The sequence below is a fragment of the Coptis chinensis genome, chromosome 2, assembly GCF_015680905.1.
Source record: "Coptis chinensis isolate HL-2020 chromosome 2, ASM1568090v1, whole genome shotgun sequence".
NCBI classification, from domain to species: Eukaryota; Viridiplantae; Streptophyta; class Magnoliopsida; order Ranunculales; family Ranunculaceae; genus Coptis; species Coptis chinensis.
The window spans coordinates 50,828,574-50,900,662 of NC_141457.1; the positions used below are offsets into that span (position 1 = coordinate 50,828,574).

Consider the following 72,089-nt stretch of genomic DNA (forward strand, 5'->3'; position numbering starts at 1 on the left):
AGCTCGGTCACCATCACCCACTTCAGAGCGTTTGGATGCAGATCGCTCTGAAGCTCTTCCAGTCGTCCTCACTGAAGCAGAACGGCTATCAGCAGTTCCTCCAGCCATTCTCACTCCAGAAATAGGTGCCTTCCTTTGGCTCTCCCTCTCCATCTCAGTGTCAGAGCTAGAATTAGAGATATCAAGAACAAGCTTACGAGCCTTTTTCTTCTGCTCACCTTTCTTCTTGTTAATCTTGACACCACCACGCTTCTTAAAGTAGTGGGCAACCTCCCCCAAGATAGCTCGTTTCTCCTCCCAACTCAAACAAGCAAACTTTTCTATAACGTCAAGTTGAGGGCGACCCCGAATGGAAACCTCTACACAAAAAGAAACAAAAATATCATAACGTACAACATATCAAACACAAGACTTACATACGACTTGCAAAATAGCTACCTACCAGCCTACTTTACAGAGCGGGTATTTAGCTTGCACCCAGAGGGGGTGTAATTACCCACAACCAACAACGGTGTACGCCCCCATTCCTCCTTACTCACCCCCACAATCACAGCAGACTTCCCCCTTACGACATATAAACTACAGTTCATTGCAGACGATCTCTTCACAAAGAAATGCTCCAACAGATCTCCTAAATGAATGTTATAACCCCTCTTATTCAATAAATCCAACACATGGAACACCTTCCAACTATTCCCTACGAACTGACAAGGGGTTTTTCCACAAAAATTCAAAGCATCAACAATAAGACGAGAAAACGGCAACCTCATCCCAGCCTTCAACTGCCTATAACAAAGCACCACTCCCATATCTGGAGGAACATAGTCACTGTTGTACAACCTCCTCTCTCCACTCAGGTCGTACACGGCTAGGTCGACATCTACCCAACCAAACTCCTCCTTCAGATTAGCATAAAGCAACCTAGGCCCCACCTCCTCAGCCATCATCTCCACTGAAGAAGACGATGAAGCCCCATCTCCACTACGAACTCTAACTTCAACATCATCTCCACTCAAAGTTCTCTCTCTCCACTGATCAACCTCAACTTCCCTACTCAAACTATCACTGGTAACAGACATTACAAGTTCAAAAATAAACAAAAGATCAAACTTTGCAAGTTCAAAAGACGCACCTGATACCAAAGGTTGGAAAAGTTTTTTTTTTTTTCTTTTTTTCTTTCTTTTTTTCTTTCTCTCTAATTTTTCCTAGATTGGAAAAATGAAGAAGTGAAGCACTTTAACAAGCCAAAACCCCTCAGCTACCAAAACCTCAAGAAAATACAAAATGTTTCATCTTCCAACACAACACAATCATAACTTGCCCACAAACTGCCCTAATTTTGGACCCACGAATCCAGCCCAATAGTTCCCGCACATTTTTCAAAAGCCAATTAAACCAACCAGCTGTTCGACATGTGTTTTAAAGCTTTATTTTACCCTTTCCTTTTTCACACCATAGCTGTCTAAAGAACAGATAAAATAAAAGGGGATGTGTAAGTACCCTCCATTTTGCACTACAATACACGTGTTCACACACCAGGTCGTACTCCATCAGCTCATACCAATCCATCAGAGCGTACCAATGACCCAACACCTAGGTTTTTCCAAGTAGCAATTACAGCCATATATGGAAGCGAATCAACTAGCGCAATCCTAGAGCTCAGTCAACGCACCAATCAAGGAGACATTAACTTTGTAATATCAGAGTAATGGTGAATCATCAAGATAGCACACAATGTGGATCTATACTTCATAATGGCCTGGAGCAAATAAGGAAGGTTAGCTCAAATATCTATAAGTAGAGAGAGATGAACTACGTAAGGCTTGATTCAAGTTTACCCCAAGAAACTTGATATGTATGCAATTTTTATCCCAAGAAGAGTGCAACCATTCCCTATCAAACAAATCATCAGGTCGTTACTGAGATAAGCTTTACGTGTAAGAGACATGACGTATGTAAGTGGATCAACGAGTCACAATGGTGAAGCAAACATGTTTGGAAAATATTCAACAACAGCGATGGTAATGAAGTTTGGAGACAAAGCTGAGGAACAATGAGATCAATAGGTTGGGACGACTGAGATCAACGGCTTGGAGCGTCCGAATACGGATGGTAAGATGATTACAAAAAAGGTAGAGAGACATACACCGCGGCAGGTAACTCGTTTCTTTTACCGTCATGTACATAATAGACGGACGAGTAGTGACTCGGCCGTCAACTAGAGTTACACTAGGGGCAATCAAGCCTTGTCCCCGCCCTTGGTAGAGATGTATGTGGGGACAGATTGGGATTGTCCCCAGACCTCGTGGTATTCCGTGAACCTATTTTCTCTAGGATGCAGCGGACCATGAATGAGAAACATGGTTGTACACCTCAGGGTAAGATGGATTGTACATTGTCTCGAGCATATGATGACCATTATATTTGTATGCAAATACTTATGCTGAATTGATGTTCTTTGTTAAAACTCACGTTATTTGTGCAACACTCAAACATGAAAGTTTCAGGTTACAGAGAAAGAGAAAGACCTGCGGTACCGCAGAACAGAGTTGAGATTGAGCTGGTATTGAGGGATGGATCCATCTCACCTCATTTATTACCTTGTTTGCATGCATTATATTGCCATCAAAGAGCTTACTTTCTTTACTAAATATTTATTGCATGATATAACATTGAGTGAGGCCGGGGTCGAGCCTCGTACTAGCTATACGAGGAACCTCAAAGTCTATTGGGGTTTGCTGTACTTAAGGTGCACGACACCCGGAGACTTAAACTACAACAAGACCACATTCTATGGAGGGGTTGAGACCCTTCATGGACATGATGTTAAGTTTGAAGACTGAGAGCGAAGGGGATGAGACCCTTCGCAGAGATGGTAGTGAGTTCTATAAAGGAGAGCTTATGGCTGGCCTGAGACACTTCGTGGGCATGGTGTTGAGTTTAATTTGAAGAGAGAGAGCGAAGGGGATGAGACCCTTCGCAGAGATGGGTAGTGAGTTCTATGAAGGATTCGCGGCTGGCATGATGATTGAGTTTGAAGAGTGAGAGAGAAAGGGAAGAGACCCTTCGCGGAGATGAAAGTGAGTTCTATAAAGGAGAGTTGATGGCTGGTTTGAGACACTTTGCTGGCATGATGATTGAGTTTGAAGAGTGAGAGCGAAGGGGATGAGACCTTTCGCGGAGATGGTAGTTAGTTCTATGAATGAAAATAGAGGGGATAAGACCCTTCGCAAACATGTTGTTGAGTTCTAGGGATGAAGAGCGAGAGGGTTGAGACCTTTCACAGATATGCTATTGAGTTTTATGAATGAGAGCGGAGGGATTCGAGAAGACCTTTCACGGATATGCTATTGGGCTATCTGAATGAGCGAGGGGAGATGAGCCCTCTGCGGACCCCCGTGTCCAACTTCAACATGGGGCAAGTTGAAATGCCCCAAAACTCTTGTGTCTAAATCAATTGTAGGTTTATTAGTTTTTACTTTGTGGAATGAGACATTAAGCTATCATATGGGTTTGACACTCCCTTAAACTGTCACATGGGTTAAAGAACTGTCATACATGCTTGACCCTCCCTCACTTGAGTTGGGAACTCCTCGGAATGAGTTGCAGAACTTTCAATGTCAGATAAATGACATCAAGGAGACAGATTGCAATAGTTCAAGTGCAATATACCTTCAAGATCAACATATCTCCAAAGGAGGCGAGAAGTGTCGTCTACGTACTCGTGTGTCCGAATCAAAAGTACAAGGAATAATTTCAATTGTCCTCAGATTCTTGTCCAAATTAAACACAGGGGCAAGCAAGACTAATTCGCAACCCACTCATGGGGGCAGGCTAAGAGTAGGTCGCGCGCGGCCAATTAATAGGGCTTGCCCAAAACAGGAAATGAAAGGTAACATTCTCAGATCCGCAGATTCTTCGAAGTTCGCACACTCAAGAGGGGGCATTTGTAGTAGCCATATTCATAGATGGATCATATATGTATTGGGCCAAGAGAATAGGCACAAGACCATATTATGTCCCAAGAAGGAACCCTAAAGAGAAAGAGAGGGCTAGGATTAAATGGGAGAGAGATAAAAGAGAAAGAGGGTTAGAAGAAAATAGAGGTGAAGAGAACTAGTGTGCGGCTTGGTCCCCCAACAAGGGGGTATGTAGGCAACCCAAATGGGTTCAGCCGGTTAGTGAGAATGAGCACTATTCCTCGAGAAAGACTTGTAAGATCGAAGATAGAGAAGAGAGGTGTAACATCGATCAAGAATGAAGTGATAGTGGAATAACTCGGAAGGATAGGAGATGAATCCCAAGAGGATGTGTACGAGGTGCAGAAACCTAATGGAATTTGTTTTTGCATTCCTGACTTTTAAGGAGTAAGGAAAACGTGGCACAAGGTGCAGTTATAAGCCACACCTTGTGCCACGTTATTCAGGTGGCTCTGTATTTCCAGTACGACATGAAAGATTCTACTCTGATTCCTTCATGGAACTCCCTGATTGGATTTTTCTAGTCCTTGACCATATTCCTAAAATTTAGTATAGAGACACAGAGTACATATATGCTTTGGCGTTTTGTATATATGCTACACACTCCAAATAATTTTGTAAAACACTTAGTTATAGAAGATATACCTTGACATCTCAAATTTACATTAGAGCTTGTGGCGCAGCATGGCATGGTTCATTAACTCGATTGAAGAAACAACTTATTATAACTTGAACCAATTAGTACATATTAATATAGGCTTGAATGGAGACGCGGTGTAATTAGGACATGAAGAGGTGTTGCTTTGAGATTAGTTAATCCTGCGCTCTCAGTCATGTCCACAAATGCATCCAATGGTGTTTCGAAATCAAAGCCTTGTAGCAAACGTGCTAATATATGCCAAGTGCACCACAAGTAGCCCAAGCGAGATTCCTGGGGAGGATCGTCTACCGGATCCAAAAGGAATGAGTTCAAAATGTTGGCCCCTAACGTCGACATTTGCTTGATCAGTGAGAAACCTTTCTGGTTGAAACTCACTAGGGTTGGACCATACACGTGGGTCTCGTTGAATCTTCCATATATTTGTTATCAAGCGCGTCCCAGCTGGGATGTGGTAGCCAGCGATGGTGCAGTCCTTAATAGCCTCGTGTGGTGCAGATATATAGTGGAGCAGCTGGATAGAGACGCAATGTTTCCTTGACGATTGCTTGGAGGTACACAAGTTTCACTATATCTGATTCATCAACTTGTGTATCTTTTCGACTTTTCCAACATGAGTGTCAATTTCAGCTTGCGCCTTCTTCAAAATATGCCGGTTGTTTAGTAGTAACGAGAGAGCCCATGTCAAGGTGACCATTGTGGTATCCGTCACACCCAACAACATACTCTGCATAAACTCCAAGAAATGTAGGCTGATTATATAGGACTCGATTAACATGCAACAGCTTTTCGTTTTTCAAATAAAAATTCGTCTGAGTAAATTATTAGACCAATTAGAGTCCAAATTACTTAGTGGAGATATAAGCTTCGTGGAAAAGTAGCTAGTTGTGTACGAATTAATGAAAAGTTCCATCTCTATGAGGTTCTAGACTTCTAGCTGTTTTTCATTTTCTTTTCGAGTTAATTTACTGATTTTGAAGTAAAACTAATTGAAGTGTTTTTCTACTTACATAAAATGGTAAAAGAAAATTACAGTAGGAGGGCAAAGAAGACTAAAAGTAATGCATACCAACTTACCAAGCAAGTAGCCTTTGTGACAGCATCGGCATTATAACCAAAGAACTTTTCATCCTCAAGAATAGACAACATCACATCCATGAAGTCTTGCTGCACCTTTGTTCCACCACCAAGTTTATTTCGTCGATGTTCCTCCAACCATCCCCCAAGTATATAATCCACTTCCTTAGCGGTTCTCTTCATGGCTTTCTCGTGGCCCTGAAAATCTAGCCACCCAAAAAGGAAAGGAACGAAGTCCGACACCACAAACATCCCTGCCAAACGGAAGAAATCTTTTGTGGCCTGTGAGATTCGCCTTGCCTCGTCGTCCAAAATAGAACTAGTACCAAAGTATCGCTTACCAGCAACCATCCTAACACTTATATTTAGTGTCAAGTCACCAAACCATCGTTGCATCTCCACCAAAACAGATCCGTTTCCATTACTGCAGTTTTCTGTCCACACCTCGTACAATTCTTTAATTGATGTACTAACCTCAGATACTCGAACATGCTTCAGCAATTCAAGCCTATGATTTGAGAGAAGCTCAATCATGGATATTTTACGGAGTTCACGCCAATATGACCCATAACGTGCGAGGCCAAATAGGGCATAGTTATAGCCCAGTATCTTGGCTGCCTTGAAGCTAGGGCGGGTGGCAAAGACTTGGTCATTCGTAGTAAAACATTCCTTGGCAACCTCCCAACTACTCACCACTAATGCTTTATGTATGCCAAGCCGGAGAGTAAATGCTGATCCATACTTCTCTCCAAGGTTTCCCAACACAGTATGGGGTAATCTAGGTCCAAGTAACATAGGCAAGTGACCTATAATAGGCCATGCCCCAACTGGTTCTGGAGCTGCTCTGATCTTGGGAATCCTACTTCTCTTCTGTGAAATGATATAGAGAAAAATTAGTAAGGCAAAGAAACCACCAAAGATAGTAGCAAAATAATGGTTAAGCAAATCCATGAATAGCATTCTTATGTGTTCAACGCTGAAAGTCCACAATCTACATTACTTATTGACGATAGCAATGAAAAAGACACGCCCACCCAATGACTTAATTCAATTGATTGGTGTCTTCCTTAGCTTAGAAAGTTAGAAGGTTACGTCTTTAAGTGCGAACTGAGTTATGCTATCCCAAAGTTTGCTGTCCAATCCAAAATAGATCACAACCGCTTATATAATGCCTCGAGATTTACACACAAATGTCCGTGTGTATTTCAATGCAAACCGACTATACACACTAATGTTTTGAAAACCGAACCGGTGATCGAACCGATTTTTTGTTAAAATGGTTCAACCAGGCTCGACTCGGTCAGATCGATTGATATTTATTTAGCAAATTTTTTAATAATTACAATAATAAAATGAATAAATACATATTTTAATTTAATATTAATTGGTATTATATATCAAAATGAATTTTTTATACAAGAAACACATAATAGCACGTTGGTTCAGAGTTTGGACTATCTTGTTTAGGTGTTAGGTTCAACTCCCCATCGAGAGTCCAACCAAAAACTCAAGTTTTAACTGATGGACACAATGCATATGCGTATGCGGTTTGGTGGAATAAAAACACTATTAGTGAGACTCCCAAAACACAAAAAGTTGATGGACACAATGCATATGCGTATGCACTATACTATTAGTGAGACTCCCAAAACACAAAAAGTTCATGACCGCACGTTTTTTTTGTTCCATTTTCATCTCTCTATTTCAACTATTATTACTACATGCATGATACAAAAAAAACGTGCGGTCATGAACTTTTTGTGTTTTGGGAGTCTCACTAATAGTATAGTGTTTTTATTCCACCAAACCGCATACGCATATGCATTGTGTCCATCAGCTTTTTGTGTTTTGGGAGTCTCACTAATAGTGTTTTTATGCATGTAGTGATGTACTATTATTACTATTATTTTGAGTATTTACAGATATCAAAATAATATAAAAACAACATGCATCAACATTAAGTTACAAATTTTAGGCTTTCATGACTATACAACAGAAGTAAAGCTCAGTCCAAAAGTACAAAAATGTTTGATATTTTTATCCGAGTTTTTTTTTTATAACTTAGTTGCCAATGATGGTCCAAAGTTGTTTGCAATACTCATGCAGATTGTTCTTGACCAACCTGCGTGCCAAAAAAAAATGAGTCCAAATTCAATCTGATATAAGAAGAAAGAGCATATATAATACAAAAAAAATATAGAGAAGAGCTTACCAAAAGTGTAATGCAATTAAATTAGTCCGCCTAAAGATAAATATATAAAACAACCTCATTCATGTCGCCATCCATAATTTTAAACCTTTTAATAATGATTTATAGCAACTCACCGCATGTAGTGGTATGACTGAAAAAATAATAAAATTGTCATTAGCTATAAACTAAACATTGTACACGCCGTCTCGGAAATAAAGCTATGGAAAGAGATTTAGTTTGCAGAAGAAAAATGTAATCAGAGATATCAACACATGATGGTTAAGGATAAAGTGAGAACTTAATTTTTTTGAAAGCACACTACCTAAAAAGAGAAAATTGATATATGAACCGCCAGGAATTTTTGACGATGCAGAGCTTTGTCAGATTGTAACTGTATGTGCATAAATGGTTCTCTTGGTAGACAATACCTGAATATCTTGATCACATGCATGGTAGTTGAGCCTTTAAAATTAGCTTGCAAAATACACATATAATATATTCAACCAGCTGGATATTCAAACAATATCAAAATTCCTAACATTTTTTCCCTTTTAAACTGATGATACATGAACATGATGATTAGGAGAACTTGATACTTTATATGATCCTCAAGTCACCCTCCCCAAACTAAATTTGAGGTTACAAAACCATGTGTTGAAGGGAATCTAAAGTTCATGGTGTAGACTTGATCAACCAGTCCTTTAGAGACTCGTATACAGCAAAGTTGAGGCCAACATACGGACCTGCAAACACCAAAACCAAGTAAATTACACAGGGCACTCTGTATACTTTGGTGATATGCACAGTAAACATTTTGAGCTCAAAATGTCAACTCTGTTTCTTGCTTAATATAGTGTCCAAGGTTGACCTTCAGATATGGTGCCAAAGACTGGGATAAAGTGAAGAAAGAATTTTAAGCACATACAATTGATCATACAGATTTAGCATCACAAAACTATAACCAAAGAGAAACTGGAATCTCATAAATTGTACAGTGAGATTCATTATACCACAAGAGAACGAACAATAGAGAATCTTCTGCTTGTTGAGAATTCTTTCACTACATCCTTCGATAATTAATTATAACTGCATTCCTACTTGAGAGTGCCTTGAATGCTCAGCAAGGACAAATAATCAAGAGCCCAATACGACAATACAAGTCACTTGATAAGAAGCATTTTTTATGTACTTCCACCAAGTAACAACTGTACTGATAATGTATGCACATTAAGTCTTGGCTACTACAAACCGTTTCTCAGTTATGGATAAAATATGGAATATCATATGCAAACCTTATGTACTTCCCCAAGCTGCTTCTCTTATGCAACTATTTGAGACGCAAATGACAACAACAAATAAAAACCTAAGGAAAGGGAAGAGGGGGGAGGGCTAGTTCAGTGCCCATGTAGTTCATCTAATAATAAAAAATATGAGAAATCACTATAATTTTGAAATATTGAACTTTTCATCACATGTAATAATTGCCAATTGAGATCAGATTTTCTATAGTATATAAAGACTTTGATTGTTTATTATTGTCGCTTGAGTTAGCAAACCTGCCTATTTTCACACACATAAATGTACTTACAACTCCAATAACTGAAGGAAGCCGCCTTTATAAAGTGCCCTCGGCCTTCTTCCCCCGAGAGAATGTTGATAGAGCATGGAACATGCCCCTATAATCGGTAAGGGGATTTCTCTGTCTGTACAAAGAGGGAAATGAATGTAAACATTAAAGTTTATGATGAAATCTGAAAAAAGAAAAAATAGTTAAAATTTTCATACACACAGGGACATAGAAATTCCAATAGATGCATGAAGGTCATAATTCATTACCTGCAGATGGGAGTCTACCCCCGCACCATGTCCATTGGGTAAGTAGTCGACATGGCAATGATTCCAAAGACATTGCTCCAAATCCAAGACGTAATGTAGGGAGTTAAGGATGCATCTTCTCAAAAAAGATAAGAACCAAATTTAAAATTGAGATCTTCCCTCTCCGTTTCTATGCTACTTCATATCTAGCTGAATCTCAATATAAATTCATCAAATGATGTTACAACAATCATAATATGGAGAACATGGGGATCAAAACAAAATTTTGAAGAGAAAAAACCCCAAATTCATCACATAAGTACCTTGGTACTGCCCAATTGTGTACAACAATTCTCCTAAACATTATGTCTTCATAACATATTGAGAAACTTAAACAATAATAAGAAATTAATGGACACATATTAAGACTCACCAAAAAAACAAACCCACCACCACCTTTACTGCTTCTCAACAACCTCTTCGTCGAGCTTTGTTGAGCAATCAGTTGCTTCAGTTTTTCTTGTTCGGGTACTCTTACAATATCCGCCTTTTAGTCGCCCATCTTTTTCTCTGTTTCTATGCTCGATTAGCCGTGTTGTTAACCCCCTTTATTTTTTTGAGATGGGAGAGGTATTCTAAGTGATTTTATGGGGGACAAAGAAGGGGTAAGCATCGATTTTAGGCTTCTGTGCTAGTTCCAGGATGTGGGAGAGAATGGAAAAGAATCGGTTCTTATTCTCTAATTAGACTTTTCCATTTCTTAACCTCTTAGTAAATAACGCAATTATTGCTAATTAAATGACATTAATAATAATGCGTACAAATGAGAATGGTGTGGATTTAGTTTTCTAATATACTCCCACATGAAAAGACTGATTGACCCTATTTAAAGGTGTTAATCAATTGTTTTATTTAAGGACAATATCGGTATTGAAAATTTATAAACACATAAAAAGACAAAGTAGTCCTCATTAATAAATAGCTAGGCATCTGATTTTATTATTCCCCAAGGGTATTATGCGTCAGAAAAAGTCCTGGATGAATTTAAGAGGCCACGATCATTATAGGCTATACTAGTAGTAGAGATATATTATAGAGGCTACCATTGGTATTTTAGAAACACATTGGGGGCAAAATAGTAAAGTTGAAGAGATTTACATAAAAAAATAATTTTTTATTGTTGCAGGAGGAATGTAGATGAAGGTCACAATTTTTAAAATTGTTTAGATTTTGCTTCAAGTAAAAAACTTGATTTTTTGTGCACAAATTTTTAAACATTTTGAAAATAGTACCCTTTTGGAAAATTTTAGATAAATATCAAACCAATTAATTATGATAAAATGTCATAACATTGCCAACTTAATCTTGATTACTTGGCATCCATAGCAAAAAAAACTCCTATAAGCTGTACAGGTTTACTAGTGTTGTCTAACAATCAATTTTTCATTTTCATTTGCCCCATTCCCTTTCATCGTTTCTTTATCATTCATGTAAGCCCCAATACTAAAGAAGATGCATATATTGCACCTTACTAAAGAATCTTAGCCTCTTATTTAATTTGTGCTCACACCTAATCTGCAAGGTCCTACCATCACATATCTCTATTATCTATTATAACAAAACAAAATAGATAGACAAAAGGTGATGGGGATCGCCTTGGGATATGAGTTAGATGTGCTTGGGGATTTGTATATGTAGACCATCATTTTAATGAGAGAGAAAGAAAGAATCGCCCAACAACTGTTCATCTTTCCTATTTTGCTTTTTTGAGCTTTAAACCAAATTTAATAAGATTTTAATGGGGTTTTAAATTTTTTCCATCTTATTTATGGTAAGATAAAAAGAAACGGCAAGTACTCATCCTTTTTTCTCTTTCGGGCTTTATAGCAAATTTACGTTCTCTACACTGTGATTAAATAGCCAAAACCAATTCTCTTCTAAGAAGTGTCCATGCTCTTAGTAAACTCTCGTAATTATATTTTCTCAAAATTAAACTAAACGTGTGGGCACTTATGACGAACGTTTCCAAAAAAACCAAAAGACAAGTTAGTGTTTTCTTCACTCTGCCCTCACTCAGACACACTCCTCTAACACGTCCTCTCACAAATCACAATTTTTTCCTATTTGTGCTCACAACTCAGAGACGCACTCCTCTAACACGTCCTCTCATATGTCACAATTTTTTCCTATTTGTTCTCACAACTCAGACTCACTCTCTCAGGTATACGTACTCTCACAATCCCACTCTTCAACTAATGAACCAATTTTTATTTCTTCACTCACTGACATATGCTTTACAAAAAAATATTAGCATTGATAGATCGAACCATAAGTCTATTACACCGCAATTGTTTAATTGCATCTCCTTTGAATTTTGCCTAATTTGATTATATTTCTTTTTTTCTTTCTCAAGAAAATTAAAGAAGAAAAGGTTTGTAGAAATTAGTTGGAGTGCAGGTTATCATTGCTCTACTCTATCTACTCGATCTTTCTCTGGTATGATATAATCTATTTCTCAATTAATACATAGAAATTTAGTTCTCAACTACTCAATAATGCTTAATGTGCATCTTTTCGCAATTGAGTTTCAGAAGATTATTGATGCTAATTCGGGTGAAGTATATATTTTTTTTAAATCCTACGGATTTCACGCAATAAGATATGTTTGCACTTTTGTAACCCCATACCAAAAATTGAAATTTGATAGAACACTAGGCACTGAGACATGCATGAACAAGTTGCAAGTGAATTGTATGTACGTAAAAGATTGAATGGGTTGTTGCAAGACGGAAAACAACATCAGCTTGCAACACACGAGCAAGGACAAATCAATGGCTTAAGCATTACCTAACCTATGAAAAATTAGATGATCTATGGTGTTTTATACATGTGAGCATGTGACCAAAGGGGGAGTTGCATTTTCGGATGTGGTGTTCCTTGACAACCTTCAGCTTAAGAGAAAAACTTGCCAAATGTTTTAATGTAGGTAACCAAATTTATCGGTCATTTGGATGACTTTTATTTTAACTTCAAAGTTACAACTTTCAGATGTGAAATGTAAAACCTTTTGTATGTTAACTAATTTTATCGAGAGTAATTTGTATTGCATATTTTCAGATCTAAATTGTTGGTTTACAGAGTAAATATTGTCTCTCCCACACTCCATCAATATGTCATAGCAGGTTTTTAACATGCATAGGATGCCTAATTTCAATTATTGTATTTCCTATAAGCTTGGTAAATAAAATTAATTCTGCGGGCTATGCATTATATTGGATGCCTAAGTTTAATGTTTATTTCAATTAATATATTTTCCTTACTTGGCGCTTAAATTAAATGGTTTAATTGCACTTTTATTAATAATTGGGCTTCTGGCGTGGGCTTAATCCCCAAGACTTTCCATCGGTTAGAAACAAAAAATAATTACATTAAAAAAAAAAAAAAAAAAAAAAAATAAACTGAAATGGTAATAATGCATGGAGAACAAGCCCCTTCTTCTTCTTCTTCTTCATCGGCTTTGTTTATTAATTGTCGTCTCTTTCTAACACTTTAATTGCCCAGGCACCATACTCCTCGCATTCGCCTCATCTCTTTCATTTCAGTGTAGAAAATGGCCAATCCATTACACTCCTCGCCAAGCTTTGAGAGCTTTCAACTTTTCATTGAGACATTTTAAAATCTATCAAAAATAAATTTTTAGTTTTAATTACTGATTTTACATTTAAAACCCAATCGTTGTCTCTACCAAAATCGTTTAAAACGTCAATCGTTATATGATTAATTAAAAAGATATAATACAGGGAAATTTTGGTGGGGAAAACCAAAAGGGTAACGAATTTGTTCTCGCTCTACTCTCGCAATTCTTAGCAAGAGAGGTGCATTAGATTTTAGAATTTTTGTCATCTACTTTGTTACTGCCATCACATGTGTGTCAATTTCTGTGATTCAAAGCTTCAATTGTATTCGTTGGCAATGAGTCTAACTTGATATGTTTTTGATAATTGCATATTTTTTATGGAAGGAGATTGGAAGGTTTTGGTGACTGGCTTTTCTACATCAGTACTCAGTACGGATGATTGCGTACTTGCTTTATTGGCTCTAGTTGTGTTGTACTCATTGTGTGTACCTGAGAGATATTACGTGCTGTTTATCAAAGGTTAAATAAGCCCATGGCCTAATTAATTTCAGTGGCAGATTCGACTCTCATAGAACTGAGTAAGGGTTATTAAGACAACTGATGTTTAGAATTTGGTGAGGGATGTCAAACACGCTCAAACAAGTAGAAGAGAAATCAAGTTAGACTCAAATAGTTAGAGGAAAGATAATGATTTTTGTAGTTTTTGGTTTGTTACACTACTTGACAGGAAAACATGGGTCAAAATTCTAACTTAAAGATGGATTTAAAATATTACAAAAGAAATTAATGAGAGTTGTGGAGGACTAAATCCACTATGAGTAAGGATTTATCCTCCATTAATATAGCACTTCCTTGCATATCTTCATCTTCTCCTAGGTTTATAGACAAACCAAGGAGAGGACTAGAGTTTGATCCCTAGTAGATTTCCCTCCTCCAATTGAACCTACTAGCATGAGAACTTGTTAAAGAACTATCTCTAGGAGAACCTAACAAGTCCTAGCTTGTTATCATCATCAACTATTTTGGAGTTGATGTGACAACAAGCTTGTGAAAATCTAAAGCAATAAATTGAAAACTCCATTAATGGAGCTTCTCTTCACATGAGCATCATTAACTCTCCACAAGAGAGGGTTTTAGCTCATGATCCTATGATGTATGAACTAAAAAGAAAAAGGAGAAGTAAGAGAGAAAACAGGTTGAGAAGAAGAAGAAGAAGATTTTTTTTTTCTACAACTATGGAGAGGACTCGATCCATTAACAAGTTACAAGTTTTCTATCCTAAAACATGGAATGAACTATTTTCTTACTTTACAAATTTAACTTAATGGAATGGAATGATTTCCAAGCATAAATGCTCATTCCAATTCCTTTAAAAAAATGGATAAGTGTTCCATTTTGTTTATTTAATTCTCCACCTACTTTGTCTTCAATTAGTGCTCAAATAATGAAGCACCCACTAAGTGATGGACCCACTTGGTTTGACCACTGGTGGGTCTATGTGGGCCATGTTGGTTTTTACAACTTCATGTCTTTGCATAGAGTTCGCCACACTTATCGTTTTGACAGTTCCCGTTCTGAATTCAGAGTCCAAAATAAGGAGATATGATCTTTAAAAATTTCACGGCTTTTCTACACCGTTGTCTTGATTTGACCCTGAAATGGTCAGTATTGAGTCCACGGGCATTAGTATGGCTTTTTTTAGCTTCAAATGGGCAAAGAGAGAAGGTTTCACGTTCAAGCAATATTCCGTACCACTTTTTCATGTTAAAACGCAAATTTTGTTTGTATTTTGTTATTAACTACTGAAACCTGTAAAAGCACGAAAATATAATTAATTTACATTTATTAAACACATATTTAACCTAAATGTTATGTCTCTACAGGGGTTATAACACAATTTTGGGTGCTTATCACACTACTCCTAAATAGCATTTTGCTTGTCCTCAAGCAAAGAAGAGACAATAAAATAGATAAGTTGCCAAAAATGTGTAATCTAAGCTAATTCTCATTTCGCATAGTGCGATTGCATTGACCGTGTGCAACAAGGCTTTAAACCATTAGGTGGACGAGATTTAGCCTCGTGAGAGTTTTCCAGAGAAGATACTCACAAACTTCATATATATATACACTACAACGACTCACTAACAAAGACTTGTTCCCATTAGTTATTCTCAGGTATCTATACATCTCACTAGCGGGAAACGAGAACTAATTCCTTTGAAACTTAAATTAATAAATATACAATAATCAAAACATCTACATATGACCATACATGTAGTGAATTTTTACAATGAACTATACAAGCAGGGCCGTTTCTAGATTCTTTGGAGAGCGTCCTTAAGTAGGTTCTCATATGTATGTGTCGAAACACAAATTTTCTCATAATTTTTCTACTCAAGTTTCGCTAACTCCAATGTGCAAGTGGGCACACATTTTCTCACATCTCAATGACATTCAAAAGAGCCAAGGTCGATAGATCACAACTACTACTTATTATCACACCACCCTACTCTTAGTTGAGCTAAAAGTCTTTATGAGGATTAGGTGGCAGTGTAAAACAAAATGGAGTAGGAAATAAAAAAATATAATAAGTATGAGAGAACGGAGTCTTCAAAATTTTAACACTAGAAAAATCATTTGTTCTTTCCTACTTCTAAAATGAGTTTTCACACTTAGCCCTTCTTGGCTTTTTGACTCAATTTGATTTAATTGTGGGAGTTCTAACTGTGACTTTTCTTTCTTTTCTTGAACCTTATTTCTATTTTTCTTTTCTTTTTCTTTCTGAAACAAATAACTAATTTTTGTTCGGACCAGTCTTTCTCTTCACCTTTCTGCATCCTATTTCTCATACTCATCAAATAGGTAGGTTTATTTTCATTTTGGGATTTAATAGATAGGTAAGGAATGTTGGTGAAAAATGGACCTTGGGACCAATTTCTTGGGAAAATAAAATACTTGAAACAATATCCTCCAAAAAAAAGGGAGTGTTTAGTATTTTCACCACATAAATCTGTTGGCCATAGTTAACCCAATGCTCCTGGTGCTAGAAAATTTAGTATGTTGGCCTTTTTGTATGTGGGCGTGTGGGTCAAATGAGATATTACCATGTGTTACAAGATTCAAATCAAGGCTAAGTAGAGTCTAGGAGATTTAGTTATCTGATTCCTATAATTTAGGAAAGGTTAGTGCAAAAAATGGCAATTATAATTGCCAATCAAAACTTACTCAATTAAGGTAATTTAATTCTTCTAATACCTCCATTCTTCTTCCATCTTTTCTTTTTGATAGAAATTAAATTTCAAAAGACTATAAGTAATTTAAATGGCTTAAAATAAAAACAAATCTCCAAACAACCAATTTGATGATTCTATTCAAGAGTAATTCTCACTTTTGACAAACTAATGAAGTTTGAAAATGGTATGAATTTTAGCATTCAAAGCTAATAGAATCACACACAGAGAAATCTTTGTTGTTTTATTTTTTCCTAATTATTTTTATTCCCTTTTTCCCCTCTATATCCTAAAACCCAGCAGGACAGCAAGGATATATTTAGTTTCCTATTAAGAGCATCTTTAAGTAAGATATTATCCTAGCAAAAACACCAAATTTGGTGTTTTTTCATCTTCAGGAGAGACACATATTGATGAAAACACCAAAAAAACACCAAATCAGCCAAAATTTGGTTCCAGCTTTGGTGCTGTATCAAATCTATCTTACAGTTTTGGAAAAACCGCACGGTTTTTCGAACACCGCATGGGCTTGGGCTAGACAGTGGGTTTCTATGGCGCGGTTTTGCGAAAACCATGCGAGAGATTTGGAAAGAGAAGAAAGTTGATGTGTGACACACCGCGCAAATTTTGGAAAACCGCGTGGGATTGGGCTTGGGCTTTTAAGATGGGCTTCAGTGACGTGGTTTTGAGAAACCCGCGTGGGCTATATGGTGCAGTTTATCCAAAACCGAGTCATTTGATGTCGAATATTTGATGTTTCTCCTGAAGTTGGTTGGTGTTTGGTTTGGTTAAAAAATTTGGTGTTTTCTTGGTTTCTCTCCTAAAGATGCTCTAAAGCCAAAACTCTAGTTTAGCTATAGTTATGCCCATAACTAGTATAGCTATAGTTTAGCTATAGTTAATATATGTGGACATGTGGCAAATTTTTATTGGACCCACATGCCCACATACAAAAAGGCCAACATACTAAAAAAAAAGGCATGCCAAGTGCTAGCAACTACTCCACAACAAGACCTCCCATCAAGTGAGATGCTCCTTGTGTTTTCCCTTAATTAGGAATTTCCTGTCCTGGAGTTTGTGTTAATGCTTTGTACCTCATCATGGTATAGTTTGTTTGATTTGCCCAAGAGGACAAGGTCTTTGAATGAGTCGAATGAATACAAGGTATGGGTCATTAACCTGTATTACAGTACAGTAAAGAGCGTGACCAGAAACACCATTGTTAAAGTTAGTACTCTGTTCTAAAAATACATAATAAAATACTCCGATATGTTCTTCATGGAGATTCATCACTCACTGGCTAGGGGTTTAGAATTTAAAGCAGAGTACCATCTTTAGCCGCAACCATTTGACACCAAAAGCAGATGCCAAGTCCAAATTACACTTTGTGATAGCGGCTTCATAAGTACCACTTTGAAGCCAGTGGTCAGCTCCGACAATTATATATCAACTAAAAAGAGTAAAACATAAGGCAGGAAGCCTCAAAATACACTATAGTATAGTCTTTTCTTGATATCTATTATCTACGTAATAAAACAGAGACCTCTAATGGAGGATTTTCTCTCTCCTATGTGGCACTCTAATATGAGAGTTAGTTTTTTATCTCTTCTATGTGGCACTCTAATATGAAATATAGTATTTTCTAATAGCCCTACAATCCCACGTATATGGAACCTCTTTGGAGAGTTTGAATGTATTTCTAATTCTTATATTTGGAGAGTTTGAGTGTATTTCCAATTTTTATATATTTGATCAAATAAAAAAAATTGTTAAACAATAGGTGATTTGTAAAAGGTAATTTCCTATTACGAATCAAACATTTTTAGTGTTTCAATTATTATATATTTGATCAAATAAAAAAAATTGCTAAAAAATAGGTGATTTGTATAAACTAATTCCCTATTACAAATCATACAATTTTAGGGTCTATGATAAAACACCGACTTCTTTCAAATATATCCTTAATACGGTCTCAAAACATAGTTAAAAACAATTATACAAAAAATAACATCACAAAATTTATAATAGAAAAAAAAAAAAAAAAAAAAAAAAAAAAAAAAAACGACAAATAAATTTTAAAAACTATATAATACTGAATGAAACTAACGTCAAAAAACAATTAATAGGGAACCGAAAACTGGATGCAAATGCATCGAACTAACCTCAAATAATATTTAGCGGAAAATCGGAAACTGGATGAAAATGCAAGCAGTAAACTAATCTTAAAAAGTAATTAATAGAAAATTAGAATATGGATACAACTGCATTAAACTAACCTCAAAGAATAATTAATGGAAAGTCAAAACTTGGATGCAAATACATCAAACTAATATACAAAAATAATTGTTGGAAAATTAGAAACTGGATGCAAATGCATTGAGCTAACCCTTAAAGATTAAATTAACAGGAAATCGGAAACTAGATGCAACTGCATTGAACTAACCTCAAAGAAAAATTAATTATAAATTGGAAACATGATGCAAATGCGTAGAACTAATCTTAAAAAATAATTAACGGGAAATCAGATGCAACTACACTGAACTAATCTAAAAAAATAAATTGGATGCAAATACATTGAGCTAACCTCAAGAAATAATTAACGAGAAATCGGAAACTGGATGCAAATTCATTGAACTAACCTCAAACAATAATTAACGGAAAATCGGGAACTAGATGCAAATGCAACTTCATTAAACTAATCTCACAAAATAATTAACGGGAAATCAGAAACTGGATGCAAATGCATTGAACTGACCTCAAAGAACAATTAATAGGAAATTGGAAATTGGATGCAAATGTATTGAACTAACCGAAAAGAATACTTAACGAGAAATCAGAAACTGGATGCAACTACATTGAACTGATCTCAAAAAATAAATAACGGGAATTGGAAATTAGATGCAACTACATTGAACTAACCTCAAAATATAAATAACAGAAAATCAGAAATTGGATGCAAATGCATTGAACTAACCTCAAAACATAGGTGGGTTATATGTTGTCGGAATGTCTCGATAAGTATAGTTTTGCATTTAAAATGGTGTTTATCTTATCTCTTTTCGTATGATTGGGAACTCCTTGCTATTCAAGTAGCTTCAATATATATGAACTTCACCTTATTAAGCAATCTCACAAAACTTCAATCAAACTTCTTTTATTAAACAACAAAATAAAGTTGAAGGGTTTTATCAAAGGTGAGTTATTTTTTTTTTAATGGAGAGTGAGGTTTTCACGTTATAAAAAATTTGGTTGAGTGATCAATATAATATTAATATATAATAGTTTTGCATATTTGTAAATATTTTTTAGAATAATTAATATAACAACACCTCGTTCGTAGATAATCTTTAAAGATTCTACATAGTGAGTCATGCATAATTTAAAGAATAATTAATGGGAAATTGGGAACTAGATAATCTTCGATGATCCCACATAGTAAATTAAGCATAATTTACTTTTTATGTCATGTTTGCAAGGACACTACAGATGGATCAGTAGAAACTGGTATTACACACCACATTGGATAATTAAAAGGAAATCGGAAACTAGATTCAAATACATAACTTAGCTCAAAAAGTAATTAACGGGAAATCAAAAATTTTATGCAAATGCAATAAACTAAACTCAAAAAGTAATTAACTAGAAATCAGAAACTGGATGCAATTGCATTAAGCTAACGTCAGATAATAACTAATAGGAAATTAGAAATTGGATGCAAATCCTTGAAAAATATCTAACGGAAAATCGGAAACGGTATGCAAATACATCAAACAAACCTCAGATAATAATTAATGGGAAACCGGAAACTGGATGCAAATGCATTGAACTAAACTAAAAAAATAATTAATAAAAAGTCAAAAACCGAATGCAACTGCATTGAACTAACCTCATAGAATAATTGGTGGGAAATCGGAAACTAAATAATGCAAATGCATTGAAATAATCTCAAAAAATAATTAACGGGAAATCAAAAACCAGATATATTTATATCGAACTAACCTCAAAACATAAATAATCAGAAACTGAATGCAGATGTATTGAACTAACCTTAAAGAGTTATTAATGGGAAATCGGAAACTGGATCCAAATGCAATGAACTAATCTCAAAAACTAATTAACGAAACATTAAAAAATGGATGAAACTGCACTGAACTAACCTAAATGAATAATTAACGGGAAATTATAAATTTGATGTAACTGTATTGAACTAACCTCAAAAAATAATTAAAGGGAAATCAGAAACTTGATGCAAATGCATTGAACTAACCTCAAAGAACAATTAACATCAAATCGGGAATTGGATGCAACTGCATTGAACTAACCTCAAAGAATAATTAACGAAAAACAAAAAACTGGATGCAACTGCATTTAACTCAAATCAGAGATTAACTAACGGGAAATTAGAAATTGGATGCAAATACATTGAAATAACCTAAAAAAATAGTTAACTAGAAATCAGAAGTCGGATGTAACTGCATAACACTGACCTCAAAGCATAAATGTCCACTTTTTTAGCCTTTTTACATGAGTAATTATGAGTAATTAGGAATCCAAAATGAAAGTGAGTTTATAAAAACAGACTCTTACATGTATGCAAACTGTATAAAAATTGTAAACTATCAAACTAGCCTAGAAAAATAATTAACGAGAAATCAGAAACTGGATGCAGATGTATTGAACTAACCTCAAAGAGTAATTAACGAGAGATTGGAACATGGATGCAAATGCAATGAACTAATCTCAAATACTAATTAACGAAACATCGAAAACTGGATGCAACTGTACTGAATTAATCTTAATGAATAACTAACGGGAAATCATAAAGTGGATGCAATTGCACTGAACTAACCTCAAATAATAATTAACGAGAAATCGGAAACTTGATGCAACTGCATTGAACTAACCTCAAAGAATAATTAATGAGAAATTGGAAACTGGATGCAACATACTACATTAAACTAATCTCAAAGAATAATTAATGGAAAATCAGAAACTTGATACAAATGTATTGAACTAATAATCCTAAAACATATTTGTATTATATGTAGGGGAATAAATGTCTCGACAAATATAGTTTTGCATTTTAAGTAGTGTTTATCATAATTCTTTTATTGTGATTGGGAATGCCTTGCTATTCAAGTAGCTTCAATATTATCTTCGCCGCATTGGGCATTCTCACAAAATTTCAATCAAACTTCTATTGTTAAACCTAACAATAAAAAGAAGTTGATGAGTTTTATCAAGATTTAATGCTTCCTTTTTATAGAGAGTGGTGCAAGGAATTTAAATGAGTAATTAATATCATTTTCATATCTCATAGCTATGCATAGTTGCTAATATTTTTTAGAATAATTTAATATAACGGCACCCGTTCATAGGACACTTTGATGTGATAAATCTTTTCAAGTGGGACTAGTGTATTCTTTAAGGATATGGAAATAATCAATCTGTTTTAGTGATTTGTACACATTAGTACGTAAGCCGAGTAGTGATGATTTACGGCTAAATCACCATAAATCTAATAAAACTATTATACAAGCTAGATCGAGTTTAAGATAATTCCATTTGAAAATTACGGATAATATCCTAAACCACAAAGTGAAGAGGTTGTCTCAATTTGATCCCTTAGTTTCCAAGTACTTATGCACCATAATTGCTGCTCATTAACATATTTCGGTTTTTTTTCAATAAAAATATATTATGATTCGAAAATTTGCCGCTAAATCACCATAAATTTAAGAAAGTTATTATACAAGCTAGATCGAGTTTAAGATAATTCTATTTGAAAATTACGGATTAATATCCTAAACCACAAAGTGCAGAGGCTATCTCAATTTGATTCCTTAGTTTTCAAGTACTTATGCACCATAATCGCTGCTTATTAACGTATTTCGGTTTATTTTCAATAAAAATATATTCTGATTCGAAAATTTGTGTGAGACATTTTGTAAAACCTTTTCAGCACACAAAATATTTAGTAGATTTCGGGCGTATGCCCGGGATCCAAAATCTAGTGAACACTATAGTATAGTCACATCAGCACCACGTTTTCCAAGTCGTAGTGTCTCCGTAAACTAAAATTTCTAATAAATTTTTTTATCAAAACCGTACACATTAAGTGATTTTCTTTTTTGTTCAAATTTGGTGGAAAATAAAAAACTGGAAAAAATATCCCTACACAAAAAAATGGAGTGTTTAGTATTTTCACCACACAAATCTGTTGACCATATCTAGCCCCATGCCTCCTTGTCGTTGGTGCTTCAAAAAGGCATGCCAAGCGCAGCAACTCCTCCACAGCCAGGACCTCCCGTCAAGGCTGAGATGCGCCCTCGTGTCAATCCGCTAGTCATGGAAGTATCGTCAAGTAGTTGGCAACAGAAGCAATTAGTTTAGTGCATGCCAAAGTTTTAAACATGGAACGAACGCAGTTTCTCCTCTCACTTTTGCGAACCCGTAGGAACTACTTAATTCCAATCCTAAAGTCAGCAAGAAAAGTTGAGAAAATTTGTCCAAACCCTCCACTTTTGTCACCACTTTATAATAAATCTCCTACAGTTGTAAACATCACGATTTCCCTCCCGCTCCATGTGACTTCCATCCAAGTTCCGTTGGTATTTTATCTAATACCAAAAGTACCCATCCCAAAAATGGATTACATTTTGTCTAAACCCCCAAAAGAGTATTTCATTTTGTCTAAACCCCCCAAAATAATGTTTTCATTTGACTCTACGCATCAAACCAAATGGTATTTTTGGTATTAGGTGAAATACCAACGGAACTTGAATGGAAGTCAGACGGAGTGAGGGGAAATCATGATGTTTACAAATGTGTGTGTGTGGGGAGGGGAGTTTATTATAAAGTGGTGACAAAGTTGGGGGTTTGGACAAATTAACCCATAAAAATTCTAATGCGTTTCTAATTCGCAAAATTGGCGTGGTGAGGTACAAGTGTTTGTGTGGGTTGTGGCATGGCCAATGAAATATATATAGTTATCAACACAGATATCTGGATAACAATCAAATGCAAGTGTTTTCACCTTTATTAATTTACAAGTGGTCGCAACTTAATTTAGTATTCCTCTTTAGGGGGTTTAAGGTAGTGCATGCCTTTCTCTTAATAAGGAATTTGCTGATCCTGAGTTTGTATTAATGTATACCTCATCATAGTATAGATTGTTTGATTTACCCAGGAGGACAAGGTCTTTGAGTGATTCGAACAAATACAGGGTAGACGTCTGCCTAACCCCATAATAATTATTTTTAAAAATAAAAATAAAAAGGTCTATCCAAACATCTCTAAGATAGTTTTATTTGAATTAAACAAACCACATCATGCGTTTGCAGTATATTTCTTACTGGAGCTAGATCCAAACATTCTGTTCACCCACCATATCTGCCCATATATGTAGTACGTTTCTCAGTTTCTTCCAAAGCGAAATTTGTCATTATCGTTTCTGCGAAAAAATCCCATCAACTTATTTGTTCAAAATGAGAGTAAAATATGTTGTGTCGGCCCAACTTGTTCAGTTACCATAGGTTTCTACGAAAGACAACATATTTTTAGACTCATTAGTCATTTTATAATAGCAAGTAACAAAGTCAAGCAGGCTGTGAAATGGTGAATCGGAATAGAAAGAAACAAAAGCATATAATGTACTGGATAGAATAATGAAATAACCTTGGTCTTCATGATCATAATAACAAGAAGAAACATAGACAAAGGAATAGTCTAGATACAATGTAAGCAAAACAGGGAAAACACTTGGGTACATAAAACAAATCACTCGAGCAAAATATTTATCCTTCCACCAACCAATCGGAGGAAATACATAATAATGATGATTCAAAAAGGCAGAGAAAGGAGAGAGATGATCGTCGTGTTAGAAGGAACCAAGGCATCCACAGCGAAAAGGGTGTTGCTCCACTGCGGTGGGCATTATAAAGTTGTCACCCGAAGGATGAACTTTTGGTGCTCACCATACTTAATCCATTTGGATGCTTTGGGATCACCTAGTGTCGGCTTCTGTTGTATAGGGGATCAACAAAGTAGTCTTCCTTATGAAGGAGATAAATACATCGATTTCTCTCATGAGCTGATAAATCAAAGAAGACAAGCATACTTAAGGATCCTCAGACCTTACTATAACAGATGCAAAAGCACTGTGTTGGATGCAAATAAAGAAAACAATAAAGAGACAAGGACAGCAGTAACAGGGACAACCAAGGCACGTATTAGGCTGTCCTTAAGGAAAGATTTTGCCCCTTCCAGTGGTCTTCCTCACAAGATTCAATGGTGTACAGTAGTTTGACTTTGCACTAGAACAAACAACTCTCTAGAACAGCAAATATAATACTCTCTGACGGCTATAGTAAAAAGAGAAGAAGTAGGTAAGATGCGAGTTTCTGTTTCTCTGAGATTGGTCTCACGAGTTCTGTTGAAGTGAATACCCTCTATGGACGCACAATGTTTATATAGAGGTTTGGTTGGTTTGGTCTCCTAAACAGATAAGGAAGAGAGACCAACTCGCACTAGGACACCTAAACTTGCTGCTTAAGCAAAAACAAAAACAAGTTTAGGCAATTGATCAATCCGGCCACTACCCACAACAGTAAGCCCGAGCCCGAGCCCGGCTCGGTGCGGTGCGGGCGGGTGTGGCTTTGGGTGAGTCCTCCCTCCTAACACAAAATCATTTGTACCCTAAGGGCACGCTCTTATGGTAGAGGAATATCTCTTATACTTCACTTGCTAGTGGTGGATAACCAATGTGGGACTATCTTCTATGCACTAAAGTGGAGAGAACACCCTTTGTCCATCTCCTCCACTTTGCACACACACACTAGTATTTAGAAACACACAAGAGATTCCAACAATTTCCCACTATTTCAAAATACTAATAGTCCCCCACTATTTTGGAATAAGATATTTCAAAAGAAATAGGTTAACGAAATGCCAGAGAGAATCGAAAAAACAATGCATAAGATACTGGTGTTTTACAGGCTTGAACCAGTCATAGGGTAACATGTCTTATAATACGTACATGAAAGTGTTGGATTAAAAAATCTTTGAACCAACATTCCCTTGTAGTAAAATAGATCACATGCACCCACACTGCTCTTTCATTATATGCGTGTTCTGCGGTGTTACGCTTTTTGGCTCTTGCGCTGCCTGTGTTCTATGAATACTCTAGAGTACTTGCCCGTATACTCATAAGAACCGACCCAGTTCTACATTCATGTAGGTGGATATCCATCAAGTGTACATTGCAGATAAAATACACTATCTCATTATAAATTGGACTATGGATTCCAATAAGAGTAAAATAACTCATCCTTACTCATTGCAATTCAAGTTATACAAAGTATACAAAAATACTATCTCGTCATAGGGTGGGACGTCTCCAAAAAGGACGATAGCATACCAGAGCGACTCGGTGACTTGTTTTTCCCTTTGAACCTACTCTATGGGATCTCCAATCACATAGGTGGGGTTGCCGTCAGTGTCGCCCTCTATCATAGGCAAAAGTCCCATCCCCCTCGACGTTTCAACCACTTGCCTCTTGTGAAGTGGTTTGGTCAGAGGATCAGCCAAATTTAACTCTGACCTCACATAATCTAGAGCCACAACTCCAGATTCCAGTAACTGCTTTATAGACTGTAGTCTCAGACGGATATGTTTGCTTTTCACATTATACAATTTTCTCTTTGCCTTTGCTATTGCGGCCTGACAGTCACAATGCATAGGTACAGCTGGAGGTGGTTTTGTACCAATAGGAAGATCTGCTATGAGGTTTCTAAGCCACTCAACCTCAGCACTTGCTTTATCTAAAGCAATAAGCTCGGACGCCAAGGTTGAACGAGCTATCAAGGTCTGCTTAGAAGATTTCCAAGCGACTGCACCTCTATCAAGGGTGAATATATAACCACTAGTGGACTTGATATCATGAGAATCAGATATCCAGTTTGCATCACAATAACCCTCTATCACAGGTGGAGTTTGTCTAAAATGTATGCCGTAATTCATTGTTCCTCTCAAGTACTCAGCTAGTCTCTCTAACGCACTCCAATGTTCCTTGCTAGGACAATGAGTGTATCTGCTTAACCTGCTAACTGCATAAGCAATGTCAGGTCTAGTGCAATTCATCAAGTAAATGAGACTACCAATAATTTGGACATATTTAGACTGAAGGACATTATGTTGATAATTTTTCTAAAGTTCACTACTTGTCTCATAAAGTGTCGACACAGGCTTACTATCATAATAGTTAAACTTCTTCAAAAACTTCTCAACATAATGCTCTTGTGAAAGCGTATAGCCATCACAGTTTCTGATGATTTTGATTTCAAGAATCACATCAGCTTCTCCCAAATCCTTCATTTCAAATTAGGAGGATAAGAACATCTTGTTGTTTCTCACAACATCAAGGCTATGACTCATGATTAACATGTCATCCACATATAGACAGATAATTGTATGAACCTAAAAGATCTATTACAAGAAACTAGTATCCACTGTAGAAACAAAAAACTCAACCTCTCTTCTTCTCTTTTTTCTTTTTTCTCCTCCTTCTCTAGGTTTACTGTTCCCTTTTATTCCTCCTCCCCTCTCTTTCCATCCGTCGATCCCTTCTCAATCCTCTGGTCAACTTTCTCACACCTGTCCACCTAGGGTTCCACGGCCTTGATTCCATGCACCCCCTTCCTTCTTTCTTACCTTGCACTCACTTTGACCCGGTCACCCCCTGGGTCCTTTGCACGTGCGTGGCTCATGCTCTTCTAGAAGGTCGCGGACTTACTTTAGTGTTTCGCATTTTCCACTCCTTATTTCACTTCGGGCCCTCGATCATATCATCTCTTTGGTCCCAAATTCAGCTGATACAGATGCCCCCTCTCGGCCCTCGGATCTTGAGGGGTCCGCGGGCCGAGACTCACCAGCTGGCCATGTGTAGAGTCATCCCATCAGGGGTCTCTTGTTCACTCTCACTTCATTATCTCTTCTGACAGCCATGATCACACTTTTGCATCGGACTTTGAACCTGTGAACACATGTCCTTGGGCACGTGCCCCCCTTCGGCACACGCGTAGCCACTTCTGTCTCTTCAGTTTCTATGCAGACAAGTGTCTCCTTTCCTATGGTCCCTTCCCCTGCCATGTGTCATCACTTTCCCCTTTTGCCCTAGTATTTTAATATCCCTCCCAAAAGGCCCCTCACGCAATCCCTCACCTTTCGTATTCCACAATCTTTCAACTTAATTCTCCCATACTTACTGCTCTCCTCTTCCTGTGCATGCTCCACCCTTCCTCTCCTTCTCTGGTGCATCTCTCCCTGCTCCTGGCCCTCGTTCCACCGTCAAGCCATTCTCAGCCTTTGCTTGATTTAGACTAGGTTTGTGTCTCTCCCCTTTCCTCCATTTACAGTGCATTTCCATTGTTTTCGTTCTTCTCGTTTGGTTTTTCTTCTTTCTTGTTTCTCTTTACTAGTGCTATGTTATTTTGCTCATCCCCCCCTCTTTGGGGGTGCCATTCGTTAGCTAGGTTTCCCCTAGTTTCGTTCATCCTCTTGCTCCCCTCATGTCTAACTCTGATTCGGGTAGCTCATCCGCTACTAGATCCACTAGATCGGGGTCCCCATCCCCTTAATCTGTTAGTAGGTCCGCCGACTTTGTGTCTTCCGTTCAATCCGCTGATCGGTCTGAGTCCCCTGTCCCGGAACCACTTCATCCATACACGGCTCCTTCAACCTCTGGAAGACTGCCCGTGCTTCCACCACCACCTTCCCATTACCGCAAACCTAACCTTGCCGCGGTCCAAGCTGCCTACGACATTCCCGGAGATGTAATTTTAGAGCATGTGCCAGGAGTTACCCACTTTCCTCATCTGGTCCCACCGCGACCTGGGTTTTTAGTAGTCACAGTGGGTCAAATATCGGCTGGACTGCGATTTCCCCTGTCTTTATTGGATGTTGAAGTTTGCAACCACTTCAACATCCCGCCGTGCCAAGGCATCGACAACTTCTGGCAAATCATGTATGCCGCGAACTATTACAACAAATCAAATACTCGATCCTGAAAAAGGAAGTTCGCTTCTTCTGGACCCTGCACTTAAGGATATTGGCAAGTACCGCGGTCCCTTGTACCTGTTGCCGCCGCCCAAAGAAAGAAAACCCAAGCCTTCTCCACCCAGAGGCCAAAAAACGAAACTCCCAGTTCATTGGTCATTTGGGTACACCTCCAAAATCTCTCACTCTCAAGCACTGGCCAGGAAGGCCACCGCTGCCAAGAAGCGTAAGTCTCCTACTGTCCCTTCTCCGATCACCGCTGCCGCCAACTTGAGATCGTATTCTTCCATTGCTGACTGGGAAGTCGGCTTTGCCTGCCCCACAAATACCACAGCGGCCAAAGACGTTACCAAGATTAAGCTCTGGGATAGTGACTCCGAAGGTGATGCTCCCAATGATGCATCAGACAAGGGTCCTCCTGCTAAGAAGGCTACAACCACTGCCTCCACCACCTCTGCTAGGGAATCTCGGCCGGCTTCACCGCGGCCTGAGGCTACCACACACCGCTCCGGGAAAGAGGCAATTCCCATTGGTCCCCTGCCTGCTGGGCCAGTGGAGATATGGCATCCGCAATTTAAGGCTAGGGACTGGGAGGTCACCACTCGAGACTCTGCTCTGGATAATCCGGGGGTGGCCGCGTCTCTGTTCTTCAGCTCCCACCTACCTAGGGACTAAGTTTACAGAGATTCCGGCTCCTTCGCCTCCCATCGAGCTGCAATCTACACCGGCTGGGAAAGGGTATGTCCTTCCCCTCTTTCTTTTATTTTTTTCTTCGCATTATCACTTCCCCTAACTTTATCTTCATCTTCAATTGAGCCTCGATGTTGGTTACTTCATCCGAGGCCTTACCAACACCCTGGATGCACTTGAAACCGTGAAGAATTAAATCCACAGTCCGGAAGGATGGAAGGCTAAGCACGCCCAGATGGAGAGGGAATGAGACGATGCCTGTCTAGAAGCGTATAAACATCTCAAGGACCTCCAACTCGCTGAACAAGCTCATAGGGATTATGTGGCGGGTGTCACCTCCAAGCTCGAAAGCAAAAAAGGGAGATGGACAGAGTTGCTGCTCAAGCTGCCTCCAACAAGCAATTGGCGGATGCCACGAAACACTTCAAGGCCTTAGTCTCCAAGAAGATTACCTAGGATCTGAAACAACAACTGGCAGCCCTTGCAGCATCTAGCCTGCTTCTTCCCGCTCTGCTCCCAGTTCCTGCCACTTCAGAATCTACGACCCTCGCTCAAGCATTTGAGCTAGAGGCCGCCGTCCCTCCAGGGGTGGCGACCTCTCCCATTGATGTTGATAACCCTGCTGCGGAGGAGGTTGTGGGGTAGCAGTCAGAGGATGTGGCCGAAGACCCAAAGTGAAGACAATTCCCATGCTTGTGTAATGCATTTTAGCCTTTCATGCCTATACAATGCTCTGGATATTGTTTTGTAATGCGCCACTGCTTTTGAACGATATTTTTTGATCTATGTATCAAATTTTGCTTAGCTTGTTACCCCTTACTTTTTATCACATGATTTTTTCGCACATGACCAACACTAGCTTGTTCAAATGCATTCATCCTACCATCTCAATCCTGTGGCTTAATGGGGACATCCTTGTTCGTGAGGGGCTGATCCCTTTTCGCTACCATGTAGGCAGGGGGTATCTCGGCTTGCCCCCAAGTTGAATTCGGACCCTATCGTCCGCTACCATGGAGATGTTGGGGCAAATCAACTTAGCCCCTCAGTTGCATTTGGACATGTTGGGGGCATATAAACTTTGCCCCCAAGTTGAATTCGGTCCTCATCGTCTGCGGTCATGGAGATATTGGGAGCAACTCAGGTTGCCCCAAGTTGAGCATGGAGATGCTGGGGGCAGGTCGGTTTAGCCCCCAAGTTGAACGTTGGTCCTATCATCCGCTGCCATGGAGATGTTGGGGGCAACTCAGATTGCCCCCAAGTTGAATACGGAGATGTTGGGGCAGGTCAGTTTAGCCCCCAAGTTGACTTCAGACCTCATCGTCCGCGGCCATGGAGATGTTAGGAGCAACCCAGGTTGCCCCCAAGTTGAATATGGAGATGTTGGGGGCAAGTCAGTTTAGCCCCCAAGCTGAATATGGAGATGTTGGAGGCAAGTCAATTTAGCCTCCAAGTTGAATTCGGACCGCATCGTCCACGGTCATGGAGATGTTAGGAGCAACCCAGGTTGCCCCCAAGTTGAATATGGAGATGTTAAAGGCAGGTTAGTTTAGCCCCCAAGTTGAATATGGAGATGTTGGGGGCATGTCAGTTTATCCCCCAAGCTGAATATGGAGATGTTGGAGGCAAGTCAGTTTAGCCCTCAAGTTGAATTCTGACCGCATCGTCCGCGGTCATAGAGATGTTGGGAGCAACCCAGGTTGCCCCCAAGTTGAATATGGAGATGTCGGGGGCAGGTCCGTTTAGCCCCCAAGCTGAATATGGAGATGCTGGAGGTAGGTCAGTTTAGCCCCCAAGCTGAATGTGGATCTCATTGTCCGCGGTCTTTGGCCTAATCCACATACAAACGAACAAACACGAATCAGATAGAGAAAAATTGCTATCACTTTCATTGACATTCCAAAAGGCTCAAAATATCATTACAAAGCTTGATGTTCATATATTATAAAGCAAATAGATTGCCCTTTCATAATAAACAAAACGAAGATATATACAAAGTTACTCATGAAACTTTTTCAACATCCTGATATTCCATGGTCACTTGATGTCCTCTCCCAGAGGGGTCTGCAACCTGTCCCCGGTCGCTCCGGCCTCCACCACGATGTATGGTCCCTCCCAGTTTGGGCCCAACTTTCCATCTGTCTCCTTCTTGGTCGTCGGGGTAACCCACCACAGAACAAGATCACCAACACTAAATTTCTGCGGCTTCACCCGCTTGTTATATTGTCTATGCAGCCTCCTGTGCTATTCCTCCAATTTTAGGCGCGCGGTGTCTCTCCTTTCCTCTGTAAGATTTAGTTCCCCGGCTAGTACTGTACCATTAACTCCTGTCTCAACAGCTTTGGTTCTGGTAGTCGTGGCCATCATTTCTACAGGTATCACGGCCTCCACTCCATAAGCCATAGCGAAAGGCGATTCCCCAGTAGACGTCCGCGGAGTCGTGCGGTATGCCCAGAATACCCTGTGCACCTCCTCCGCCCAAGACCCTTTGCGCTCCTCCAACTTCTTTAGATTATCCAATATGACTTTGTTGGAGGACTTTGCTTGCCATTCCCCTCTGGGTTATACGAGACCGAGAATCCTTGATTCACCCCGAACGCTTGGAGGAACGCTTTCACTTTTCCCCCGGTAAACTAGGGCCCATTATCTGCGATGACAGTGTGTGGGAGTCCGAACCTACATATGATATTTTCCCATAGGAACTTCCTTACTTGTTCTTCCTTCACCTGTTACAGAGCCACACCCTCAACCCATTTCACAAAATAATATGTCGCGGCCAGCATAAACCTTCTTTTGCCGCTTGCCATGGGCAGGGGTTCGACGATATCCAACGCCCACATAGCAAAGGGCCACGGACTATACACCTGGTGCAAGGGCTCTGCCGATAGGTGTATCAGTGGTGCAAAACTCTGGCATTTCTGACACCTCTTGGCATATTCGGTAGCATCTTTCTTCATGTGAGGCCAAAAATATCCCTGTGCTAACAGCCGGTGCGCCGTAGTTTTCCTTGCCGAATGGCTCCCACAATCTCCTTCATGAACTTCCCCCAACACCTCTTGCACCTGCTGCGGTCTAAGGCATTTCAACAACGGTCCGTCGACACTACGCCTGTACAAGTCTCCATCCAGTAACGTGTACCTATGTGACACTTGTTCCATTCTTCTCCTTTCTCTTTTGTCCTCTATCTCTACCCCTGACAGATAACTCTTAATGGGCTCCATCCATCCCAATTTGTGATCAGTAGTTAACCATACCTCTCCCTCCTCTGCGGTGCTCGGCTTGCTCAGTACCCTGACCTTTATGGATCTGCCTTCAGTTCCAGGAAGTACTGTGGCTACATATGCCAACGCATCGGCGTGTATGTTCTCTCCCCGGCCTAAATGAGCAAATATGATTCTCTCGAATTTGCCTGCCCTTCTCCTTAATACCTCCAAGTACTTCGCCATCCTTGGACATCGGGCGGCGAATCCCCCATTGACCTGACATATTACCAAGTTCGAATCTGAATACACTGTCAGCTCTCTGACCCACATATCTCTGGCCAAGTCTAAACCTGCTATTACTGCCTCATACTTAGACTCATTGTTCGATGCAGCAAAACCCAATTTCATTGATAAGTCCAGTCATACATTCTCAGGCGTGACCAGCACCACCCCAATTCCATTCCCTGTGTCGATAGCAGACCCATTTGCAAAGACTCTCCATCCATTCCTCATGTCCCAAGGATCCAACGGGTCGTGGTTTTGATCCACCTCCTATTCCATAATCATCTCTTCCCCCTAAGTGGGATCCTCGGCCATGGCTTGCGCCTTTTTCGTGGTCCTTGCTTGGTACTTAATGTCATATGAACTCAACATTACAGCCTATTTCAACATCCTACCTGATTTCTCCGCCTTCAGGGCTTGTTTCAGCGGAAAATTGGTCACCACTACCACGGAGTGAGCATCAAAATATGGCCCCAATTTCAATGCCGAAAAGACTAGAGCCAAGGCAAACTTCTCAATCCTACTGTATCTTGTCTCAGCGTCTAGCATGGTCTTGCTCTGGAAGTACACCGGTATCTCTACCTTGTCAACCACCCTGATTAGCACTAAACTGATCGCATGCTCTGACACCCCCAAGTACAAATACATCTTCCCCCCCTGCCCTGGACGCGTTAAGATCGGTGCCTTCCCCAAATACTCTTTCAATTATTGGAAAGCCTTTTTGCATGCTGCGGTCCACTAGAAATCGGTTGTCCCCCTCAAGCGTAGGTATAGAGGACGACATTTATCGGAGGACTTCGATATGAACCTGTTGAGGGCTGTGACCCTCCCGGCTAGTCTCTGCACTTCTTTCACATTCTGCGGGGACGACATTTCTAACAAAGCCCTTATCTGGTCTGGGTTCGCTTCTATTCCGCGGTAGGTGACGATGTATCCCAAAAACTTTCCGGATGTCACCCCAAACGTGCACTTCTCGGGGTTCAGCATAAGCTTGTGTCTCCGCAGTATCGAGAAAGTTTCACTTAACCCTGCCAAATGCTCGTCCTCAGTCATACTCTTCTCTACCATGTCATCTATATAAATCTTCATTCCCTTTCTGATCTTGCTTTCAAACATCTTCTCCCCCACTCTCTGAAATGTTGCCCCCGCATTTTTTAGCCCAAAATGCATTCTGGTATAACAGTATATTCCCCCTTCCACTATGAACGCAGTCTTCTCTTGATCTGGGCCGTACATCATCACTTGATTATAACCCATTGAGGCATCCATGAATGAGAAAATCTTGAATTTTGCGGTTCGGTCCACCAACTCATCTATCTGCGACATGGGGTAGCAATCCTTTGGGCACTTCTTGTTGACGTCTGTAAAATCCACACACATTCTCACCTTCCCATTCTTTTTGGGGATAGCTACTATGTTAGACAACCACTCAGTGAACTTACATTCGCGGATGATACCAGCATCCTTTAGCTTCTTCACCTCATCCCGAATTCCTTCCGCGTATTGCGGTTTCACGCTCCTTATCCTCTGTTGTACTGGCCGAGCCCCTTTCCTCATATGTAATCTATGGCACGCGAACTCCGGATCTAAACCCGCCAAATCCTCGATGGTCCATGCAAACACACCGCTGTTCTCAGTCAATAAGGCAACCAACTTCACCTTCCAACTTTCTGACAAACTTGTTCCCACATTCACAAACTTTTCTTCCTCCATGATTCCTATATTTACTATCTCAATCTCATCCATTGTCTTGACCCCGACGAGTGACTCCTTCTTGCTATGCAAACTTGTCGCCCTTCTCAGCCGCCTCCTTTTCTGGTGCACAGACTAGCCCTTTCACCGTAACCTGTTGAATATTTTGAGCCGCGACCTGATCACCTCTTACCTCATATATTCTTCCATTAGTTGGGAAACGGATCACCTGATAGTATGTGGATGGAATGACCTTCATCTCGTGAATCCATTTTTTGCCCAAGATCGTGTTATATTAGGAACTGGCATCTACTATCATAAAATGGGTAAACATTGTCAATGGTAGCAACAATTCCCCTAACGGCTCCGCCATACTGCTGTTGAAGCCGAACAAGTTGGTTTGGGGGGGCTTCATCTGCTTACTATCAATGCCCATCTCGTCCATTGCGCCCTTGAATAACAGGTCCACTGAGCTTCCGCAGTCTATCAGGACCCTTTTTACCATGTAATTTCCTATCGCGATGGTGATTACTAGTGCATCCTCGTGCGGCACAGCCACCAACTCCAAATCTCTTAGTGTGAACTCTATCCTGCCGTTCCCTTTGCCGGCGCCCAAAATAGGCCTTGGACCACTTAGAATCTCATTTACCTGCTGCAAACTGACAGTCCTCCATATCTTATCTCTGTGTGCATTCCTCCCTAAAGTTTCTCCACTGAAGATAACATTTATCGTACCAAGGATCTTGGCTGCGGCCGGGACTCTTTCTGCCGGCTGTGCCTCTTTGATGAACCCCTTCAACTTCCCTCTCCCAATCATTCTCTCTACCAACCACTGCAGTGCAAAGCATTCATTAGTAGCGTGATTTTCGGACTTGGTGATATGCACAAAATGGCTTTCCTTATAATTCCCTGGGTGCACCCCGCGGTGCTTCATAGTACTGGTGCCTATTGATCAGCGACAAGATCTCCTCCAACATTTTGTTCAGCGGAGTGAGCTCTGTTTCGCGATAAGGCTTTCTTTCCCTATACTCTCTTCGGACATGTTCCCTAACTCTTTCTGCTTTATGTGTGTTTCTCCTCTGTAGTTTCCCCTTTCTCGTGATGTGGTCCTTTCTCTGTCTTTCCAATCCTCTACTCGCACGGCATGTACCGACTTCTCAGGTTTCTTGTGTTCCTTACTATTCCTCTGTAAAATATCCTCGCACCTTATGTACCTCTCTACCTTCAGGTATAAAGCGTGTAAAGTAGTAACTTCAATCTTTGACACCGACTCATGGACCCTGGTTCCCTGTTTCAAACCATGCTGGAACGCAATGACCCCAGTGCGCTCATCCAGGTTTTCCACTCGTAGTGTCTCTTCTTTGAACCGGCACAAGAAATCTCTTAGCGTCTCGGTGGGCTTTTACTTGACATTAAAGAGATCCGCGACATCCACTACTCTCTTCCTTTGATGGATGAAGTGATTTTCGAAGGCCTGCTCCAGCTCCTCAAACCTTCGTATGCTCCTCGACCCCAATCGATAGTACCAATCCAAGGCTCCCCCCTTCAAATTGGCTGGGAACATCATATAGCGGAGTCCATCGTACTTCTCCTCTTGCCATAGCGACATCTGCTGCATGAAGTGGTGTAAATGGTCCACTGGGTCTCCTTTCCCGTCGTATCTCTCGAGCCGGGGTTACGTGAACCTCTTTGGTACCTCAGAGTTCCAGACTGAGTCAGCCAGCAGATTCTGATTCAAACTAGCTACCACCTTCTTCGCCGCGCCGTGCTTTTCCTTTTCTGCCGTGCGGTTCGCTTCTCTATCTCTTTTGATCATTGCCTGCACCATTTCCATGATAATGCCCCCGGCATTGTTCGCTCTATTCTCTCAAGTGAGCTCCATGCCTTGTCATTCTACTTCGCTACCCTCGGGTTCTGCTGCATCTGTTCCCCCTTGGGTGGTCTCCCTTTCTCTCCTCAACTCATCATTCTCCTCCCTCAGTCTTCCAATTTCCTCCTAGAGCAATCTGGTCGCCTCTGCCTTTGTATCTGTGACTTCCTCTTCTGGCATCTCCTCATTCTTAATATTCCCCGCTTCTTCCTCTCTGACTTCAGCTCTCACTCTTCCAGGTCTCCCCTTACCTCTTCCTCTTCCTCTTCCTCTTCCATTTCCCCTCTTAGCTACAGGAGCCATGTTCTAACCTTTCCTTTTTCTTACTAAGTCGTGGACTACCTCGTCCCCACAGACGGCGCCAAATGTATGAACCTAAAAGATCTATTACAAGAAACTAGTATCCACTGTAGAAACAAAAAAGTCAACCTCTCTCCTTCTCTTTTTTCTTTTTTCTCCTCCTTCTCTAGGTTTACTGTTCCCTTTTATTCCTCCTCCCCTCTCTCTCCATCCGTCGATCCCTTCTCAATCCTCTAGTCAGCTTTCTCACACCTGTCCACCTAGGGTTCCACGGCCTCGATCCCATGCACCCCCTTCCTTATTTCTTACCTTGCACTAACTTTGACCCGGTCACCCCCTGGGTCCCTTGCATGTGCATGGCTCACTCTCTTCTAGAAGGCCGCGGACTAGTGTTTCGCGTTCTCTACTCCTTATTTCACTTCGGGCCCTCGGTCATATTATCTCTTTGGTCCCAAATTCAACTGATACAATAATCACATATGTATTCACATCAAAAGATTTAAAGTAAATACATTTATCAGCATCATTTATTTGATATCCATTGGACATCATGACACTGTCAAACTTTTCATGCCATTCTTGTCACAAAAGTCCTGGAAGGGGTTACACTTATATTCTCCACCCCTGTCAGACCGAAGTCTTGTAATCTTACAGTTAAGCTGGTTTTCAACTTCAGCTTTGTACTTGAGAAATATCTCACCTGCCTCATGCTTGTTTCTAAGTAAATATACCATGGTGTACCTAGAGAAGTCATCTATGCATGTAATATAATAAAACTTCCCCCCTCTAGACATGGTATTTCTTAATTCACCCAAATCCGTATGAATAAGAGTTAGTAATCCAGTCTTATCTCTAGAAACAGTTATGTAAGGTTTCTTTGTGGCTTTAGTCTCAGCACATATCTCACATTTATCATTAGAAAAATTAGAAATATCAGACAATAAACCACATGCTTTCATCCTTTTCATATACTAAATATTCACATGTCCTAGTCTACCATGTCATATATTAAAAGAGTCAAGCAAGTAAGCAGAAGCAGATTCATTCTTATTAATAATAATGTTGTCAAGTACATTTAACATGAAAAGACCACTGTTATTATAATAACCTTTCCCAACAAAACTCTCATTCTTTGTCAGAACGAACTTGTCACTTTCAAAAGTCACCTTGACGTCAGCTTTTCCCAGTAAGGACACAAAAATCAGATTTTGACGAATCTCAGGAACATGATGAACATTACTAAGTGAAAAGGTTTTCCCTGAAGTTAACTTCAGAAGAATCTTGCATGTTCCCTCAATAGGAACAGACCTTGAGTCACCCATATAAACCTTTTCATCTTTCACTAGTATGTAGTCTGGGAAGGCTTCAACATCCCCCCAAACGTGGCGGGTGGCACCAGAATCTAGTACCCAGTTCTTCTTCCCAGTGGCCATGAACACTTATGACACTACAAGAGCAATTATATCATCTCCCTCAACTAAATTAGCATTGGGAGGATCATTAGTGTCTTTCTTGTGCCTGCACTGAAAAGTCCTATGTCCAGGTTTACCACAAACATAACAATTTCTATTGCCAGTACCACGTACTTCTTGCAAAAGAAGTGTCTTTGACCTTGAAATTCTTATTTTTGTTGTACTTCTGCTTTTTAGATGTTTTGTTGGATTTGCTAAGATTATCTTCAACGATGTTGGCTTTGGAATGGAATTCCTTAGACAACACCTCATCTCGAGTCTTGTTCTTTTTCTTTATGTGAATGTGAATAATCACATCCTCAAGAGTCATCTGTTTGTGCTTATGCTTCATACTATTTTTATAGTGTTTCCAAGACTCGGGGAGTTTCTCAATCAAACATCCAATAACAAAGGTTTCGGGTAAATCAATACCCTCATTTTTCAAATCATTAATTAGCACATGAAAATCATGGATTTGAGACGTTACATCTCTATCCTCTCTCATCTGGAACTTTAGAAAAGTCCCAACAACATATTTCTGAGTACCAGCATCCTCTATTATGTATTTTTTGTTCAAACTCTCTCATATATCATGTGCATTCTTATTTGAACAATAAATATAAAAAAAATTTATTGGACAAGGTACTCAAAATAGCATGACGACATACTTTATTCCCATTGAGTCAAGTAGCGTGATTTCTTTCGAAATCATTAGAACCCTCCATGGGTGCTGTATCAGTGAGATACTTTGCATAGTTGAGTACATCTAGGGCTGTGAACACCCTTTCTTCCATCGCTTGAAGTGTGAACCACTGAAAGATTTAATCTTTGACACATGTTGCAAGCATTCAGTAGATAAGAATGTTGGATGCGAATAAAGAAAACAATAGAGACAAGGACAGCAGTAACAGGGAACAACCAAGGCGCGTATTAGGCTGTCCTTAAGGAAAGATTTTGCCCTTTCCAGTGGTCTTTGGTGGCTATAGTAAGAAGAGAAGAAGAAGTAGGTAAGATGCGAGTTTAGGCAATTGATCAATCCACTACCAAGTAGACCCAAGCCCAAGCTCGAACCGACCCGGTGCGGGCGTGTGTGTGGCTTTGGGTGAGTTCTCCCTCCTAACACAAAAACATTTGTACCCTAAGGGCATGCCCTTATGGTAGAGGAATGTCTTTTATACTTCACTTGCTAATAGTGGATAACCAATGTGGGACTATCTTCTATGCACTAAAGTGGAGAGAACACCCTTTGTTCATCTCCTCCACTTTGCACACACACACACTAGTATTTAGAAATGTACAAGAGATTCCAACACACTGGTGTATGTCTTCTTCTTTTTTGAATAGCCTCCGACTATAAAAAAATAGGCTTATTGTACTCAGAAGAGTCTTTCATGGATAGTGTGATCAACTCGATTATATCGGTGCACACATATAGAATTCGCATGGATATGCATGGGAGATCCCCGTTTCTTACACGTACTGCTTGTGAAGCAATACTAGGATTTCTTAGGCAAATTAATGCACAGAGTGATAAGGATGTTAGGAGAACTATATGCTCTATTGTGCCTGTAAAGGCGTGATTCAGCTTTCCTTTACAAATACGGTTGGATGGGAACTGGAAAGGGCTATTATTGGGACCGAGTTCGGCTTTGGAGCAAACTGCCTACGTATCTTGCTCTCAATTCGGAAGGGAGAGAAGAATCAGGTCTGGCATAGTTCATAGGAGGGGTATTTATAGATGTTGAGAGTGAATCCTCGCCCACCACGTGTAAAGTGTATCACAAATGAGGGGTCTCGATTAAGGAGGCGCGGCGAAAGTAATTGCCTTTATAGGTCTGGCTGTGATGATGTGGATTATTAGTCTGGGCAAGTAGCTTGCGGCAGTGGTCAGTAGCTGGTGGCAGTGATTTGTACATGTGCATCTTTGTTCATGATTGCTTATAGAAGATAAGCTGAGTCACGTTATAGCCTGGTTCGCGGTCGGGCGCTGAATCGCTCGAACGCTCTCTTAGCTTGAGGATGCGATCCGATTCTTCTACAGTCGGTGTGGTATTTCCATCATGCCGAAAGAGTACGCCACCGATATTCTTAAAGGAGGATATCACTCCCTTACACAGCCCCCTCTCAGTAGGGCGTGCTGGTCATGGAAGCGGCTTGCTGAGAGAAAAAGGTGGCGCGTGCGGAGCATGTTTAGAGTTGGAAATACCTGATGAGCTAAGGAGAACAACCTGTGCTATCCTGTGAGCTGGTGAGCACGGATGTTTGACACGTGTTCGTCACGTGAGAGGATCTGAGTAGTTGCAGGGACAACGTGCCGCCCCGCTTTTTCGGGATTTGAAAAGATAGGACAGCTTGTTGGAAGTCGTGTGCGGTTAGGGCTAGGGTGTAATCATGGTGCCTTGGAAACTGGAGGGGCGGTTGTTCAAAGATTACGCTTGTGATTTTTGAAACATCACTTTGCTGCTTCGCCTTGTAGAAAATAAGTCAATACCACAACAAACTTCAGGTTAGTTTTCTGCCATTGTTGAACTCCTGCTTCTTGCTTCGTGCTTAATCTTTGCTCTAGAGTTGTTAGGACGTTTGCTTATTTATTAGCGGCTAGAATCGTTAGGGCGAGAGAGAGATGTCTGACTCAAATGATACGCGATCTGATGAGGTTCGCGAAGTTTCTCTTGGTTGTGCTGATGAGGAGGAAGAGAACGATGAGCCGGTGTGTGGGGTGAGTGAGGCTGGTGATGAAGATGAAGCAGTTGAAGAGGCTGGAAGTGGGGAAGATGAGGTTCGATCTGCATCTGTGGGTGCTGAAGTGAGCACTTCAGGTCGCTATGAGGGGTCGGCGTCCAGCGGGCTACCGCCTAGGGTTGTGGACAGACATGCTTTAAGGGTGTTCCCCTATTTAAGGAAAAAATATGGGATAACCGTAAGCGGTCTAAAGATCCATGAGCCCGAACAACACGCTCTGGTATTTAGCAATAGGTATACCCCACCGAACTATGGGGTTATCGTCTGTGAGGGATGATAAAAGATAAAATTGAATAGTCTACCTAGAAAATGAACGATGAAACTCAAAACGTAAGTAAACTAAAACTATTTATGATGCTTATATGCTTATCAAAGATTTCTCTACTCTCAATCCTATGAGATATAGTGGAGTAGGAAGTTCGTTCCACTCCTAGTGCTCTAGCATGGAATTGTTTTCTAATCTAATTAATCGGTCTTTAAGTCAATGAGAGCTTTACGAAGGTGTGTATACTACGATACCTATATGAAATTGATTATGTTGAATCTAACTACGAATGCTATGGAAATATGATTGTTTTGAATCTAGATAAAGGATTAGAGGGGAATTGAATCCACCTCGAATCCAACTTAATAGCCTAGCATAGATTCTTGTATCTCGATTCTTACGTTCTTACGGCAAGAAATTCGAGTTCTAATCCCTAGTGTTCATGGCATTTCTACCGAGTACTAACTAGCATGTGAGGTCGTCCACCCATTCTCATGGCGAATCACGACCTTCTAGATTGGAATAGACTCTACAATGCTTCTACACTATACCACTAAGTTTTCATCAAGGCTTCATCAACCCCTCTAATGGAGGTTTTAGCCTTGAATCATTCCGCAATCATTCCCATATGAATCTAAACTAAACATATTATCAAGATTCGAAATTTACTAATCTAATTAAACAATGATTAAATTCTAATTAACAACTAAGAAATGGTAACCAACAATAATTAAAACTAGATCTAATAGATTGAAATAACACAATTCGAAATTGATAAAATAACTATTTTATTTATCTAATCAATCAAGAACAATGATTCAAAGACTTAATCTAAAACAAGAATTGAAAATGGAACTAAACTTAATTTTATTAATTAAACTAGATCTAGAATTATCTATATTGTTTTAGGTCTAACTAGCTACCATTAACAAAAAGCTAAGCTTTTGTTTTTATATCTCCAGATCCAAAAATCGTGCATGGGCTTGGAGCCATGTTTTGGGCCAGAGAATCAGGCTCAAAACCCAATTCTTTCAGTCCAAAAAGGCCTCTTCAGCTGTAGTTGGCTTCAACAGACTTTTCGTCTACTTTTGCTCCTCTGATTGGGTCAAGGCTCAGACTATTGGAAAGCTCTTTCCGAGCCGGTCGTTTTGACATAAGGTAGGCCCAATTCCGAGGTCTGAGTCCAAATATACGGCTTTGAAGTTCTGCTGACTTGTGTGCTGTTTCAGCCCGCGTCGACTTTTCAGCTTTTGACCGGGCTTTAGAAAGGCTTTGTCTTCTTGAATCTTGGCCTTTAATCACGGAACTCCTTAGTAACCGACCTTAGCTCCTTTATCTCGCTAAAGTGGCACATTTCTGCACATAATGGACTTTGAAACCGAAATGCATAAAACACGTGTCGGTGTTAACTCTTAATTATTACTCACATAATTGGTCTAACAAGATGATCTGTTATAGGGTTAAAACTACAGTTTTGGGCTCTTATCAAACCACCCCAAACAGCATTTTGCTTGTCCTCAAGCAAAGATGAGAAATTAGAATAAGTGACCAAAAATGGAGTTCTAACTACTCTCGTTTATTGAGTCGCGATTGCATTGACCATATGCAACAAGGCCTTAAAACCACTAGGAATTCCCTAGTGGACGAGTTATAGCCTCGTGAGAGTTTTCTAGTGAAGGTACTCACAAACTTCAACTATACTACAAATCGACTAAGAAATAAAACTATTGTTTCCTCATTCATGTCTCAATTATCTATACATCTCACTAGCAATGAATACGAGAATAATCATGTCGAAAACTAAGCTAATATATGCATAATAATCAATCATCTACTTAATAAACATATATACAATGAGTAATACTATGAAATGTCTAGCAGGTTCGTTTATGAAACTTCGAATAACGCCCTTAAGTAGGTCCTCACATAAATGTCAAGACAAAACCACTCGATTTTTCTCTCAAGTTTAAGCTACTCCAATGCGCAATGCACACTTTACCTTACAATCTCAATGACAAACAAGGAAGCCGAGTCGATCAAACACATCTCGCCACTTACTATCACACTAACTTATTCCTAATTGAGCTAGAGGTCTTTATTAGGTGTTGCGGGGATTAGGAGATGGTTTAAGAAGGAAGGAAATGGATATTCAAAAGGACAAGTCTGAGATAATAGAGTCTTCATATTATGTAACTAGAGAAAACCTTGTTATTTACTTTTGCTTCTATACTTTGTTTCCATCCTTAGCCATATATTTTTTTTCTTTTTCTTCGGCTTTTGACTCCTTTTATTCTATTTTTTTGGAGTTGTTATTTTATTTCTATTTTTATTTTTCTTTTCTTTGGATGGGAACTTCTTTTCTTTATTTTCTGAAGCAATTAACTAACTTTTGTTTACACCGGTTTTTCTCTTCTTCTTTCTTCCTCATTCTATTCTCAGACTTATTCTAGATTGGGTAGGTTGATTTTTTTATTTTGTTTTGTTTTTGTAACAGGGTAAAGGATTTGTGGTTTATGAAAGGCTAAAGAAAGGCTCGAGGGGCTAGTGGAAAAAATAATTCATAGGTTTGAATTTCTGGCTATATCGATCCAAAGAGGGCCTAAATTCTCGCTTAGGATATGGTTTAGTGATCAAGCAAGTGGACGTGTGATTTCTCTATCCGGATTTTACTTCTCCCTTGTGTCATTTCTCAAATGTTTTCAGCCATATAAGGCTTTAGGCTATATTCTCACAGGATTTGTAGAATAAGTACTCTAGCCTAGATTTTGAGAAACTTCTCGCTAACAATCATAGATACTCATGTAATATATTTATAGATAGATGCAAAGATTATTACCTATATATTAACCTAAGTTTCTAACAATTATTCTAATGCAAAACTACATTGAGACTTCTAGATTGTTAAGAGCATAGAGAAAGAAAAACAATACCAATATTCCTAAGTGTATAGCATAACTTATTTATTTATATTTTTTGAATTTTTTGAAACTTTAACTAGAAAACAAATGCATATTATACATATCTATATCCTAACAGATGCCTTAATTACACGTGTTTCTATGCCCCCAAACAAGAATCATGCTTTGTCCTCAAAGTATTGTAAATAAAGAGGGTAGGAAAAATACCATTGAAGCGTGTGAAATTCGTGAACATCCGCAAAACAAAGTTAGAACGCATACTAATATAGGAAATAAAACTGACGAACTCTATAAAGAGTTCCACCCATTATGGGGTTAACCGAATTAAATTGCTTGGGACATAAGCGCACACTAACAAAACTAAAACTTACCTTATCTCCCCGCTTAAGCATCCTCTTCCTCGTCGGTGAGGCGAGGTTCCTTCGCGATCCCCGCCACCCATTGCAATTTGCCAAGCTTGCCGCCAGTTATCATCTACTAATGCTAACCTGTTAAGTGTTATCATGTCCGATGGGATGTAATGGGGGCAACCAAATGAGGTCGCACCTGCCATCCCGCCAAGTCATTATTCGCGAACGAGCGAACCACCCGATTGGTGGGTCTCATGACTTCAACCCTTTTCAATCTGTGAATTGTGCACGAATACGGGTAAAACAACTACGCGTGATGCGGTTTACTAACACAGGCATAAGAAGATACTTACGCCTCATGGTTTGGGCTCTCTTAAGACTAGCGACTAATACTCGGGAATGTCATATCGGGCGACGTCCCCCTCGCCTAAAGCGAGGAAAATGTCACCGCCATCGCTTTGCTTAGAAATGAACGCCATTCCCCAAAATATTCATCGGGATGAATAACATGGTGGTGCCTACGTTTAGGAAAGGCTACCAAGGGCAATGCTATATATCGCCCTAGTCCATTACTTTCGAAATACCCTCCCCATAATACTCATGGAAATATGTATAATCATAAAGATATGCATTATCGGGTCATATATACCCATGTGTGAACAGGGATCGGTATTGGTAATCCTAAAACTAGAGCGACCACATTTTTATCGAATTGATGTGTCGTGGTCTTCGACTCTGACAGAGAATTCTTGTTCTCCATCCCGATTACAATAGAATTTAACATGGTCGTAGAAATAAGCGATAGAAGTCGTGGTGAATATGAATCGTCATCACTTACCGATAGATGGCGCCATCCTAATCAAGGGATTCTTTGTCCGGAACCAATGTCCATAGGTCTCGGTGCCCAACACATCTTTGAAGGACTGTCAAGTATGAGTAGGAGATGTCATCACAATAACTCTTTGAATAGCTCCACAAAAAATCCTGAATGACCATCTGAAAATTGGAATTTTCCGCTAACGTAAGGCGTAAGCGCTGGCGCTCACATACATGGCGTGGTCGCTACTGTGTTAATGCTTTTACAGTGTTTTGGGCGCGGGTAGCGCTCAAGGAGGGCGCGGGTCACGCTCTGACTAAATTTTTCGAAAATGTAAAGGGCGCAGGCGCGCTCTGAAGTGCTGAACCCGGAGTTTAGAGCAAAAAGAAAGAAAAACTTAGAGTGGAAGGTGCGGGATGATAGTGGGATGTAGTGTGGTTTGTTAGTGTAGAAAGAAAGGAGTTTAAATAGGTTCTGAGCTACCAAAACGAATCGGGAAGTTTCCAAATTGTTTGAAGGCAATTTCCGGAAATAGAAAAATTTCAAACCCGAAAACGGAAACAAACCATTTCCATGATTTTCTATAAATCCTGGTATCTTTCATACTTGATTTAGAATAGTAACTTCTAACCTCTCCTAGATTTCATGCTACCACCACAAAAATCATAGATATGCTGATATCGGCCAAATTATCAACCTTTCCTCCAATACAACTTTACAGCAAATGATCATATAACGACTTATGCTCGGTATAAATATTTCCACCCCCAAACAAGTCGGGAAGGTGGGATTTATGATAAAACAAGCAGTACTCGAAAATAACCAATTATATTAAAAATAAAATTTAAATCCAAACAACCTTAAATAAACACATTACTATTTAAATTTAACTACTGAATTAAAATTCAACTAATAAAACAATCATGAAATAACAAATAACACAACCGATGGTGAACACCTAGTTACGTGGATGATGATGGGCCCCCTGGATGGAGATTGGCGAACCATCGTCGCTTTGGCGACGACGCTCATGCCCGGTCGGACTCGGTTGAACCCGAGTCCTCCACGGGTGGCATCGTCAGTAGCATCTCTATTCGGAACAAGCTTGGGCTTCCATCTCGCATCGAAGTCTCGCATAATCGGGTTTGTTGATCTTTGGTGGATAGTCTCCATGTTAGACAAGATATTGTCCGAACCCCTTCGAGCATTTCAAATCTCCTCCGAAGGTTCCCTTTGCTTCTTTTGAACTACAATCTGCCTATCTCGGATATTTCCACAAATACCATAAACGCATCCGAAAGCAGTTTTGCAACACTTGCATTTTTAAATTAGAATTACAATTATCTAATGCATCTTCATCCAGACATGTCATATCTTCCCTTTCATCCTCTGACTCAACCATTTTTTCTTCAGACAACGGCCAAGTCTCTTGGATGCAATCCGTATAGATACTTGTATTAGAATGCAATTTGATCTTAATAAGAGTAGATCTTGCGACAGCTCTAAAGGAGAGCATGATCTTAGTGATCAATACGGGAAGAGGCGCCAAGCTCTTCCCCACTCCTCGAATCACATTAAACATTAAATCAATGATACAGAAATTATACTTCTTTGTTTGCAAAATCCAGAGAACATGCAGACATTGCAGGCCGATATCACTGACTTTGTCTTTCCCGAGGACGTTCCTACCAATCCACTGAGCTCTGACCCGGTTGATTGGTTCTCGAATGGATGGCGGGCGAATGAGATGTCGGATTGTATTCGCCCTCCACGACAAGTATCCTTCATCAAAGCGGGAACTCCAAGATACCGGATTCCTGAATTATGTCGCTACCAAGTTGCTTTCAAAGCGTAATTCCTAATAGTTCACCCAACAACTGTCGTTACTTCCTTCCCTCGTTCCTCGCTAACTTTATGAAAATCCTATCCCTTCCAATTCTCGCTTTTTATAAAACTGTTCTACCAAATCATAGTGATAGAACTCCTCGATCGAAAGTACCACAGTCCGGTCCAATGCCTCTTAATCATCTCCGTCAGTAAAATGGCGCTAAACCTGATCTAAACAAACGCGTGTTCGAAGAAAATTCTACGTCGTAGCGCCATTGAAGTTTTGTTAGACAACTAATGGTTTTGTAGACTGTGGGGGAGGCGAGTTTGAAGAAAACAACTAAAAACAACGTTGGTGGCGGTGGTGGAGACTTTAATTGGTGGCTGTTTTTCGGAGTTGGGTTGGTGGCGGTGGTGGTTTAGAGAAGATTTTAGGTGGATTTGCTTTTATTGGTGTAGGTGTAGTTAGGTTTTCTTCTCTCTCACTATATTTTATTTTATTTGGGTTTTCTAAGTTTGATTTAATTTGCAACCGGCGGGATTCAAAAGGGAAACACTGTGCGTGCGGTTTGGGAAGGAAGGAGACGCACAGTCGTCGTCTTGGTTTGGGCCCAAAGCCCATGTGAATTCGAAATTTCCCAATTTTTAAAGAACTTCAAATTCAATTTGCAGCCGTTCTTGGCCGATTTTGGCGAATGAGTTATGGAAATGATCAGTAGAGAATTTCCAATCCAATGATCCATAAAATATTCAATTCCAACCATGGGTGACGTATAAGAGGGTGGAAGAACGCCTCGAAGTGCGTGTGTGACGTAAGTTATGCGAACGAAGGAAATCTAAGTTTAGATTACGTCAACCCAATTGAACTATAAGTAATGGGCCTAAGCAACACAAATGGAAAGTTCGAGCAATCCAGGATGGAAAGTTCGGATGCCCCACCCCCAAACAAATTTGTTTAAAAACGTGGATTCGTTTAAAGTCAGATTCCCAAGACTTGTTGGATTGCTATTTCTATGATTTTAGAATTTTTATTTTTTTTTTATTTTTATTTTTTTATTTTTTATTAGTTTATTATAAGAAACATGAAAAACAATAAATACATAATTCACCCCATAGAGGAACATGACTCAAAAACCGAGAAAACATGCAAAGGTGGAAAACATGAATTATGTTAACCGTGGACTTAGGATCCGGTACTTACAGCCACACACTCCATAGGGAGGGCCCGGTTACCTGAATGGTGCACTTACCACTATATGGGAGTGAAAGGAAGTACACCAAATGACAAGGTCAGTCCTCATAGATAGGGTCCTGTAAAAGGACTTCCTCTACATCGGGGGGCGAAGTTAATTGAAAATGTTTTAACCATTGACCATTAACTTGAAAGGTACTGTTGTCATTTGGATTTACCAAGGTGATTGCCCGTAAAGGGTGACTTGATAACGAGAAGGGGCCGACCCAACGGGTTTTAGTTTTCCGGGAAAATATGTAGGCGGGAGTTGTAAAGCAAGACCTTTTGACCGACCACAAACTCTTTTTGCCAAGATATGCTTCTCATGAACACGTTTCATGTTAGCTTTATAATCCTTCATGAGATCGCATGCGAATCGCTTCTGGATTTCTTCAAGCTCATTCAATTGCAACTTGTGTTTGACACCTGCCTCATCAATATTGAAGTTAAAGCTTTTATAGCCCGCGAGCACGATGCTCTAATTCAACGGCAAAATGACATGGTTTCCCAAATACAAGTCTAAAGGGGAGACATACCTATAGGAGTTTTGGAAGCGGTTCCTCTATCGCCCATAAGGCATCCGATAGACGGCTTTGACCGATCTTTTCCTATCGGGGTTTTACAGTTGTTTCTAAAATCTTTTTGATTTCCTATTAGAAACTTCTACTTGTCCGCTAGTTTGTGGATGATAAGGAGTTGTTATTTTGTGTGTAACTCCATACTTTTTCACTAGGGATGCAACAACTCTGTTTACCGAAATGTGTTCCACCATTACTAATGATGGCTTTAGGAATGCCAAACCGACAGAAAATATATTCTTTAATAAAAAATACAATGGTCTTATGGTCATTGCTTTCGGCAAAACTAGGGCCTCTATCCATTTAGACCGTAGTCCACGGTAACTAGAATATAAATGAAACCGTGGGAACCGGGAAAGGACCCATGAAATCAATGCCCCAAACATCAAAAATTTCTACTATCAAGATTGGATTTAATGGCATCATATTACGCCGTGATTAAGCCCAAGTTGTTGGCAACGAATACCGTCTTGCAATGCACTTGGGCATCCTTAAAACGGGTAGGCCAATAAAATCCACATTGAAGAACTTTAAGCGGCTGTTTTCATCCCACTAAAATGGCCACCACACTCTCTATCATGGCGAACGATAGAACTTCATTGTATTCCCACTGGGGAATACAACGCGGCGAATAATCGATCCATACAATACTTAAAAAGATAGGGCTCATCCCAAGTAGTATAACTTAACTCGGCCAAGAACTTCTTACGTTCATTTCTTGACCAATTATAAGGCATAACATCAGCCGCTAAATAATTTACAATGTCGGCATACCATGGTGCTGAAAAATGGCATCTGAGATGCTTACCGGGGAAAAGAGTCCGTATGAACTTCGAATCGGTCGATCGTCGTTTGTGAGTCTAGATAGGTGGTCGGCAACTTCGTTTTTAGACCCTCTTTGTCCTTTATTTCTAATGTGAACTCTTGCGGGAGAAGGATCCATCGGATTAATCTCGCTTAGCATCCTTCTTACAAGAAGGTACTTAAGAATTTTGCATGGTGCATGTGTAAACTAAGGTTTTAGAACCAACCAAATAAGGATGAAACTTATCTAAAAGCATAAATGGCGGCTAAGAATTCTTTTGGTAGTTGAATAATTCCGTTGAGCATCGTTTAATGTTTTACTAGCATAATAAATAACAGATGGACTTATTATCTAGTTTTTGTCCCAAAGACGCACCAACTTTGCATAGTCACTAGCATCACACATGAGTTCGAAAGGTTTAGACCAATCGGGAGGCTGTATAATTGGTGCGAGAGGTTAGAAGCGGCTTTTAAAGTTTCAAAAGCCTGCTTACGGTTAAAATTAAAATCAAAGATTGCATCTTTCAAAAGCAGATTAGTTAAAGGCCTAACTATTTTGAGAAGTCTTTAATAAATCGCCTATAAAAACTGCATGGCCTAGAAAAGCTCTAATATCACGGACAGTCCGTGGTTTAGGTAAAGTAAGCTATCTTATCTAGTTTGGCCTTATCTACTTGATGCCATCATTAGATACAATGTGACCTAGTACTATGCCCTTTTCACCATGAAATGACACTTTTCCCAATTTAAAACAAGGCTCTTTTTCTTCACACGTGTCAAAACCTTATATAGGTTAGACAAACCGATCGTGAAGGAGTCTCCATAGATAGAAAAATCATCCATGAAAACTTCCATAAAAGCTCTACCATGTCACTAAATATATGAAGCATACACCGCTAGAAGGTACGGGGAGCATTACAAAGGCCAAAAGGCATTAGTTTATAGGCATACGTTCCAAAGGGACATGTGAAGGTAGTCTTTTCTTGGTTATCAATATCAATAATAATCTGAAAATAGCCCTTGAGTAGCCATCGAGGAAAACAATAAAAGCATGACCAGGCTAGGCGTTGAGCATTTGATCTATAAAAGGTAAGGGAAAGTGATTCTTTCATGTCATAGCATTTAAACGTCATGTCAATCTGGATCCTCCATTTCATAGGGCCTTGTGTGACAACATAGTCACCCTTCCCGTTTACGCACCATGGTAACACCCGATTTCTTAGGAACTACATGAATGGGGCTTACCCATTCGCTATCGAGAGATGGGGTATATGATACCCGCGATCGAGTAATTATAAGACTTCTTCCTAACCACCTCTTTCATGGCAAGGTTCAAGCGATCTGAGGGTTAGCGAGAAGTCTTGGCGATATCCTCAAATGGATCGATGAGTGCAAATATTAGGGTCAATTCCCTTAATGTCGGCTAGGGACCAACCCGATCGCAGACCGATGTTCCTTAATCACCCGGATTAAACTTGTCTCTTCATTCTTAGATAACGAGAAGATATAATTACCAGATGACTACCATCCGGATCGAGTTGAATATATTTTAACTCACGGGGAAGGGGTTTAAGCTCACGGGGTGGAAGGAAAATCAATAGATGTTTTCGTCCGGGGTCCTCATTTTGCATAATGAATACTTGCTTAGGTAGCAAAGTCTTCATACTCAATATGTGGAGCAACCAAAGGTCTGATTAGTGTGGACTCAAGGATGGTGTTGACTTCCTCTAAGTAGGAGTCATTTACAAAATCGACTTTCCAAAAGAAAGGAATTTGTACATATTGTTTTCAGGAAGCGTGTTGTTAAAATAATCTTGAGCTAAGCTCTCGATCATGCTAACCTCCCCATTATAGGCGAATCAGTAAACTGTTTCATCATTTTAAAACATTAACCTCAACCGTAAGATGGGCAAAAGATAAGGACATCTTACCATCGCGGCAATTTATAAGTGTGTTGTGACAGTTTCTAAGAAGGGCGCCCTAAGATGATCGGTCTGCAGAGTCATTAGCGACTTACGTATCGAGGATAACAAAATCGATGGGGATAGTAAAATCCTGAACTTTAACAAGCACGTTTTCCACTACACCCTTAGGATACTTAATTGACCTGTCCGATAATTGCAATGTTATTTTTGTAGGTTGCATTTCTGTAGACCTATTTGTTTATACAAGTATCGGGAGTAAGTTAACACTTCCCCCGTCTCTAATAAAGCGGTGCGCCGTGTAGGAATCTCCTAAGGTGCATTTTACTGATGGGGCGACCGGGGTCCTTGTATCTTAACAATTTCATTATTTTTTAGATAAAGTTGGGAATTGTTCGGTTAAAAAGGCGTCTTTAGGTATGTTGGTCTTCGCCTAGTAGTGCACAACTCTTTAAGAAACTTAAGCGTGGTTAGGGAGCTTTTTAATAGCTTCGGAGAAAAGGAAGGTTTATCGTTAGATTCTTGAAAACGTTCCTAATCTCCTCAAAGTTTGTATCCACTAGTTAGCATGGCTAACCGAGGGAATGGTGGTTTTGCTCTATATTTAGTATATGGCTTGACTTGATGTGTTACCTTGGCTTTTCTGTTTCTTAGGTTGTGGTTTAAGCTGGTACCTCTCTCGTAGTAGGCTCTTGATTTCTATTTGGTATCTAGTTCGATATCCGGTGTAGGGAATCTTGATGGGGTAACTATAGGCACGATTACTCTGTTATCAACCACTCTTCCGAACGGAGAGTGGTGATGGCATTCAGTCACCTACTATTGTCGTTTCCGTTACTAGTATTACCGTTTATCTCAAAGGCTGTGTTTTGTTATTTTAGGATTTGGTATAGCTTGTCCGGAAACACGCCTTTTTGGTTGGGCTTTCTCTTGGGCTAACTTTGTATGCCCCGATTTATGGATTGTAAGATCTGTTGGTTTGATTGAGTCATTGATTGGAAAAGTTGTTGGGTAACTTTATAAAAGCGTCGATCTGGTCCGGTTGTGTAGGTGTAGTAGTCACGCAGTGGTGCGACCGGAACTATCTCACGTTGATTATTTATGGGTGGGTTTTGATAGTTACTATTGTTAACTAAGCGATACCTCTATTGGTATTATAACTATTATAATTACTCGACCTTGTGCTACACCTTGTAAATTGGTTGCGCTTGGTTATTATAATTATTATAATTTCCTTGACCTTGTCCACATCCTTGCCTAGGTGGAGCTTGATTATAGTTGTTTGCTTGCCTAACATTTTGGTTATTAAACCACGGAGGTATAACTTGTTGATTGTTTAAGCCAACTAAAGTTGGGATGTTGTCTCCATGGGGCATTAGGAATAGGATAGTTATTAATGGAGCAAACATTATCTTGCTCTAATTGTTGTTGTTCATAGAGAGGGACAATAGGAGTCGGGTGCTTTCGGGACTCAAACAGAAATTACATGGGTTGGAGTTGACATTCATGGCCAGGGAATAGGCTTGTGTTGAATAGAAATAGCCTCTACCTTTTTAGTTAGAGATTGATTAAATTTTTAAGTTACGGATCGGGTTTCATCTCAAACATACCCGTGACAATCATTGAAGAAAAACTAGCGAGCGGGGATATCATCACTCCCCCAATTGTTATTAGCGTTTAGTTTGTTCTTCTAAAAATTTGTAAGCCTCAGAGGCTCCTTTACTTAGAAACTACCCCATTCATTATGTCAAGGACTTCTTTATGGTGATGTTGAAGTCCTTTGAAAAAGGTATGAAACTAACGCGTGTCTTTTGCTAGATTATGGTGTGGACACTCTATAAGCGGTCGGTGAAAGCGATTCCAAACCTCGAGAAAACGATGCATGAGGATTTTGTCGGAAAAAATGAATCTTGGAAAGCATCTCATCCGTCTTTAGGGGGTGGGTAAAAATGTTCCATAAATAGTTGAACAAGTTTAGCCCACGAGTCCACGAGTTAAGCTTGGGCAGTTAACCAAAGACGCCGCCTTATCGGCTAAGGTGAAGGAAATACCCTCGGTTTAATTTGTTCCGCACCAAATTTGTAGGATGATGGAATGTTGTAAGAACTTGTTCAATCCTACAGCGTGTGTTGGTAAGGTTTTCATGGCCTAAACCATGGAAAACGGGTAACAAATTAAATATGTTTGGAGGATTGAAAATCCCCACTTGCGGTCTGCTAGAACGATGCAAGATTTAGGGCTATCGCTCAAAGCTTTGTAGAAGTCGGAGAGAGGAGTCTCTCTTTCTTCACCATTATGTCGGGGTATGGTTGGTGGGATAGTAGTTAGAGGTGTAGTGATTGGTATACTTTCGATATGTTTGTTTGTTGGCGGTTAATTACGTTCGGTGTTTTTCTCCGACCAGACCTTAATCTCATGCAAGTCTAAGTCTAAACACGAAAACAATCCAAACAATCTTGATATATTAGTATGAACCTCTAGCGGAGATCACGGTATGGAAGAAAGGAATACGATAAGCGTCCTTGCTTCAGCTTATGAATAAGCGTCTTGTTTACTGGCGTGTTAGATGTAAATAACAAGTTAGAACACTGAAAAACTTAAAAATCGAAGTTTGAAACAAACCAGAAATCCGGAAAATTTTCTTTGGTGAGCTGCGCTCGGATAGAAGCGGATCGCCATCCTTGTTCGATGACTTAAGCGGGTCGCTCGTGGTCGATAAAATAGGGCGACGTCGCTTCGGTCTGAGGGCGGGTCGCTTTCAGTGTTCCAGAACTATAGGCGAGTCGCTCTCTACAGCGCCTTGATCAGCTTCGATTGTAAATTTGTCGAAACTTTGTCAACGCTGAAAAGGATAACCACAGTATGAATCAAACAAGGGTGGGTGGGTTTAATGGGACTTAAAAATGACTAATTCTACTATGAAAACAATGCTAAAGTGCAACTAAGATGGCAGTGGCGCCATTTGATAAAAGAAAAAATTGAATAGTCTACCTAGAAAATGAACGATGAAACTCAAAACGTAAGTAAACTAAAACTATTTATGATGCTTATATGCTTATCAAAGATTTCTCTACTCTCAATCCTATGAGATATAGTGGAGTAAGAAGTTCGTTCCACTCCTAGTGCTCTAGCATGGAATTGTTTTCTAATCTAATTAATCGGTCTTTAAGTCAATGAGAGCTTTACAAAGGTGTGTATACTACGATACCTATATGAAATTGATTATGTTGAATCTAACTACGAATGCTATGGAAATATGATTGTTTTGAATCTAGATAAAAAGGATTATGGGGGAATTGAATCCACCTCGAATCCAACTTAATAGCTAGCATAGATTCTTGTATCTCGATTCTTACGTTCTTACAAACAAGAAATTGAGTTCTAATCCCTAGTGTTCATGGCATTTCTACTGAAAGTACTAACTAGCATGTGAGTCGTCCACCCATTCTCATGGCGAATCGACGACCTTCTAGATTGGAATAGACTCTACAATGCTTCTACACTATACCACTAAGTTTTCATCAAGGCTTTATCAACCCTTCTAATGGAGGTTTTAGCCTTGAATCATTCCATGATCATTCCCCGTATGAATCTAAACTAAACATATTATCAAGATTCAAATTTACTAATCTAATTAAGCAATGATTAAATTCTAATTAACAACTAAGAAATGGTAACCAACAATAATTAAAACTAGATCTAATAGATTGAAATAACCTGAATTGAAATTGATAAAATAACTATTTTATTTATCTAATCAATCAAGAACAATGATTCAAAGACTTAATCTAAAACAAGAATTGAAAATGGAACTAAACTTAATTTTATTAATTAAACTAGATCTAGAATTATCTATATTATTTTAGGTCTAACTAGCTACCATTAACAAAGAGCTAAGCTTTTGTTTTATATCTCAGATCAAAAAATCGTGCATGGGCTTGGAGCCATGTTTTGGGCGAGAGAATCGGGCCCAAAACCCAATTCTTTTCAGTCAAAAAGCCTCTTCAGCTGCAGTTGGCTTCAATAGACTTTTCGTCTACTTTTTTCTCATCTGATCGGGTCAAGGCTTAAACCATTGGAAAGCTCTTTCCGAGCTGGTCGTTTTGACATAAGGTAGGCTTAATTCAGTGCGAGTCCAACGATACGGCTTTTCGGAAGTTCTCTTCGACTTATGTGTCTTTGCTTCAATAGCGTCGACTTTTCAGCTTTTGGTAGGGCTTTAGAAAGGCTTTGTCTTCTTGAATCTTGGCCTTTAATCACGGAACTCCTTAAGTAACCGACCTTAGCTCCTTTATCTCGCTAAAGTGGCACATTTCGCACATAATGGACTTTGAAACACGAAATGCATAAAAACACGTCGATGTTAACTCTTTAATTATTACTCACATAATTGGTCTAAAAGTATGACTGTTATAGGGTTAAAACTACAATTTTGGGCTCTTATCAAGGAGCAGTGATACAAACTTTTAATTGTACATTTATTGGTTTTCTTGATTAATTAAGTCCGAGGTCCACAAGTCCAGTCCTAAGTCCAACCAAAGTCCAAAGTCCAAAGTCCATTATAGTGGGTACATTTTAGTCAAGTTACCTTACTCACGTGGGTTTGGTAGGATAGGTCGAGTAAGGGATCGTCCAAACCTTAGGGCCTCGGAAAAGGTTCACAACTGGAATTACAACTTTTGGTGAGTAGGATTTTAGGTTTTTAGTTCGTTTTAATTAAATTAGCGGTAATGCAAATAATGTAACTTACTACGGTGATTTTTTGATGTAGGTAAACAAAGATAGAGAAACAAGGAGAGTTAATCATACTCATGCAAGAATCATTTTTTTTAACAGTTTATATTAACATATCACTACATCTCTAATTAGATCTGCGTGTTAGGAGCGGCGTCAGTATTGATCCTAGCAGCGTGCCCACATCTCTGAGCATCCACATTAGCATAAGGAATTGAACTAATATTTCATCTCTAGAATATCATTTCAGCTCCTAGCTCAATTCTACATCAATTTGGACAAATTGGAGAGCTACGACACCATAAGTCGCCTTGAATATTTTTGGGTCGTAAAGCGTGAGGCTGATACGGAGCATCGGCCTCCAAATTTATGCGATCTACATTTTGGGACCAGATGTCTAATCTATGCCTAATTCCTAGCGGTGATTCTAGAATATTAAAGAGTCAATCCGGATTCTCACACGAGCGGCGGCAAGATAACCACGAGGGGGGATTAGCTCATGGTCATTGAAGGAATAATAAAACTTCTTTGTATACATTAAAGTAAATAAATGTAGGACCACGAATTAAACTAGAAAAGAAATGACTATTAAGGGGTAAAATGACTTACGATTATTTAAAAGGTGGGAATGAAAATGACCGAATGTAAGTCTTTGAAATAAAACTAACTAACTTTGCTAAAAGCGGGCTAAAGGCATGAAAATCTTTGGAGGCCAGAATAATGAAGACCCCCTTACATATATATAGGGTGATCTCTCGTGAAACCTTTAATTGGGTTTTAGATGCGTTTTGCTAATTGAGACATTTAAAACTTTGAATAACAAAGTTTTGTCTCCATCAATGAATTAATTTGATCCAAAGTTTTGTTCTGAAACAAAACTTTCATTTAATATTTTGTCCTTTTGTGTTTTGTCTTTTAGCCAATTTCAATTCAAACCACCTGCTTTGAATTAGGTATGTGTCTTCTCTATTGCAAGGTGGCACCAAATTAAGACCATCACTTGCCACCTACTTATCTTTGACTCGTCATGCCTTTTGAGCCCTTGGAGTAGGTCCTGCTTAGTGTGTCGATGGCGCCCCGATTTTTGCGTTTTTCACGACTTTACGTCTTTCGCGTAGAGTTAAATTGCCCCGAATTCAGCATTATGGCGGTTTCACTATGCTTGTCGGCATCCAGATTTATCAGATGTGAACTTGGAAGTTTCTTTGCTTTTTATATATGGACCCGTTACAGTAGTGGTTTTGTTATTTTGGAAACTTGGCTCTAGTCGGGCTTTGTTGGGCTTCACCGGGTTGAGTGGGAAACTTCAAATATTCCAATATTCAGTACTTGATGCATGTTTTATCATTATATTCATTTTAAATCGCGAGGAAACTTGCAAAAGTATGAAAATATAATTATTACATGATTATTAAACACATAAACGACCAAAATGCTATGTCTCGTGGTTTAATATTACAGTTTTGGGTGCTTATCACACCACCCCAAAACAACATTTTGCTTGTCCTCAAGCAAAGAAGAGACATGATAAATTGGTCAAAAAATGTGTTGTCTAAGCTAAATCTCATTTAGCGAGTCGCGGTTGCATTGACGTATCAACAAAGCCTTGAACCACTAGGAATTCCCAGTGGGCCGAGTTATAGCCTACGTGAGAGTTTTCGAGAGAAGATACTCACAAAACTTCGTTTATACTCTGGCTGACTTCGAGAACAAAGGCTTGTTTCCTTAATTAATCTCGGTATCTAGACATCTCATAGCCGGGAAACAAGGATTTAATTCTTTCAATTTCAAGTTAATATACATCTGATAATCAAAACATCTATGTATGAGCATGCATGCAATGATCATATAATGAAATGTCTGGCGGGGCCGTTTTGGATCCTTTGGATAAGCGTCCTTAAATAGGTTCTTACGGTATATGTCGAAACACAATTTCTCTCTTATTTTTCCACTCAAGTTTTGCTATCTCCGATTAATGCGGTGGGGAATCGTTTCCTCACATACTTTCGATAGCGGTCCCGAGGGCGAGATTAGTCACAACTACTACTTATTATCACACTATCCTACTCTAATTGAGCTAGAGGTTTTATTAGGTGTTATGGGGCTTAGGAGGTAGTGTAGAAGAACCTGGAATGGAAAATTCAAAAATGATAAGTATGAGAGAATAAGGTCTTCGAGATATTTATACTAGAGAATCCTTATTTTCTTTCCTGCTTCTAACATAGGTTTCCATACTTGGATTTTTCAAGCTTTTCTATTCCCTTTTGATTTTATTTTTGGGGGGAATTCTAACCTTGATATTTCTTTTGATTTTTGGAAACATATTTCTATTTTTTTTTTCTTTTTCTTAACTGATTTTGATTGGTGATAAGATTTTTCTCTTCATTTTTCTGCACTTCATCCTATTTCTCATACTCATCATCTAGGTAGGCTTATTTATTTGTGGTTAATAGATGGGTAATGATTTTTTTGGTGAAGTAGAAAGGATTAATGAAAGGTTCAGTGGAGCGATTAGCGGTAATGTTTTTTTTTTTGGCTGTGTGCGAATTTTTGGCTATATCGATCCAAAAGGCCTAAATTCTAGAAGGATTTGGGTAGTGATCAAGTAGGCGTGTGAACTTCTCTTTTGGAAGAACTACTCCTTTGTGTCATTACTCATATATCACACATTTTGAGGCTTTTGGTTAGATTCTTACGGGATATGGAAACTAAGTTGTCTAACCGTGGGTCCCGAAACTTCTTTAGCGTGTGCATTTAATGATAGTCGGTGCATGAATACTCATGAAAAAGATGTAAAAAACTATTGCAATAATATTAAATTAAGTTTCTAAGAACAAGTCTTAATTCCTGATGCTAGGGTGAGATTTCTAAATATTTTTCATCATAGAAAGGGAAACGAGAATTTGTCACTAAATAAATTTATTTAGACATCAAGTAAACTATATACAACTATGCATGCCTAATTTTTGCAAAAGGTTCTCACCACCCCAAACAGTTGTTGGATCGTGTGTCCTCAAAGTGTTAAGAGAAAGAAAGAGTATACCTGAGAGGCTTTGAGCAAAAATATAGATAACATCTTCCACAGAAATTTATTGTAACACATTATATATTATACATCATAAAAAAGTAGAAGCACATTGTTAGAGTTAGGTTATTTATTTATTTCACATCAAAACGTAAAACAAATATGTACATCCATCAACTCACATTGCCCCAACCTTGAACTGGGGATAGTCCATCCTTGCTTAGTCCCTATAGAAATGTCATTCCTTTGCATCACGGCAATCTATCATAGCTTTCGGACTTTGCTCCACTTCCTCTTTTGCATTGCATTGTCGGATGAGCTATCATTTTATCATCATTAGGGAAAGAACTAACTTTCTTTAGATACCTTTGCAGGGCATCGCCATGTCCTAAATCGCAAAGAACAAATTATCTTGTTTGTTGGACACATAGAGTCGACCTTTACCTAGTCCTGAAAGGTGGCCGCAAACTATGGAAGTATGCGTCCTCACCATCCTGCGCATGTTGTAACTGGCGGGGTGATATAATCTTTGCCGAAAAGACCGACCCCTCTTAAGATTTTTCAATTACTAGGTTTGTAATGTCAAAGGCGGTATGTTGTTGGGCCAATGCATGGAATGTCTTACAAGCTGACTTTGATGTAGTGGAAAAATGCCAATCCCCCATGATGTTTAGAAGAATAAATAACATGGCAGTTCCAACATTCATGGTCATACTGGCTAGTGGAATAGTGAATTCGGCCATCGCCGCCGGGCGTTCAATCGCGTGGCAATGCCATCGCCATACCGGGCAGCAAAATCTTCACTAGAATAGTCATTAAAGTCATTCTCTATCATGTATTAAATGGGGAGGTCTGGCTAAAGAGGAGGAAGGTCTAGGGCCATAGCAACCGCTGGCTCGTAAAAAGAGTGTCGGTGTTACCAATAACGGAGTGTAAAACCATTCATAGGAAACCCCGACATAGCAAGTAGATCTTTCATGTGATCATAAAAATAAGTTGCCAAACCTGGGGAGTATGTCTGCTCTGGGTGTAGAATAAGAGAGTTCCAACCAACTTGAGTGATGTAGTCTCTGAACAGATGTCTATATGCAGAAGAATTTAGCAAATCGAATGGAAAGATTGTTCGAATCATCTTTGGAACTTCCATTGTAGAAGATGTGTGAAAAATGTGACTGCCACTTAGACAAATAAACAAATATTAGAGTATGATGAGAATAATTAAGTAAAAACAAATTACCATAGGAAAATTAAAAACTAAAAAGAAAATGACAAATAATATAAAATTGCAAAATTTAAATGGTTTCATTGGCCCAAGTAATGGCGAGGATCCTTTTGTGGGAGGGATCCATTTATAAGATTTTCTATGTCGTCAATCCGTGCAACAGCCCGTTGCAACATTTCACTTTCTGTATGGTAAATCTCGGCATGGTTCTCCATTATGAGAGTGTGATTTGCCAAGAATTGGTTGTGGTTGTGCAAGAATTGTGCTTGTTCCTCTTCGTTTATTGTCCGCAGGTCCTAAAATTCAAGAAGACTTATGATGATAATGTTCTGACGTTTGAATAATGTCATCAGTCCTTGTTGCATTAAATGAAGCCCTTCCATGGGATTAAATACATTGCATAATGCATTTTCAGTGAAGATGTTGTCAGCGGAACAATCTTCATCGGTTTCTGCACCGACATGGTTCTTTGCAACATCGGGGTTCCAGAATCCGTTCCTACATACTGAGTGAATGGTAAGAATGTTTGCTGTTCGAAGAGGTGTATGAGGAGAAGTACTAGAAAAACCCCAGCGTATCATGATAAGTGTCACAATGGTTGGTAAAGGAGTTGCCTTTTTCTCGCACGCGCAGATCGCGTTCCTGAGAAATTTAATAATGCAAAAATCATTGCGCTTACTCTGTAAGACCCGTGAGTAGATGGAGGAGGGTTTGGTTATTTCGAAGTCTTAGGCGTGTCGAGAACATTATGAGCTACCCATTGGATCACGAGATAATTGGTTCTTTTGCAAAGATCGCCGATAAACAATACGGTTTTTCCGGTTATATTAGCGTGAAAGATAGTTGCAAACATCGGATGCCCGATATTGTCGAAAGGTGAATCCCGAAGGTGTACTCCTTGGTTTGTAATAGGAATTTGAAGTACCTCGAGATGATTTCCATAGTCAATTCACGCCAGATCTGTTAGCACCGAACAAAAGTTGCCCGCTCGAAATAACCGCTTTTATAGAACAACAAGACCAATTATCCGAATAAAAAGCTTGCTTATGATGTAAAAGAGGGTGCCATCCTCGACGGATATTTCTATGTCAAAAAGGGATGAAAAGACCATTTTGGAAAATTTCCATAAAATTTTGCTCGGGCACGAAACTTCGAGTGAGGGCCATTAAAGATGGAGTGGTGAAAAAAAAAATTTGGAAAAAAGGAAGTTTGATTTTTGAGGTGTCTATCCTTGTTATAAATAGGTACCAATCCGAAAATGTAAAAGATACGGATCGAGGTGTCACAGGGTAGTTAGACCACGTGTATCTTCTAAGATATGTGCAAAAGTGGATTTAGTATGGATGAGAAGAATGGGGCATGTGACAAGGAGTGCCCCTTTTTTTTTTTAAAAAGAAATAGCATAAGTAGAAGGACAAGGAAAATGTAGATATACTATCACAATAAGATGTAAGAACGCATAAACGGTATGGAAACACAACATAATGATACGGAAATGAAATACAAACCTAAATATTAGATAGAACTATATGCCACATTAACAACATTATTATAATGAAACAAACAAGCATGAAGACTTGATTAGCATATTCAATTTCCCACTGCTCAATCTTTTCTAGTGCATCCATGACGCTTGAAATTTGGAGCGGACTAAAAATGATTTTTTAGAATAAGAAGTGTAGAGGGAAGAATATGAAATGAGTGAATGTGGAGGAAGTGTTGAACTTATTTATAGAAAGAACTTTGCCATTTTCTGACCGTTTTTTGTGTGTTTTCATGACCGTTTTCTAACCGTTTTTTGTGCGTTTTCATGACCGTTTTTTTTTTGCTTTTTCATGACCGTTTAATAAAACATTAGTTTACGGTAAAGTTTGCTATTAAGTGTGACATCTAAAATCTATATGTATATATATTTATATATATCTATATAAATTATTATTACTAATATTATTATATATGTTCCTACCTATAAAATAGAATATTAGACATAACTAATATTTCCAGGCATAAATTTTTAGGAAATAACCTACTATTAGGCTGGAAATGCAAAAATGTAAATCAAATATCTGACATAAATATTATATAAGACTGGAAAAATAAACTAGCTACTGATGATCCTCGGGGCCGCGGAAGAAAACCGGGGAGTCCCGCGACGTCGTCGCGTCTGAGCTCCCGTGGAGGCTAACGCTCCGGATATCACCCAAAGTATCCATCACCGAAGCACGAATCGATGGCTCGCCATGAACATTCACCTGAACTGGTTCCGCGAAGTAAGCATATGGTCCTGAAATGCAGTCATGGAAGCTCTCATTTCCCTACTGAATTCGCCCATGCTGTCTGTCATCGACTCGTGGCAAGTGGTCATATCTGTCCTTAACTCGCCCAAGGTACGTCTCATCGATACCTGGCGAGTGTACATGTCTCTCAAACCACTGTTCACAGCACGTAAGGCCTCTATGGGGCGGGTGATCTTACTAATGGCAGTCTCATCAAAGTAGGGTAGGTGAGATGAGCCTACGCTAGCGTGCTCAGCAGCCCTTGGTGCTGTGGGTTCCCAAGGGTCCAGTATGCATTTTTTGAAGACAAGCATATTCTCATATTGTGGTATAGGGAGTAATGGGGTGGCGGACAGAAAACCCAAGGTAATCATAACTTATGTTACCAGAACAGCAAGAGGGGCTGATCTATGAGTGGCATGTGTAATAATATCAAAAAGAAAGGTAATAATGTAGAAGTTACCCTTTCACTCCTGGAGGATCCAGAGAAGGTGGAGGAAGGTCTTGTTGATGTCTGAGGGCTTCGAGGTGCCAATGACGTTCAGTCCCAGCCATTGAGTCACAGCCAGCTGGTTCCGTTGCACCGAGCGCTGATATGCACATTTTCTATCTATGTTGTACTCTCCTTCGATTAGCGTGTCAAGCATTAGGTCATAAGTCCGTGGGTACACGGACTGCTGCCGAAATCAAGACGTGGGTCGACCGCAGGAATGCCCGTGATCCCGTAGCAAAAAAAACAGGTGTGACTTCATGGGCGACACCCCTCGACGGTAACCTAAAAATGGTCGCCATTAAAGCTCCCATTGTCGTAGAATTTCATCACCAAATCCTTTGAATAAAGCCATCCATTAGCATATAACAAGTACTCCCATCCTCTAGAGTGGATTTCATTATCAAAGAATGGAGCAAACATCCTGTTTCCAAATAAATTTCCAAAATTCTTGTCCACACAAATACGCCTGTTACCGGCCATCACTGGTCTTAGGGATAGGCTGGATATTGATTAATGATGAGGGGAAGAATTGGAACTTGCTGACTGAAGGGAATTGTGGTCGGAGTTGTAACAGTCTCGCGCGAGACCTGGATTTAGTGAGGGCCTATCTCGTGCGAGACTTCAACGAGAGGGGGCAAGATCCGGTTTTTTGGGAAGAAGAAGGTTGTAAGGATGACGCGTGTTTTTGGGTTTTTCGTGTTTAAATGGACCGAGAATTCGATATTTTGGTTGGGCCAAAAAAATTTCCCATGCAAAAATCAAGCCTAAAGCCCGATTTAAGCCTAAAAAATTCAAATGCTTACCCACGACTCGTTCGGACTTCGAATTGGACGAATGAGATATCGAAATGATCGACATGAAAAATGTTATCCAATTGTATGAGTCATCCTCAAAGGTCACAAGAGTTTTTGAAAAGAAGGAGAGTGTTTTATTTATAAACAAAGCTTTTATTTATATACAAGGGAGATATACGTGAAAAACACTTGATGTCCAGAATAGTCACCATCTTAAATCATAGACAACTATCATGTCGGCTCTGGAGCGAACCCAATCCAGCCAGACTGTGGCTTTACCTCTATGTATTATGGGGTTAGGGGTAGGACGGTACCATCCTGGACTGTGCGTGCTACGGTCTAATAATATTGCGTTTATTACATACGGCTATCCTTAAACCGCCCCAAGGGAACTCAAAATAACCAATTCTAGGGTTGGTCTGGTGGAATAGATTGCCCGTTTGTGTTCCAAGTATGCGACATCCGAGGTTGGACACGAATCTCATGTGCAAAACTTAATGCAAAGGGAAAAGGCAACAATATAAACATATCTACAAGGTGAGTCTTTTAACGTCGATCCTCAAGACGAAGTCGAGGTCTTTTAAACGTCGATTCTCAAGACAAATTGAGTCTTTTAACGTCAGATTCTCAAGACGAATCCCAACCTATAGGAGAAACGAAACGGGCGCTTAATTTAAGATTATCCTACGCAGCTGGTGTCAGACAAAAGTATAACTTAAATTGGCTAGTATCGGATAGGAAGTCAGGGCCTAGACAGAAGGGTGTTTGACAATGCATACACCAGCCCATCCTTCGCGCACGTCGTTTACGAGCAAAAGTACTACGACCATTCCCTATTCGTGATGAATGAGACTTACACCAAATGATTAGCTGAAGTTCTCGAGGTAGAGAGTAGAAAAGGGGAGAGAAGGAATGAGGTGAAATTTTAAGTACCCATCGTTTACCGAAAAGCACGTTTGCTCGTGTTGCAGAAGACATTTATACTCAGTTCTGAAATAGAGTTTTCGTGGACTAAGGTTCCGACGATTGCAACCACACACTTCAAAGAACTATGGAAATCATAAGATAGAAGATGGCCTGGCTACCAAAATGGCGTACCCTCTATAGAAACAAGATTGAGTACGCCAAACGAAACATCTAGTATGTGTAGATCGGATCCTGAAGAAGAGTCGGTTCAACATCTAGTGAGCGTAATTCATGGTAATGTTTTAGGCGTTGTCCATTGACATGAAATTCGCTGGTATCTTGTGGATTAAGCAAAGAGATTGCCTCATAATATTTCACAGCTGACATAATGAAAGGACCAGACCATCGTCTTTTCAATTTACCAGGAAAAATGTGTAATCTGGAGTTCTACAGTGAAACTTTTTGGCCAATTTTTAAATCCTTACGTAAAATGTGCTTGTCGTGCACTCTTTTCATGTTAGCTTTGTAGGATTTTGAGAGATCATAAGCATCTCTCCGAATCTCCTCAAGCTCATTTAATTACAGTTTTCGCTTCTCACCTGCCTCGATGATATTGTAATTGAGGCTTTTGATGGCCCAAAGGGCACGATGCTCAAGTTCAACTGGCAGATGACAAGGTTTTCCAAAAACAATGCGGTAAGGAGACATCCCTATAGGTGTCTTAAATGCTGTTTGGTATGCCCACAAGGCATCCGATAAGCGGAGAGACCAGTCCTTTCTTGATGGGTTGACAGTTTTCTCCAGAATAGACTTTATCTCTCTGTTGGAGACTTCCACTTGGCCACTCGTTTGTGGGTGATATGGAGTAGCAACGTTGTGAGTAACTCCATATTTCTTCATTAAAAACCCAAAAAATTTATTACAAAAATGTGTACCCCCATCACTGATGATTGCTTTGGGGACACCAAAATGAGAGAAGATGTTTTCTTTAACAAATTTCACGACAGTCTTATGGTCATTTGAGCTACATGCGAGTGCCTCAATCCATTTGGACACATAGTCTACAGTGACTAAAATGTATAGAAAACCTTGAGAAATAGGGAAAGGTCCCATAAAATCAATGCCCCAAACATCAAAAAATTCCACAATCAAGATAGGATTTAGGGGCATCATATTTCGTTTGGTAATTCGACCTAGGTGCTGACAACGAATGTAAGCTATGCAATGTTCGTGTGCATCGCGAAAAAGGGTAGGCCAGTAAAAACCACATTGTAATACCTTGGCCGCAGCTTTCTTTCCACTAAAATGACCTCTGCAAGATTGTTCATGGCAAACGGATAATAATCGGTGTGCTCCCAGTCGGGAATGCAGTGACGAATGAGTTGGTCGGAATAATACTTAAAGAGGTAGGGGTCAACCCAAAAATAATATTTTACAGTGGATAAGAACTTTTTATGATCAGGACGTGACCAAGAGGAAGGAACTTCCTCAGTAACTAAGTAGTTAACGATATCTGCGTACCATGGAGATGAGAAAATAGAGTACAAATATTCGTCTGAGAAGGAATCACAGATGGCTTCAGAATCACTATCAATGTCCCCAACTAGCCTTGATAAATGGTCGGCCACGATATTTTCGGTTCCTTTCTTGTCTTTGATTTCCAGAGTGAATTCTTGCAAGAGAAGGATCCAGCAGAACAATCGTTGTTTTGCGTCCTTTTTTACGAGTAAAATACCGGCGCAAAAGGCATGGTCGGTATATCACGATAGTGGATGTTCCAACTAGGTAAAGGCGAAACTTATCCAAGGCATAGACAACAGCTAGGAACTCTTTCTCGGTTGTTGTGTAATTACGCTTGAGCGTCATTAAAGAGTTTTACTAAGCGTAGTAAATGACAACAGGTTTGTCATCGCGTCGTTGGCCCAGTACGGCGCCAATAGCAAAGTCGCTAGCGTCACACATTAGTTCGAATGGTTGAGACCAATCAGGGGGTTGAATGATAGGAGCGATAGTCAGAGCGGTTTTTAGAGTATCAGAAGCTTGTTTGCAATTGAAATTGAAGTCGAATACTGCATCCTTAAGTAGGAGATTGGTTAAAGGTCGAGCAACTTTAGAAAAATCCTGAATGAATCTCCTGTAAAACCCAGCGTGGCCTAAAAAGGCACGAATATCACGAACTGTACGTGGGAAAGGTAGCGAAGCAATTTTAACAATTTTAGCTTTATCATCCTCTATGCCGTCTTTCGAAACAATATGACCTAGAACAAGTCCTTTGGTAACCATGAAATGACACTTTTCCCAATTGAGTACCAGATTTTTCTCTTCGCAATGCGTTAATACTTTAGAAAGGTTGGATAGGCAGTCGTCAAAGGAATTTTCGTAGATGGAAAAATCGTCCATGAAGACTTCCATATAACATTCCACCATATCACTGAAAATGTGAAGCATGCAGCGTTGGAAGGTGCCTGGGGCATTACAAAGACCAAAGACATTCGTCTGTATGCAAAGGTTCCAAAGGGACACGTGAAAGTTGTCTTTTCTTGATCGGCGGGATCGATGACAATTTGGAAGTATCTGGAATAGCCATCAAAAAAACAGTAGTAAACATGACCGGCTAAACGTTCTAGCATCTGGTCAATGAATGGGAGAGGGAAGTGATCTTTATGTGTTTTGGCATTAAGTTGGCGATAGTCAATGCAAATTCTCCATTTTAATGGAATGCGAGTGGAGATGCACTCACCATTTTCATTTTGTACAACTTGAATGCCTAACTTTTTGGCAACAACGTGGACAGGACTAACCCAATCACTATCAGAGATAGGGTATATGATACCCACATCAAGTAAACGTAAAACTTCCTCTCTCACCACTTCCTTCATGGCGGGATTAAGGTGGCATTGTGGTTCTCGCGATGTCTTTGTGTCGTCATCGAGATGTATGCGATGCGTGCATATGTTAGGGTCTATTCCCTTGATATCATCTAAGGACCATCCGATAGCGGAGAGGTGTTCACGAATGACATGAATCAAATGTGCCTCTTCATTGGTAGCCAAGTGAGCAGAAATTATTATAGGGTGACTACCATCGAGATCGAGATGCACGTACTTCAAATCAGAGGGTAGAGGTTTTAAATCCGGAGTTGGAGGATTGGGGATCAAGGATTCGTGAGGGATCATCTCTTCCATGGAAAAGAGCGAATCCGGTTCTTTTGAATCAGTTTACAACGCAGCAGTAGGATCAAATAGTGGTACCGACTCTAATAATGTGTGGACATCCTTTATGTACGAGTCATCATCAAACTCAGGATTATCAAAAGAAAGAAATTGGTGTATCTCATCTAGGGGAAAAGAGTTTGTGAAATAATCATGTTCCAGTCTATCAACCAAACTAATCTCGCCCTCCATTATAGGATCGAGAAATTGTTTCATTAATTTGAATACGTTGAGTTCGACAGAAAGGTTCCCGAAAGACAATGTCATTGAACCGTCCCGATAATTGATGAGAGCGTTAGCAGTTGCAAGAAAAGGACATCCCAAGATGATAGGAATGGAGTCACAGGCCACTTCAGTATCTAAAATGACAAAATCAACTGGGTAGTAAAAATCTTAGACCTTGACTATGACGTTCTCTACTATGCCCTTTGGGTACTTGATGGAGCGATCCGCGAGTTACAGAGTCATATTGGTAGGTTTTAATTCATGGAGACCTAATTGCTTAAATAAGTAGTAGGGAAGTAGGTTAACACTGGCTCCTAGGTCTAAAAGTGCGGTAGCGGTATACTTGTCGCCCAACGTGCATGGTACAGGTTAGTCGACACGGTCCTGTAATTTACCACACCATTGGTAGTGGTAATCGAGGGAAACTGCTCAGTGAGGAACGTTTGTTGAGGAACATTTGTACGTCGTTTGGTGGTGCACATGTCCTTTAAAAACTTGGCATGCTTGGGTAAATGCTTAAGCGCATCTAAGAAAGGTAAGTTTATGGTCAAATTTTTTAAGGTTTCACGGATCTCATCAAAATGTTGGTCACGTTTGTTCTTTACCAAATGGGCAGGGAACGGAGCTTTTGGGCGGAATCGCACATAAGGATCAGTGGCGTCTTTCCCTAGGGATGTGGGTGTAAAATTGGAAGGCACAACTTCGTGCGTTCTACGGGTTCGCATGGGGTAGGAGTTGGAAGGACGCCAGCCGTGGTTTCGTCGATTCCTTCCTCGTCGCGCGACGTATTTTATTGTCGATGGTTCGGCCAGAACGAAGAGTGGTAATGGCATTTACCTCACCCTGGCTTGGATTACTAGATCCTGGTGCATTGTTGAGTTTAAAGGCAGTGTTTGTAGGCTTAAGGTTTGGAACTGCTTGGCCAAGGAAGACGCCCTTTTTACTTTTATCCTGAGCTAACAGCTGAAGAGACTGTTGGATAGAAGCTAGGATTTGATTTTGTTGATTCATGTATGTCAGAAAAGTTTCAGCTATTTTATCGGCTGTGGATTGTACCAGCGAAGCAGTAGGAACTAGTTCACGGTTATTATTTACGGGTTGATTTTGGTAGCCATATCCTTGATTAGCGGGAACAAGGTTGTGGTTGTTTTGGTACCCTATATTTGCATTGTTGGAAAATTACTTTGCCCTTGCTGGAATTGCGGAGGATTTCCTTGACGATAGGAATTGTAGTTCGCGGGTAGTCGCAGAGGAACGTTGTTGACACCCGGAGGAGCTTGTTGTTGGGTAGGGGGTGTCCAAGCTAAATTCGGATGTTGTCGCCAAGGTGCATTAGGGATGTTGAAAGCACAAGCCTCTTCAGAAGGTTGGGAAGGGCACTCGTATACCAAAGGACAATAAGAATCGGCGTGCTCAAGACTTAAGCAAAGAGGGCATGGGGAAGCGTTGGCAGCCATGACCTGTTTGGGTTTTTGATCATTTACTTGTACCGAAAGAGCATCGACCTTTTTGTTTAGGGACTCGATTAGAGTTTTTAATTCCGGATCATGTTTGGTAGGAGTGTCTTTAGAAGATCTAGAAGAATCAGTGTTTCCCCAATGGGTGCTTCGTGAAGCCTGTTTCTCAAGAAAAGTGTATACTTCATGAAATACTTTGTCCATGAAACAACCGCCGTTCATGATATCTAAGGTTTCTTTTTGATGGTCAGAGAGACCATTAAAGAATGAACGGACTAATACAGCGGTGTCGAGTTGATGATGGGGACATTCGAGAAGCAGATCAGTAAATCTGCTCCATGCTTCCGAAAAGGATTCCTGGGGGTGCTGGCGAAAGAATTGAATCTTTTGAAGCATTTCTGTAGTTTTCTTCTGAGTATAGAACTTTATCATGAATGCTTGTACGAGTTTGGCCCATGTGTCAATGGATTGCGGCGCTTCGCCTGTGAGCCAAACTGAAGCTTTATCAGCTAAGGTGAAGGGAAACAACCTAAGCAAGACTTGTTCGTTGGTAACAGTCGGATGGCGGAAAGTGGTGACTACTTTTTGCATTCGACGAAGGTGATTGTACGGTTTTTCATGGTCTAGACCATGGTAAAGAGGTAACAAACCGAAAATGTTTGGCGGAATTCGAAAATCACCTACAATAGCATCGAGTTTAATGCAGGAGGCAGAATCTTCTTGTAAGGCAGTATAGAAATCCAAAAGGGGTTTCTCGACTGTGGGATTTTCCTGGGCCATAATTATGGGAGTTGACGGCAACGGAGATGTTTGACGAGGTTGGTTTACGGAGGAAGAACTATGTCTAGGAGATAGCATAAGCAGATGTTTATTTTATTTTTGACGACGATATGTAAGTTCTAATTCCTTATGTTTACCAGACCGTAGTTTCATACAAATATAAATTTTAATTTAAGGCTCATAAGGAACGAATTATGACTGGAGGTTTTAGAATTAAGGAAAGAGGGAGGTGAAGCACGTCTTCCCTCGAAATGCTGCTAACTTGAGCAGGTAAGCTAGGATAACGTGTGAATATTCCAGTAGCCAGGTCACCTGAGAGAATTGAGGGAGGTTGTTCGTGCTAGCACATTCCTTAATTAGGCAACCTCAATTTTTTTCAAGTTTCCTAGGCACTGATGGAATAGGATGATGATTTTTGATGGTGTATTATGAGGGGTGTTATTAAGATGATTAAGATAAAATTTTCATTATTAGGATTTTTTTTTATTATTATTATTTTTTTTATTTTTTTTTTATTTTTTTATTTTTTTATTTATTTTTTTATTATATTTTTTTTGTTTATGTAATTAATGTATTATGGAGACGTGATTACGAAATATGCAATTAAAAATGATAGATGCCAAAATATAAACTAATTAACATATACTAGTTTACGCAGAAAGTCTACACATGCAAATCTATATTACTTATACGTGCAACTATATATACGTTATATGTGAGCTAGGGGAATGTCGAGAACGAACTCATACAAATGAATACCGCGTACGTGAATTGATGTAACATACACATACAAAAATATTCTGAGTAGGTGGTTTGAAACTACACATACATCCAAATATATTCGAATTATATTGATCATGTTAACGTGAATATGTAATGACGAACCACATTTATATGCAAAGAGTTCTTATGCCACACACAAACATGCAAGGTAAAACAGGTTATAGTAACAACCAAATAATATCCTCGACAAAGTTTGAGGAGTTTAAGGATTTGAAACCTGGTGTCCCACGATTCCTCGTACATGATCGAACTAACTCCCGCGCTCGTGAACTTACTGGAAAAATTGGACAAGAGAGTCCAAAAGAGTACTGAAAAGGAAAGAGCCTGTACCTGAAAACCGGAGTGTTGATACTCCAGGTTAGTCTCGCGCGTTACTAATTTAGTCTCATCCGAGACTCTTTTGTCAGTTCAGTACTTCAAGTTCCTACGGAATACTTAAACTGTGCTAATAAAAATAAACAAGATCTGGTTCACAGATATCTGTTAGTAGAAAAAGTTGGGGCAAACAGATACGTAATACGTTAGTATTGCAAAAGAATTGGAAATTAAAAAATGAAGAGGTAGGGGAGGGGGTTTATGTTTATGTATTCCAGTTATTACG

The 72,089-nt window shown here is 39.6% G+C and overlaps 1 protein-coding gene and 1 pseudogene across 2 annotated transcripts; both read right to left on the reverse strand.

Annotated features, from left to right (window-relative positions):
* Positions 1 to 4,593: 4,593 nt before the first annotated feature.
* LOC147516439 (cytochrome P450 CYP82D47-like) lies at positions 4,594 to 6,771 on the reverse strand (annotated as a pseudogene). The gene is made up of 2 exons (XR_015211038.1): positions 5,716 to 6,771; positions 4,594 to 5,365 (listed from the first exon to the last, which is right to left on the reverse strand). The product of XR_015211038.1 is annotated as a cytochrome P450 CYP82D47-like (transcript).
* Positions 6,772 to 32,058: 25,287 nt separating this feature from the next.
* Positions 32,059 to 32,940, reverse strand: LOC147516440 (uncharacterized). Its single transcript, XM_086593271.1, has one exon. It carries the CDS (start codon positions 32,938 to 32,940, stop codon positions 32,059 to 32,061), a length of 882 nt encoding a protein of 293 aa, XP_086449397.1.
* Between the last annotated feature and the right edge of the window lie 39,149 nt (positions 32,941 to 72,089).

Coding starts and splice junctions, on each gene's coding strand:
- LOC147516440 (XM_086593271.1), bottom strand. CDS start 32,940: ATGAAATTGGGTTTTGCTGCATCGAACAATGAGTCTAAGTATGAGGCA.